The 66059-nt window shown below is 34.6% G+C and overlaps 8 protein-coding genes across 16 annotated transcripts in view; 4 read left to right on the forward strand and 4 right to left on the reverse strand.

Annotated features, from left to right (window-relative positions):
- Positions 1 to 7730: 7730 nt before the first annotated feature.
- LOC140973333 (U1 small nuclear ribonucleoprotein A) lies at positions 7731 to 10163 on the forward strand. Its single transcript, XM_073436035.1, has 5 exons — positions 7731 to 7916; positions 8026 to 8198; positions 8733 to 8826; positions 9590 to 9678; positions 9793 to 10163. The coding sequence occupies exons 1-5, from the start codon at positions 7829 to 7831 to the stop codon at positions 10078 to 10080; spliced, it is 732 nt and encodes a 243-aa protein (XP_073292136.1). The 5' UTR covers positions 7731 to 7828; the 3' UTR covers positions 10081 to 10163.
- A 1302-nt stretch (positions 10164 to 11465) lies between these two features.
- Positions 11466 to 18333, reverse strand: LOC140973340 (magnesium/proton exchanger-like). Of its 3 annotated transcripts, none has more exons than XM_073436052.1 (9): positions 18127 to 18333; positions 17159 to 17602; positions 14625 to 14800; positions 13667 to 13785; positions 13384 to 13532; positions 12991 to 13112; positions 12692 to 12908; positions 12460 to 12589; positions 11466 to 11747 (listed from the first exon to the last, which is right to left on the reverse strand). In XM_073436052.1, exons 2-9 carry the CDS (start codon positions 17547 to 17549, stop codon positions 11702 to 11704), a joined length of 1350 nt encoding a protein of 449 aa, XP_073292153.1. In that variant the 5' UTR covers positions 17550 to 17602; positions 18127 to 18333; the 3' UTR covers positions 11466 to 11701. The 3 variants fall into 3 exon arrangements, with proteins under 3 accessions (XP_073292153.1, XP_073292151.1, XP_073292152.1); XM_073436050.1 differs by having other exon boundaries at positions 11466 to 11893; XM_073436051.1 differs by lacking the exon at positions 18127 to 18333 and having other exon boundaries at positions 11466 to 11893; positions 17159 to 17621.
- A 19237-nt stretch (positions 18334 to 37570) lies between these two features.
- Positions 37571 to 40425, forward strand: LOC140973335 (uncharacterized). Of its 3 annotated transcripts, none has more exons than XM_073436037.1 (7): positions 37571 to 37677; positions 37813 to 37853; positions 38235 to 38259; positions 38932 to 39006; positions 39334 to 39438; positions 39659 to 39778; positions 40006 to 40425. In XM_073436037.1, the coding sequence occupies exons 2-6, from the start codon at positions 37849 to 37851 to the stop codon at positions 39773 to 39775; spliced, it is 327 nt and encodes a 108-aa protein (XP_073292138.1). In that variant the 5' UTR covers positions 37571 to 37677; positions 37813 to 37848; the 3' UTR covers positions 39776 to 39778; positions 40006 to 40425. The 3 variants fall into 3 exon arrangements, with proteins under 3 accessions (XP_073292138.1, XP_073292140.1, XP_073292139.1); XM_073436039.1 differs by having other exon boundaries at positions 37596 to 37671; XM_073436038.1 differs by having other exon boundaries at positions 37607 to 37724.
- Positions 40426 to 40511: 86 nt separating this feature from the next.
- On the reverse strand, positions 40512 to 43859 carry LOC140973334 (UDP-glucuronic acid decarboxylase 2-like). The gene is made up of 7 exons (XM_073436036.1): positions 43029 to 43859; positions 42797 to 42943; positions 42618 to 42697; positions 41696 to 41779; positions 41528 to 41602; positions 40974 to 41066; positions 40512 to 40817 (listed from the first exon to the last, which is right to left on the reverse strand). Exons 1-7 carry the CDS (start codon positions 43609 to 43611, stop codon positions 40599 to 40601), a joined length of 1281 nt encoding a protein of 426 aa, XP_073292137.1. The 5' UTR covers positions 43612 to 43859; the 3' UTR covers positions 40512 to 40598.
- Positions 43860 to 47587: 3728 nt separating this feature from the next.
- LOC140973337 (mitochondrial zinc maintenance protein 1, mitochondrial) lies at positions 47588 to 49175 on the reverse strand. The gene is made up of 2 exons (XM_073436042.1): positions 48797 to 49175; positions 47588 to 47985 (listed from the first exon to the last, which is right to left on the reverse strand). Exons 1-2 carry the CDS (start codon positions 49158 to 49160, stop codon positions 47906 to 47908), a joined length of 444 nt encoding a protein of 147 aa, XP_073292143.1. The 5' UTR covers positions 49161 to 49175; the 3' UTR covers positions 47588 to 47905.
- A 1230-nt stretch (positions 49176 to 50405) lies between these two features.
- Positions 50406 to 51454, reverse strand: LOC140973336 (universal stress protein PHOS34). The gene is made up of 4 exons (XM_073436041.1): positions 51056 to 51454; positions 50894 to 50988; positions 50706 to 50827; positions 50406 to 50623 (listed from the first exon to the last, which is right to left on the reverse strand). The coding sequence occupies exons 1-4, from the start codon at positions 51225 to 51227 to the stop codon at positions 50518 to 50520; spliced, it is 495 nt and encodes a 164-aa protein (XP_073292142.1). The 5' UTR covers positions 51228 to 51454; the 3' UTR covers positions 50406 to 50517.
- Positions 51455 to 57573: 6119 nt separating this feature from the next.
- On the forward strand, positions 57574 to 59803 carry LOC140973338 (E3 ubiquitin-protein ligase NLA). 2 transcript variants are annotated; one of them, XM_073436044.1, is made up of 6 exons: positions 57574 to 58010; positions 58366 to 58610; positions 58711 to 58968; positions 59051 to 59188; positions 59324 to 59390; positions 59468 to 59803. In XM_073436044.1, exons 1-5 carry the CDS (start codon positions 57803 to 57805, stop codon positions 59384 to 59386), a joined length of 912 nt encoding a protein of 303 aa, XP_073292145.1. In that variant the 5' UTR covers positions 57574 to 57802; the 3' UTR covers positions 59387 to 59390; positions 59468 to 59803. The 2 variants fall into 2 exon arrangements, with proteins under 2 accessions (XP_073292145.1, XP_073292144.1); XM_073436043.1 differs by having other exon boundaries at positions 59324 to 59382.
- Positions 59804 to 61484: 1681 nt separating this feature from the next.
- The window catches only part of LOC140973339 (uncharacterized), a 5830-nt gene continuing 1255 nt past the window's right edge, over positions 61485 to 66059 (forward strand). Inside the window, exons 1-7 of one of the 4 annotated variants that reach the window (XM_073436048.1) lie at positions 61485 to 61653; positions 62139 to 62349; positions 62435 to 63245; positions 63882 to 63949; positions 64032 to 64102; positions 65448 to 65551; positions 65613 to 66059. The exon at positions 65613 to 66059 is cut by the window's right edge and continues 417 nt beyond it. In XM_073436048.1, coding sequence (XP_073292149.1) covers positions 62157 to 62349; positions 62435 to 63245; positions 63882 to 63949; positions 64032 to 64102; positions 65448 to 65551; positions 65613 to 65649 — 1284 coding nt within the window. In that variant the 5' untranslated portion in view covers positions 61485 to 61653; positions 62139 to 62156 and the 3' untranslated portion in view covers positions 65650 to 66059. The remainder of the gene's footprint in view (positions 61654 to 62138; positions 62350 to 62434; positions 63246 to 63881; positions 63950 to 64031; positions 64103 to 65447; positions 65552 to 65612) is intronic. The other 3 variants (XM_073436046.1, XM_073436047.1, XM_073436045.1) reach the window with 3 other exon arrangements.

Below are 66059 nucleotides of genomic sequence, written 5' to 3' on the forward strand. Positions count from 1 at the left end.
AAACCGAAGTTTATTTGGTTCGATTTCAGATTATATATGTCAAAATCGAACCGAACCGACCGAAAAAACAGAAATGTAGTATTATAGATGGTAGATGGTAGATGAAAACAACTATATTTCCTCGGTCGAGGGTATATCCCTCGGCGGAGGCCTTCCTCCCGCTTGGCTTGGTTGGATCAGGAACGGATGAGCGGAACGTCCTTGGAAGAGGGGGATGGTAGACCTGCCATATGAGGCTAGTCTTTTTTTGGCTTGGAGGGACTTTCACCTCGCCCACACACGAAGGGTCACTAGGTCGGGAGCGCACCTGGAGGAGGGAATCATCTCCGATGTTCCTACCTCTTCGTCCGAGTAGCCGACTCTTCGACTGCTCTCGACGAAAGCTAGAGGAAGCACTAAGGGGAGGGAAGGAGGCTAACATGTTAAGAATTAAGGGAACGAGTTAAGCAAGTGTAGCTTAACAAACGAGCGGATGGAAAACCGGATCTCCGAGTTGCATGAAAATAAAAAAAATAAAAAATGATATGGGGAGGAAAAATGATGGATTTATATGAGTGGGTGTATGATGTTATGACCATCATTACGAGTTGAAAAAATTCATTACGATAGATTTAGGTTCAATATGACATTATATATGGTAAATGTGGTATAATTCATTTTATCATATGAAATATGATCAAACCGTGTAAATGGATTGATATTACTTCTGGAGCGTTCGAGCTCGGTTTGGACTTGTTCGAGCTCAACGTCCTTTCAAATCGATTCCTCGACAGCCTGGCTTTGATATATTTGAGCTCAATCTCAAAGGCCTCCCGAGCCCCATCAACCATAGTTTTTCTCATAAATACCAAGTTTGATTTTTTGTTTGTGTTAAAAGTATCTTATATTCATTTCATCATATATTTTGTATTTGATTTGAGCATCGGAATGAATACTCCAAACACACATTCGACTCCTTTTTAACACTCACTCTTTGATTTTAGGCAACCAGATCGTCCAAATCTTCAATTTGGGCATTTGGTTCATTAAATCAGCACTCATTTAACTCAGTGAACATTAAAAAAAAAAATCTTCATAATAAAAAAAAATCTTATTGTTGTTGTGAAAAAGTAAAAATCTCAAACTCTTAAAATTATCACACTACACACTTTATAATATTTTTCTCTCAACTGAATTGTGATTTTCTTCACAAATGAGAGATCTATTTATAGAAAATTTTTACAAATAATCCAAAAATAAAATACATCATTACCTACATCATCACACACTAATTTTCAATATTCAACACCTAATTTTACCTAATTTTCAACATTCAACATTCACATTTTCAACACAAATATTTAACACATTTTTAAATAATTTTTCAACACTCCCCCTTGTGATGATGATCATAATGATTGTATACATTACGTGTTTTTATACTGCCTCGTTAAAAACCTTACTAGGAAAAACCCATTGGGATAAAAACCATAGTAAGGGAAAAAGAGTGCAGTCACGTAAACTCCCCCTCATGTTGACACGAACAATTCTTCACAAATTTCGTAGATTGCGCATCCCAATATTATATATGTGCTTTCTGAATATTGTCGTAGGAAGTGCCTTTGTGAAGAGATCTGATGAGTTTTCACTTGATTGAATGTGACGAACATCAATACATTTATTCTTCTCAAGCTCCTTGGTGAATGCGAAGAACTTAGGAGGAATATGTTTAGTTCTGTCGCTTTTTATGTATCCTTCTTTCATTTGAGCAACACATGCAGCATTATCTTCATATAGTATCACAGGCTTCTCGTCGAATGATAATCCGCATGAGATTTGGATATGTTGAGTCATTGATTTTAACCACACACATTCACGGCTTGCTTCATGTAGTGCAATAATCTCGGCATGATTTGATGAAGTTGTTACAAGTGTTTGTTTCTGTGAACGCCAAGAAATTGCAGTGCCTCCACGAGTAAATACATATCCAGTTTGAGAACGTGCTTTGTGTGGATCAGATAAGTATCCAGCATCGGCATAACCAATTATACTTGGATTAGCATCTTTTGAATACAAAAGTCCCAAGTCTGTCGTTCCTCGTAGATAACGGAATATATGTTTAATTCCGTTCCAATGTCTCTTTGTTGGATATGTGCTAAATCTTGCCAATAAATTTACGGCAAAAGATATATCAGGCCTTGTACAATTTGTAAGATACATAAGGGCACCGATAGCACTTAGATATGGTACTTCTGGACCAAGAATATCTTCATCATCTTCACATGGACGGAATGGATCCTTTTCTATGTTTAATGATCTAACAACCATTGGAGTACTTAAAGGATTTGATTTGTCCATATTAAAACGTTTAAGGATCTTTTCTGTATAATTTGTCTGGTGAACAAATATTCCACATTCTTTTTGTTCAATTTGTAAACCCAGACAATACTTGGTTTTTCCAAGATCCTTCATTTCAAATTCTTCTTTCAAGTATGACACAACTTCTTGAATTTCCTTATTTGTTCCAATGATGTTTAAATCATCAACATATACAGCAATAATTACGCATCCGGATGTTGTTTTCTTAATGAAAACACAAGGGCATATTGAATTATTTACATATCCCTTTTTCATCAAGTGATCACTTAGCCTATTATACCACATTCTGCCGGATTGCTTCAACCCATATAATGATCTTAGTAATTTCACAGAATAACATTCTCTGGGTTTTGAACTTTGTGCTTCAGGCATCTTAAATCCTTCAGGGATTTTCATATATATATTACTATCAAGTGATCCATATAAGTAGGCTGTAACAACATCCATAAGACGCATTTCTAAATTTTCAGATACTGCCAAGCTAATCAAATACCGAAACGTAATTGCATCCATCACAGGAGAATACGTTTCTTCATAATCAATTCCAGGCCTTTGAGAAAAACCTTGTGCAACAAGTCGAGCTTTATATCTTACTATTTCATTTTTCTCATTTCGCTTTCGAATAAAAACCCATTTGTATCCAACAGGTTTTACACCTTCAGGTGTAAGGACTATAGGTCCAAAAACATTACGTTTATTTAGCGAATCCAATTCAACCTGGATGGCATCTTTCCATTTTATCCAATCCTGCCGATTTTTACATTCACCAAAAGATTTTGGTTCATGATCTTCATTATCATTTATGATGTCGATTGCCACATTATAAGAAAATATATCATCAATTTCTTCTATATCTTTTCGGTTCCATATTTTTCCAGTATTAATATAATTGATAGAGATTTCATGATTCTCGTCAGTTTGTGGTTCTGACAAAACATTTTCATCATCATGTGTTTCTTCAGGAACATCATTCTCTATTTTGTGATCATTATGTGTTTCTTCAGGAACATCATTCTCTATTTTGTGATCATTGTGTTTCTCTATGAATTTTCTTTTTCGAGGATTTTTATCCTTGGAACCAACTGGCCTTCCACGCTTCAGGCGTTTAATGACATCATGACTATCTTCAATTTGTTTCTTCGGAATTTCAATTCGAGCAGGGGCATTTGCAGCATGTATATATGATTTAGTTACCCCTTTTGTGTCTGCAAATGCATCTGGTATTTGATTTGCTATTCTTTGCAAGTGCACAATTTGCTGTACATCTTTTTCACATTGTTTTGTTCTTGGATCCAGATGTAACAATGATGATACATACCATGTAATTTCTTTTTCGGTATGTTTCTGTTCTCCCCCTAACATTGGGAAGATTTCCTCATTAAAATGACAATCAGCAAAACGTGCTGTGAACACGTCGCCTGTCTGTGGTTCAAGATATCGAATGATCGATGGACTATCATAACCAATATAAATTCCAATCTTTCTTTGAGGTCCCATTTTCTTTCGTTGAGGTGGTGCAATAGGCACATACACCATACATCCAAAAATTCTCAGATGAGAAATGTCTGGTTCTTTACCAAATGCAAGCTGCAATGGGGAGTATTTATGATATGCACTTGGTCTGATGCGAATTAATGAAGCAGCATGTAAAATTGCATGTCCCCATATAGAAATAGGGAGCTTTGTTTTCATAATCATTGGTCTAGCAATCATTTGCAGACGTTTAATCAATGATTCAGCCAATCCATTTTGAGTATGTACATGAGCAACAGGATGCTCAACAATGATTCCCATAGACATACAATAATCATTGAAAGTCTGGGAAGTAAATTCACCAGCATTATCAAGTCTAATTTTCTTGATTGTATAATCGGGAAATTGATTCCTCAATTTTATTATTTGAGCAAGTAATCTTGCAAATGCAACATTTCGAGTTGACAATAAACATACATGTGACCATCTGCTGGAGGCATCAATCAATACCATAAAGTATCTGAATGGTCCACATGGTGGATGGATTGGTCCACAAATATCACCCTGAATACGTTCAAGAAACATTGGTGATTCAGTTTGGATTTTGGCTGGTGATGGTCTTATAATAAGTTTTCCAAGAGAACATGCTTTACATTGAAACTTATTATTCTGAAAGATCTTCTGGTCTTTCAATGGATGACCATGTGTATTTTCTATAATTCTTCGCATCATTGTTGAACCAGGATGTCCTAATCGATCATGCCAATTGGTTAATATTGAAGAATTATCAATTACCATGTTTGATTCAATGGGACGTATATGTGTATAATGCAATCCAGTAGGGAGCATTGGTAGTTTTTCAATCACATATTTCTTTCCTGATTTATATGTGGTAAGACACATATATTTCTCATTCCCTTCATTCATTGTTTGAGTATCATACCCATGGGAATATATATCATTAAAACTCAACAAATTTCTTTTCGATTGTGGTGAATATAAAGCATCATTGATCAAAAATTTTGTACCATTAGGTAACAAAAATTGTGCTTTACCACATCCTTTAATCAAGTCTACAGGACCTGATATTGTATTCACCGTTGTTTTTGTTGGTTTTAGTTCCAAGAAATATCTTTTATCTCGGAGGATAGTGTGCGTTGTACCACTATCGGGTATGCAAACTTCAGCTTTGCTCATAGCATTTTCCATATTTGAACTTCAAAAAATATGCAATGAAAAAAAATTAATGACAATACATATTTAAATATAACACATATCATAATTGTACAATAAAACATTATCATATAAATACATGAAAAATAAATTATTGTACATTTATATTCTACCACTATATTGTTCATTTTCAGAGAAATCATTGAGAAAATCTGCAGCATCAATATTGTTCATTTCTATCCCACCAACATATTGATCATTTCCAGAGAAATCATTCATAAAATCAGCAGCATCAAAATGAGTTGAATCACTCAAACGGTCACTTCGATCAGTGAAGTTGGTCTCTTTTTCTTTCCCCTTTATTGATTCTTTATAAAGTTTGCAAAGATGCTCAGGGGCTCGACAAATACGAGACCAATGTCCTGGAGTTCCGCATCTGAAACAAGAACTTTCAAATCTTTTCGAGTGATTTTCACTAACACTCATGTTTTCTTGATGCCTTTTCTGTGGATGGTTTGGGTCGTTATTTTGAGATGAGTTATAGAAATAACTATCTCGATTATTTTCAAAACCACGGCCGCGTCTACGACCACGACCTGAGTCTCGTCCACGTCCACGTCCACGACCTCGACCTCGACCTCGACCAAAACCTTGTCTTTGAATTTGATTTTGGTTTCCAGGTTTAAATTCATTTTTACTTACAGCATTTACTTCTGGAAATGTTGTTGATCCAGTGGGTCGGGACTGATGATTTCTCATTAATAGCTCGTTGTTCTGTTCCGCCACAAGAAGACAGGCGATGAGTTCAGAATATCTCGCAAATCCACGCACTCTATATTGTTGCTGTAGTGTTATATTTGATGCGTGAAACGTGGAAAATGTTTTTTCAAGCATTTCCGATTCTGTAACCTCATGTCCACAAAATTTTAACTGCGAGATCATTCTATACATCGCTGAATTGTAATCACTGACTTTTTTAAAGTCTTGGAATCTTAACATATTCCATTCATCACGGGCGGTCGGAAGTATAACTTCCCTTATATGTTCAAATCTCTCTTTTAATCCTTTCCACAGAGCCATGGGATCTTTTTCGATGAGATATTCACATTTTAAACCTTCATCAAGGTGTCGTCGTAAAAATATTATAGCTTTTGCTTTTTCTTGTGATGAAGATATACCATTTTCTTTAATGGTCTCGCTTAGACCCAATGACTCAAGATGCATTTCTACATCAAGAGTCCATGGCATATAGTTTTTCCCAGTAATATCAAGAGCGATGAATTCGAGCTTTGCCAAGTTTGCCATGGTGGTACTAAAAATTACGATGCATTTTATTAGTTAATGAATATTGCAATACAAAGTAATGGATAAACAACAAGTACAAGTATTCGTAAAAATAAAGAAAACACACGAGGAGGATATTCTCCGATAAATACAAGACTGGTGAGTATGATAACCAAAATAATTAAAAATAACCTCGTGAAAGCCATCTTCTTTTTTTCTTCGAAAATTTGATGAAGAATAATTTTTAGAGAAGAAGAGAAAGTTGGAGTGATTGAATGTATTTGTGAGATTGTATTTATAGAGCAAAAACTAGCCGTTTTGTTACCGTTTATTACCGTTGGTGTATAAGAAAATAAATGTATGTATTTGTATAATTTTATGGTAATAATATGGTGTATATAATATTAGTCATATTTAAATAATTATGTATATCATATCACATTATTATAATTAGGTGTCATAAGTTATTTTGTTTAAAAAACCTTATAGGCTTTTATACTTGTCGTATCCCTTACCGGGAGTGTGGGATGTCGTCTTAACATCCTCCCAGGATTTATAACAAGTTTTTGAAAAAATTATTTTTATTATTTCTAATAATAACATTATATTATATATTAAATATATAAACAATAAATAAATAACAGTAAAATATATATTATTACTGTTGTTACTTTTTNTGTATGTATTTGTATAATTTTATGGTAATAATATGGTGTATATAATATTAGTCATATTTAAATAATTATGTATATCATATCACATTATTATAATTAGGTGTCATAAGTAATTTTTTTTAAAACTCCTTATAGGCTTTTATACTTGTCGTATCCCTTACCGGGAGTGTGGGATGTCGTCTTAACATCCTCCCAGGATTTATAACAAGTTTTTGAAAAAATTATTTTTATTATTTCTAACAATAACATTATATTATATATTACATATATAAACAATAAATAAATAACAGTAAAATAAATATTATTACTTTTGTTACCTTTTTCTTCTGTTCGGAGCTTGGAAAAATATGGAGGACTTTTAGAGCTTCGTGCTGATAACGTGTTGTGAAAAAGTAAAAATTTACGGTAAAAAAGTAAAAATCTCAAACTCTCAAAATTATCACACTACACACTTTATAATATTTTTCTCTCAACTCAATTGTGATTTTCTTCACAAATGAGAGATCTATTTATAGAAAATTTTTACAAATAATCCAAAAATAAAATACATCATTACCTACATCATCACACACTAATTTTCAATATTCAACACCTAATTTTACCTAATTTTCAACATTCAACATTCACATTTTCAACACAAATATTTAACACATTTTTAAATAATTTTTCAACAATTGTTAATTTGTTATCCCTTGATCTTTGTTTTTTGGGCCCTATTTGGGCTATATGAAAGTGACGAATAGCTAAATCTCAAATGGTATGGCCCAATATAGATAGCCCAAAAACAAATCCACACCCTTCGCAAAGAACGTCATAGCTTTGTTAGAAATTCAATCAGAGCAAGTCACCAGTAGACGGCCGTATCCATGGCGGAGGTTAACCCTACGGCCACTGAAATCCAACCCAACATGACAATATACATTAACAACCTCAACGAGAAAACCAAGCTCGACGGTATGTTCTTTAATTTACGTAATTTTGTAAAAAAAATTGATATTACTTTTGTTTTGTTAGTGATGATGCAGCGGAATGATTTTTTGTTTTTGTTTTTGTTTGTCTGTAGAATTGAAGAAATCTCTGCTCGCTGTGTTTTCACAGTTCGGGAAAATATTGGAGGTTTTAGCGTTCAAAACCCTAAAACACAAGGGCCAAGCATGGGTCGTTTTCGAGGAGGTTTCTTCCGCCGCCAATGCGCATCGTCAGATGCAAGGGTTTCCGTTTTACGACAAGCCCATGGTGTGCTTTTCTGATTTTTAAAATTTCTCTTTTGCAGTATTTGACTTTAATTTCAGTTTCGTTTTTAACGAGATATTATTCACTAATTGCTATCTTACCAGAAAAATAAATCGAGTTAATGCTATTCTTTTGTTCCAGCTGTTTCGGTTCACATCTATCGTTCTACATTCTGATTAGTGAAGCAACTAGGTGCACAGCTGAATCTTGCTTTAATATTAGAAGAAAAACTCCAACTAAAATTCATATAAAAACGAGGAAAATCTAAATCCCCGCGGACAGTTTGTGTCTATAGGCTTTATATTGCGTGTAATGAGCGGATTGGTTAACAGTTAACTCAAGCTCCAGGCAATTGCTCGTCTTTCTTGATATTTTCCCATGGAGCAAGGGTGCATTTGTTTATGCAGTCACCTCGTGATAGCCTCATTGGTTGAGAAATGTGAATATAGCATCGACAATTTGTTATTACTCTGCTAATATGTTGTGAGATTCTCTTTTTCTGTGTTTGAAAGTATTTTAATTGTATACCTATGGCAGAGGATACAATATGCAAAGACAAAATCAGATATCATTGCAAAGGCGGATGGAACTTTTATGCCTCGAGAAAAAAAAAGGAAGCATGACGATAGAGGTAAGTCATCTTTCTAGAGCAATTTAATGTATGAATGTAACTGTATTTGCTTATTTTATGGTCCTTCCAAATCACAAGCTAAATGAGCAATTGTGATACAAAACCATTCATACATTCTTCTGTAATCTGTCTCTATCACTCAGCCTTTCCTTTTATAAGTGCAGTGTTGCAAAAATTAAAACTTATAAGCATTCAAGACAGTGAAATTGTATGGTATTTTACAAGACAAATTTGAAAAGAGAAATGCATGTTAACATATTTTTTGATGTGATCTAGTCGGCTTCATTAGTAACATGTTAAATATGTTTATGAAGATCTGAGGGCCTGCAATTTTATGTAACAGAAGGTGTGGTATCAAAACTTAGCTCAGCTCTGAACTGTGGCTTGTATATTCTTATGAGTATGAATTTGGATTTGTTATACAACATATACGGATGTTAATTTGCCTCTCATTTCATGGGTATCTTTCTATTCCCTAATCGGATCGTCTTTCCCTAGTCGGATTCGGGAATAGTGTTGCTTCTTACGTATATGGCTATTGCATTGTATAGAGCAGAGAATTCAAAAGGTTGACAATGTCTGTTGTTCACAATATACTTGAAACGTGTTTCCTGGAATTTGGATAATGAAATCTGTAGTTTTTAAGATTTGTGGGTTGAGTACAATACTGAGAAAGAGAGTGCATTTTCTTCAGGACTTTCGCATTCCCAAATTTTTCTTCTTGGCCGTTTATATTAGCCGGATGTTTCTGTGTGTGACGCAGGAAGAAAGAAAAAGGATCAAACTGATGCTAATCAAGCATCAATGGGTCTGAATCCTGCATATGCTGGTGCCTATGGCGCTGCCCCTCCTGTAAGGATATTTAGGACTTTGTCCTGATATAGTTCTTTGCATTTTTGTCTCCATTGTCTATTATTTTCTGTTTTTATAGGAATTCTCGACTCATTATCTTTTTGCGTGGTGCAGTTGTCTCAAATACCATTTGCAGGTGCAAGGGCTGTTCCAGAGGCTCCTGCTCCACCAAATAACATCTTATTCATTCAGAATCTTCCTCCTCAGACAACTTCAATGATGTTGCAAATGCTGTTCAGTCAATGTCCTGGATTTAAGGAAGTTAGGATGGTTGAAGCAAAGCCAGGAATTGCTTTTGTTGAGTACGAGAATGAAATGCAGTCGACAGTTGCAATGCAGGGGCTTCAAGGATTCAAGATAACCGAAGACAATCCAATGTTGATCACCTATGCCAAAAAGTAAATCTTTTTCACCGAGTTATTCCATGTTTTTATATTGTATCAACCTTAATTTAGTGGAATTCACAAACTGATGTTTCTTGTACTCATTTATAGTGTAAGGTTAAGGTTATTTTGGGAGTTAAGGGCAACTCCAACGCTGCGGCAAAATGGTGTTTTAACTCCAACGCTGCGCCACAATGCTCCAATGGGGCTGCGTTATTTCACCAAAATAGCGCAGCTCCTCTCCCCCTGCGCCAAGCCAGGGGTCTTTTTTTTTTTAATTTTATTTTTTAATTTTTTTAAATGTGTATTTATTATAAATATTTGTATTAAAAATTGTAAATATTATAAAATAATAGTATAATATTTATTTTAATAATTAGATATTTAATCCTAAAAATTTTAAAAAATATAATTGTTGATTTTAAAATATTTATTTATTTATGTTAATTATTAATATTTAAAAACTAATTTGATTTAATGATTTATAATTAATATAATTTAATACAAATACAAAAGATTACTATAACAATACAATTCATAACTAAAATGAAAAATATAAGTGAAATACAAATGCAATTTGAAAAACATAATTCAAATATAAATACAAATACAATAATCGAAAGAAAAATACATTTAGAAGATAAACTTAAATATTATTATTTAAATTTATTAATAATAAAACATTAGTCATAATTTAAATATATTAAATAAAATATAATAATTAATATATGTAAAGTAAATGGAATATTCCGAGAATATTTTTTTTGGTGTAAGATTTGAAGTAAATGGGTTGGAGATGGATGTTGTATTTGATGCAGAAATCGCACTATTTTAGTGTAAAATTTGCACCAAAATAGATTTTGTGGTTGGAGATGACCTAAATATATTGTTTTTATCTTGTGCAGTTAGAAAAATACATACACGACGCACCAAAAGAGCGAAGATGATAAACGTATTTGATCAATAGGATAATTAAAAAAGATTGATAAGAATTTGAAATGAAGGGATACATAAAATAGGAGGATAAAATTTTTAAAACGATGGATTAATTTTATACATTTTATTTATTCACCAAAATAGCCTACACCGTTCCCTTTTTTTTCCTCCTATTGCACACTCTCCTTCCCTGTGCTCTTTATTTTTTTTTTCTTAGTAACAGGAAAGGGACAGTAGCTTGAGTATAAAAATATACGATAATTTTATCCGATATTAAAATATGTACACCAAGAAATTTAACTTAAAGAAAATAGAAAGAGCATTAATATTTTCAAAAGGATATTACCACGCAAAGCCAATTTTTAAGCACATTTGAACCTTCTAGCGTGCCAATATGTACATAGAAAGGCACTCAGCATGGCATCGAACCTCATTTTTAAACCGTGTATGGTGGATATGATCTCACGATTAACAATGCCTGCGTTGCATCAAAAAAGTTCGCCAAATATCAAAAGAGCCAATAACTATACAGCTATCATATATAATATAATGTTTATCACCTTTTCTCACATATTTAGGCCAGGACATGAAAAATAGTTTAAATAATGCCAGAAACACGTAAAGATGAAAGTACAACAAAAATAAGCCATAGCAGCATGAAATAAACACTAGTGATCCAGGCCCAAAATCTTGGACCTCCAAGCTCAGCACCCAAAGTAATCCGCCGAAATACCAAAACACCAATACATCCTGCAGAAGTAGCAAAGAACACGAGTAAAGAGAAGCTGAGCCCCTCCGCCTTCTCTATCCGCAATGGTTCATTGTATGCAAAGAAATTGTAGGATGTGTTGATGAGCCACGGTACGCCAATGCCAACATATATGTTCACCGAGTTGCTTCATTAGGATAAATGAAACAAACATATTTAATAAGTGAAACTGTGTCAGTTAATACGACTTTTGCTATTAAAATCTCTAGTTTATGCAACTGATTACTTGTATAGAAACACATGAAAATAACAATTGGCACACGATGGATCTCATGTCAATTTGTGGAAGATGTTAAAAATGATTCATAAAATTGTTCAATCAACTTTTATAACAATGATTTTCACATTATAGGCTCGAAGGCAAGCTAACGTAGTCTGTTATCGGAGTGAAGCCTGTTATTTTCGGCAGGATGTATTGTATCACAACAGAGGTGTTGTAAAACAGCTTAAGTTTGATTGTCTGCTCGGTCATATATTAACATATTTGGCATACATGAATCTAAAACGGCTATTACCAATCATAACAAACACAATGTGAGTACTTAATGCAAACGATACAAGAAAATAATTTGAAAAGTTTCCGATGTGTGACAATTGAATAGCTAAATAATTTAAAATGAGAAACAAAAACTGCAGATATATACTTCAAATGTCTCGTGAAACCTCAAAGAATAATGAAGCAACTAAAAGAACCTGCAAGTGATATTAGCTATGGCAGAGTCAGCTGTTATCTGCCTCTCTGCTGCAATCTTGCTTGCTACTAAATCTGGCCATGATGTTCCAGCTGCGAGTGCTGTGAATGCTATGACATAAGGATCAATACCTGCACTTTGAGACCATCACTAATATTGATACCAAAGACGTAGGACAAGGCTTCAGATATTAACACTTGTAACTGTAGACAAATCTTAAATTAACTGTGAACCTGTTACACAGCTTATCATATCTGTAAGCTTAGTTACAATGTAAGCTATCCCGCTGATAAAGGTTAAAGCAAAAATGAAGGCAACCCATCCATGAGCAATTTGATAAGGAGGCACAAAAGCAAATAGGAATCTCCACGGTGCAATGAGAAACTGCAACAATGCCTTTGCTAGCCATAGCCATGTATTGTTCACTTTTCTTGATTCTGAGTTTGAAAACTTGTAAAGGAAGATAAATAATCCATTCAGCAAATAAAATGATCCCAAAAAGATCTTAACGAAAGATGACACAGCATTGTACCATGAGTGCATCAACGAACTGTTGCTTCCAGATGGCTAGAAAATTCTCATTGTATGTAACTATATCTTCACTAGATTGCTCTGAGGATTCGATGGTATCAGGTAACTTTTGATACGCAGCACCTGAGGTTTACATTTCACGTAAAGAATATTAGAATAAATAGGCGGAAATGGTTGTCACTTATAATTGTCGATGACTATTGTATTCTAATGTTTTCAGCAGAGTTTCTCAAGAATCTTTAACAAAACATTAGCAAAAATGTAGAGTCCAGCCTGAGTTTTTAGCTGGATTTAAACAGCTCCATTCTTGGACAGATATCAATACCTCAGTCCATCAAAATACAATCTACAAGAAAAAAGAGGTGCAAACTATTCATTTCAACCAGAATGTTACCACTGCGGATAGATAAAACACCAGCATGATTTCCATCTCTATTTTCATTAACTTCCAGTATTCCTGGGTACTTCTTATTATTCCTGTTGCCATCCCTGTGGGTAGAAGTTTCTGGTGGTACCCATTCTTCCGGCCTCTCAGATCTTGGTCTGATTACAATTAATAGATGCCAGAAAAAAGAAAATAGGCATTGGTTCTCTTGCTTTAACCAAATAACGAATTTCTTGGATGAGTGATTCTGTAAATAGAGAAGAACATAATTTGAGATTGTTAGGTTACCTACAATGGCAAAGACACGTATGGCCAACGCTTGTCTTGAGCATATGCATGTGTAAGCAGTAACCCATATTGCAGCACTGTCAACAAAGCTTCAAGAAGAGTAATGACATCTGGCGTCCACACCTGCGAAAGCAAGTAATTCGTGCTAAAACAGGCAAGATGCAACCAACCCAACAATGGACTTACGGGATAAAATTATATGTTGATCCACGTTCTTTTTAGATTTAAATCAGGTGGTTCAAGTAACAATAAATGTTCACTTCTCTATAAAAAATTCTCTTGCTTTTTTTCTTTTTAATTAATCATCAATGAAAATCATCGTTATTTGTTTATGCTAAAAAAAACTACGAAGTTCGGAAACATGTACAAGGCATTTACAACTACTAAAACACATGAAAAGATGGACTGGTTTTTAGACAAATAGGTCGAGTTCAAGAAACAAGCTTTGAAGCAGTAGCACACATGTTACTCTCTGATGATTAATACGTCCACTCATTATTGTTTCAATGCGTCCATAATTCATCAAAAAAAAAGAGAGAGAATTTTACATGTATTTCACAGCCGAATAAAAAACATGCGAGCTACTCCTTTTTGTTACAAATGGAATTTACAAACTGCTAAAGATGCTATCGTCAAATCTTAACAAAATAATTCTTGCCAAGCCGACCAAAGACCCTTGAGTTTTGGTGGAGAGAATACATTTTAAACAAAACGTTTTATTTTACTCCCATCAGTCCGTAATTGGATTCAAACAACTTCACCTTAATAAAAATAATAAAATAAAAGTTCCTATATATATCTTTGTTCAATAGCTTAGTCTTGTGAAGTATCATAAACATAAAACTGGAAGTAAAACTTCTAGTAAATTGATCTAATAAACAAATTCATAGCCAGAAGTTATATTCCTTCACTACATGCCTGCGCAATAAATTAAGATAAAGACAATAATAAACATGTATCACCTCCAGTATTATGTACAGCCAAATGTAAGCCCAGAAAGACCAAACGAGCTCCACAAGCCACACTCCAATATCTGAAATCTTTTTAAGTTCTCCAGCTTTAGGAACCACAACACAAACCGCATGAATGGGAAATAAATCAAAAGCCGCAGAGCCAACAAGTGTTCCGGGACCTAAACCTGTTAATGGTAGTAATGCAATCAAAATTCAAATAAATATATTTGTTTTACAAGAGAAAGTGAAGGTCAAAAGAGCTGCTTATAAATTACTATACACTTGTAGAAATGAGGAAAACATGAAAAAATATGCAGGAAACAAAAAGGCAGTACGAGAAGCTAAAGATAAAGTATGATAAAAAAAGAACCTAAAGATAAAGCTTTTGAAGACTCTTATAGACAACTTGACATAAGGGGAAAAGCAGGTCTATAAAACAGCTAAAGCGAGAGAGAGGAAAACAAGGGATTTCAATCAAATAAGATGGCATAAAAGATGAGACAAATAGGGTCTTAGTGAATGACGGGGAAATAAAAGTGCGAGGAAAGAAGTATTTTCATCATTTTTATAATGAAGGTTGGGATAACCAAACTAACTTAAGAAATTTAAGCACGTTAGAACAGTATAGAAACATGATTTTTTTTATCGAGGAAGTCAAACTACAGAGGTAGATAATGCTCTGAAGACGATTAAAAAGGAAAGACGGTAGGACCCGATCATATTCCTATCGAGGTATGGAAGTGCCTACGGAATCAAGGCATTGGATGGCTTACGAAGTTGTATAACGAGATATTAAGAACGAAGAAAATGCCCAAACAATGAAGAGAAATTATTGTAGTTTACTTGTTTAAAAACAGGGGAAATATACAAAACTGCGCAAATTATAGGGGCATTAAGCTAATGAGTCATACCATGAAGCTTTGGGAAAGAGTGATTCAAAGAAGATAAGAAAAGAGGGTAAGGTGACTGAAAATCAATTTGGTTTATGCTTGGAATGTCGACGATGGAGGCTACGCATCTCCTTAGACAATTAATTATAAAGTTCGAGAGAAGAAGCGAGACTTACACATGGTGTTTATCGACCTAGAAAAGGCACATGATAGACTGATGAGAGTAGATACGTGGAAGCTTTTAGAAAAGAAAGACATAAGAGTAGCACATATTGAAGTTATCAAGGACATGTATAAGGATGTAGTGACAAGAGTGAGGACCTCAAGAAGATTAACCGAAAAGTTTCCAATATAGATAGGCTACATCGAGGATCGGCTTTAAGCCTTTTTTTTTGCACTTGTCATGAATGAACTCACAGACATATTAAGGACATGGAGTTTTGGTGCTTGTTGTTTGGAAATGACATTGTGTTGGTGGATAAGACTCGTGAAGGTGTAAATGTCAAGCTTGAAACTTGGCTAGAAACGTTGGAAATTGGAAGAGAAGGGTTTTAGACTTAGAGCAAAGACATAATACATGGAATTTAAGTTTAGCAATACTAGGAACTTCGAGGCAATAGTTAAAATATGAGATGTTGAATTACCGACAAATGTGACCTTTTAAGTATTTACAAAATGATGTGGGGATTGATAGAGATTTATCACATAGAATACAAGTAAGATGATCGAAGTGGAGAAGTGCATCTGATATTTTGTGTGAACGTAAGGTACCCCTGAAACTCAAAGGGAAGTTTTACATGATAGTTGCTAGATTATATTGGGTAGTAAAACATGTACACAAACAAAAGATTAGAGTCGCGGAGATGAGGATGCTTAAGTTAGTTAAGTAGATGTGCCGAGATACAATAATGTATATGTTAAGAAACAAATATATTAGAAAAAAAGTTGGGTCGCGCCTATCGAAAATTGAGGGAGACACGCCTAAGATAGTATGGACAGGTACAAAGGCGACCAATGTAGGCACAATTTAGGAGATGCGAGACCATGACTAGTACCTGTATTATTGGACAAAAAAAGATACCAAAAAAGACATAAACGATAACAATTAAGCATGATATGCATTAGATAAATGATAAAATAACAGGACATTGAGCACAATGGCATAAGAGAATCCATATAGCCGGCCTCACTTGATGGAACAAAGACTTGTATGTAGTTGTTGTTCTACAATTTCAGACAACTCTTATTTTGTTTATAAAGTTAGAATTAAAAAAAATGAAAAAAATAGGATGAAAAGCAGAATCGGAAAAACATGTCAAAAGAACCGTGATCCCGACCAAAATTAATTTTAATTTCATCAAAAACGGCTTACATAATCTAGTTGCACACACATCCCAAGAAACAAATATTAGCGGGTAAAATCGGGTATCAAGAATAGCACTGCCATAGCATTTAATTCAAGATGTATATATCTAGAGCTCTAGGAAAGCAAAGAGATTACATATCAATAGCAAATGAGTGAGTGATTCATGGTTGCTAAAAGAGAGAGAAAATATCACTAGAACAACAAAGGGAAAGAGGGAAATGTGCTGTGATTCAGCCCAGATAACAAAAATTCTCCAAACAAGAAAAGCCTTGAAAAATGGTACAAACCTCCAGCATACAAATTTCCAGTATTCCTTATAGCATCAATGGTAGCCAATGAAATTTGGGGAAAGCTAGTTCCGAATGCCAGTAAAGTGATGTCTGCTATGGCATAATTCCAAACCTTTTTGTGTTTGGGAACTTTGGCATTTGTACAAGGATCTATCTCTTCCACTAGTCGTGTATGCTTGACAACATTTTCCATAGACCGGAAAAAGCAACCAGTTATAGCCGATAAGCCAATAAAACAGTAGGCAAGAGCCATGGAATACAAGAAGCCTCTGAAACCATCACCAAGCCCGGTTTCCCACTTGAAAAGCAAATAAAGTCCACATTTCTCATGCCCAATGGTATTGGAACTCCCCAGCACATTCTCAGAAGTGTTATTAAGATGGGGCATCTTAATAACTTAATGAATTAGAATCTATGGCTCGCTCATGAAGCAAGAGGGCACTGCCAAATAAGTAACACACTTATTACATACTCAATGGTCAGAACTCATGATTAAACATGATCAAGAGAAATTGAATTACTAGAAGCAATATTAATCACAAATTTTAACAAGATTCATATACCAAGGGAGCTAAATAAGCAACCAAACTATGTATAGGATGCATAGAAACCGAAACCTTTTCAGGACAGTTACTAGATACAGACAGACAAAACAAAAATTTATGGGGCATGAAAAATAGACAGACTTGAGGAAATGAACTTATCCTCTTACTTTCATAACTTAAACAACCCCAAATATCACTCGCTCTAATTGTCAAAGTACGCAAGCAATTGAATTAACCTAATTAGTACCGACAGTCAGATCATAGAAACGCGGTATGCATTTGGCAAGGTTTCACCTCAACAAGCTAAATTAGCTGAACATTCCGTCGGACTCTTCCCACTCAATCAAAGCACAATCATTAACACGATGACAATAATGGCAATGAAATAAAGCATCGAAAGTGACAAAAGTAGACACTCACCGTCGGGTGTTGATCACCGACGATGCGACGGATTCGAAGATGCGCGTTAACAGCCGTGGAATTGGAGGCAAATGAGATGGAACTTCAGCCTATTTCTTCAAGTTTTTCACGTGATCCTTCAAGGTCGACGTGCTACACTCGGGTCCGGTATATTATTTAATTTTATTTAATTTACATAATTCCCTTTGAAATTTAATATTTTCCACAATTTTACCGAAATACGAGAGCGTCATATTAGTATATTACTGCCATTTCGACTTGTTTGAATATGAATACCCTTCTTGAAATATAAACCACGTGCAAATTTTGTATAATTTAAATCATTTTATTTAATTATAGTTAGACTTTGGTGTCATATTTATACATGTAATATTGCATAACTGATTGACGTATTATGTTCTTCCTTTTCGGATACAACAGTGATATCATTTTTTAATCTGAATACAGAAAATGACTCATTTATTCAGTGTTATCCGTGAGGTTAATCCTTCAAAAATGTATTGAGCGTTGGAACTACGCGTAGTTCATTGTTATGATCTACCTGCATATGAAAACAATAAGAATTTCAGTTTAGAATGCATATTTGATGATCGAGATGTGAATATATTTTTTAATATTAATCTTCTATAAATATGAGAAAATAAGATTTACATTTTTTTTCTATTTTATAGGTTTCACGCATACATGAGACAATAAACATCTCGTCCATGATAATTTGAAATCGATCCTCAAAGAAGATCATTTTTTTGCTATTAAAAACATCATTTTTACATAAAATCAAATTAAATACGAGGCAGCAACAAACAAATACAAATCAATTTGATCATTAAAACTCGTGTCTTCAAGATTTTATATGATACTTTTCCATCAATGATGTATGAATTCACGTTCTTTAGATATATATCATCGATAAGACGGAACTTTTTGGTAAGTTATTTATTTTTTTCATGTTTTATTGATCTATCATATTTAATATCATTTTTTGTTTAATTATGTGATGTAATAACAAATTGTAATTGCTCGGATTACGTAGATTAAGTAGAAATATCTTATTGGCTCGTAAACGTTCTTATGAAAAGTATCGTAAACGGGTCACTGTAGTCGTAGACCGGTAAACAACAAATTTCGTGGATTGTCAGCTACGTCACAAGCAAACATCAAAGGTGTCGAGGGTTGTCCGACATAGACAGTCTGACGATCAAGTCAGTAAATAGTTAACAGATATTCTCTGAAGTTGGAGAGCTCAAACGAAAAAAAAAATTAGATAATGTACCTTGGATCTGAAAGATGTTTCTCTATATATAGATTTAGGAATGCTTAGCGGCTTGGGCCCTTGTATTTTGGAACGGAATGATATTAATATAATAATGGATAAAATTGGGATTAACTTAATGATTAATAAAATTGAGCTTTCAAATCATCACATACCCTTTACTCTCGAGCGACTCCAGTGAATTTACGATGATGGGGAGTACATGTATTGGTTTGTGATGAGGGTTAATTGTATATCAGTACATTTTGAAAAAGAAGTTTGGTTTTAGTACCTGGATAGAGAAATTTTCTTTAAAAAATACCAAAAATGCATTTATTCCTTATTTTCTTTTAATTGATCCTCGCGCTTTCAAAATGGTATCAGAGCTGTAGGTTAATTTATTTCAAACACATTATTTATTATTATAAAGAAACGAAATGTTTGAGAATTTCAAAAATTATGAATCCGAACTTAGGTTCGAGAAAAATAATTTACAAGGATTATTCCAATATTTTGGAATATACACAAGAACATCTAACTATTGTTAGATATCTAGAGCAGAAAGGGAAACCTCAGCACCCTCAGGTAAACTTATGATTCAATATAATAAGTTTATGAAAATTGTACCAGATTCTTCTAAGCTCTCTTTAGATCTTAGAGAAATTCATAAAACAGTACAAAACTATGGCAATATGCTATACTTTGTACCGCAACGAGTTGAAAAAATCCTTGAAAACCAGGAAGAAATTCTTGGAGTATTAAAGGATATTCAAACAAGAATTCAAAAACTAGAACAACAACCTAGTTGTAGTAAAAAGAACTTCAGAAGGTTGGTTACCACCATCATTTGGTACTGAACTTTTGTTACATCAACAGCCAGAGTGGTGTCAAAACTTTTGACTGAAGAAGAAAAGATGATCAATCTAACAAAGTCTGTCTCAGAAAAGAAATTAATCTGATGACAAGGATTGGTCTAGAGGATCTACAAGAGCTTGCAGAATCTTTCGCAAATCTCAAAGTTGTAGATCTAAAGATGAACACAGCAGGAGGTGAAACACCTGCTATAACTTGGTCATCTTCACAAGAACCACCAAGGGAAAGTGTGGGATCTCAAAATATACATATGAGAAAAGATAAAACTGATTTACATACTGGTGGAGGTTCAGACCCTGCGGGAACAAGGACAAGGAGAAATCAAATTCCCTTGCACCAAACACCCTATGTGAAAACTGTTTTAGATCCTATACATCTTTACGGGGTTATGCTTAACCTTGATGTATTAGATTTCAAAAACAGAGAAGAACTCATAGACGATTGGACATCTGCTATGAGAATTGCAGCAGAAACACCTGATCTCAATAGAGAAGGATTCATTAAACTCTTAGAAATGAGTCTTATGGGATCAGTAAAAATTGCTTGGGACATGACTTCGGTAGAAACTAAAGAGTCAGTCCTAGCCGGAGAATCTCTAAGCGAGATAGCCGGAAGAATGGCTACCCTATTTAAACCACAATTTATAGGGGTAGACTATTTTAATAGTCAAGACACAGAGAAGAGGAAGAAATATACTCAAGCTCTGTATAGTCTTGAATTACATGACATCTGTTTAGTAGATGAATACATTATGTTATTCACTAAATATAGATGGAATTCAGGAGTCGAAGAAGACATAGCTATGCAGCTTTTCTTCGCAAAATTGCCAAGTTCCTGGAGAGAAATGCTCATAAGGGAATATGTACCTGGAAATCCAGATACATTGGCACGAAGAGCTTCTTTCCTTAAAGGAAAATTGTCGGAATGGTGCCATTTGGCAGCATTACAAAAGAATTACAAACGATTAAGGGGTATTAACAAACGTACTCCTTTGTGTTGTAAGGAAAATGATCTTCCAACAATTATTGGAAGTAAACCACAAAAGCATAAAAGGAAAAGTTTTAGGACTCATCCTTATGCTAGAAGTGGAAGAAGTTCTTGGAAACCAAGGACAGTATGGTCTAGACAGAAAGCCAGATCTTACAAATCTAGACAAAGAAATGGACCATCGAGAAGTAGGATATCTTCTCAGGCATCGAGTACATCTCGAAGCACAGGAAGAACACCTACAAAGAAAACTTTCCGAAGAGCTCATACACGAGCTAATGAAAGTTTTAAGGATTGTAATTGCTGGACATGCGGAGCAAAAGGTCATATCTCGACTAACTGTCCAGAAAATGAAAAAAGAGGTATCAAACGCTTCGATCCAACTCCGGATATTGAAGAAGCAGTTTATTACCAAGATCTTATTCAGGTATACCGATTTGAGGATATTGACTCAGATGAAAGTATATATGAAGAAGAAGAAGTTTTAAGTCAGGGAGAATCCGATGGAACTGAATCAGAATATGACTAAAAACGAGGTGTTTCGACACGAAACACATGAGGATTTGTCTGGGTTCTTTAGCCAGACAACAATATCCCATAACATGGTCCAAAGGATCATGAAAGAAAATCCTAGTCTACAGAGATATCAAGGATTCTCTGCAGGACAGATAGAAAAGTTCTTAGGAAATCTTGGCCTAAGAAATAGAAAGCATCATCTGATCTATAAAGTTTCCAGAAGGGAAATGACAATCCCAATGGAACTTACTGGAAATAGAATGGAGATGCAATTAATTCCTTATGATGAAATAAAGGAGGAATTACAAAAACTCAAGATCGAAGTAGCAAGGACTATGTCCTGGATTCATATTGGAGCAATCCAAATTATGATAAAAGCTACTTTCAAAGAAGGTATAGATTCACCCATTGATATTGCTATATGTGATAAAAGAATGGGGAACCTTCAAGATTTAGTGCTGAGAACTATCTCGGGAAATCTCTGTGCAGGCAAGATTGTAGGAGTAATCTATCCAAGGATAGCATACAACCTAGCAGATCGAGATTTTAGTCGAACCTTGACATTGCATCAAAATTTCAAGGAAAAAAGACTGATGAAGGAAGGTAATAGACCATATTCTATTACCTATCAAATCTCATATGCTTTATCTAATACACATCATTCAGAGTTGTTTATTAGAAATGAGTTTATTGAGATACCAGAAATATTCGGAAAAGTTGCTCAGGCAATTTATCCAAAACGAATTGAATTTCCTGTAATACAGGAAACAGATATCCAAATACAAGACAAACCGATTCTACAAAAGAATCAGAGCCTTAGATTGGAATCAAGAAGACTATCTTTTCAAGGAGATAGAATTACAAGCTACAGATGGGGAAAAACCCCTGTCCAAGAAACCCAACATGAGCTAAATTTTTTTTCAACAATAGGAAAGCTTAGATGCCCAGAAGGGTGGAAGGAAGTCAAAATAGTATTTGATATAAAGAAACAAAGGAATCAATTTCCTTGTAATGCCATCTACTATTTAGAACAACCTATGATAGGAACTTACCAAGGAATGATCCAAGTAGGAGAATTGGAAGTTAATATCACAGGGATTCCAGGAAAAGAACCAGATCTATTGGTTCTTGGACTAGAGTTTCTTGAGGAACATAAACCTTGAAAACGTCTAGAGTATGAAATGGAGTTTATGGCAGAAGAAAAGATGTGGAAAATCCAATGACCACAAGTCCATTCTCCATATACATTCCAGTCGGAATGTTATATGAACAATATAAGGTAGAATATTTTGCTGCTTATATTGATTCAGGTGCTGGCATTTGTACAGCAAAACGAGTAGTTTTTCCAAATAATTTGGAAGAAGAATTACCCAAGATTGCTGGAAGATATTTTTCCAGAAGAATCTTAATCTTATGTAAAGGGATTAAGGTGACTGAAATAATGATTGGCGGTGCTGGGCAAACACCTTGGTACAAGGTGAAGACACCACCAATTTATTTTCATGATACAGGAGCTGACATTCTACTAGGAAACAATTTCCTACAAATGTTCAAATCCTATACTCAAGAAAATGAGACTAGAAGATTAGTGTTTACAACTCCTTGTAACCACAAAATTATAGTCCAGAGGCTAGGAGAGGCATTTTACAGAAAATTGCTGATCCAGTTTCGCAGCAAGCGTGGTGATTCAGGACAACTTCTGAACCCAAAAATGAAAGATTCTAGAAGGTTTGGAAAAACAATGCTCCAGTTGAGAGCAGATAAAACGCTCCAACCAGAAGATATGGAATACCTGAAGATAACTCTAAATCAGAATGAAGTAGAGTTTGAATCTAAGGTATCCTTAGAAGATGTCAAGAAAAGGATCAAAGAAAATTACAATGAAGATCCTTTGGCATGGTGGGACAGAAATCAACTCAAAGCTTGCCTTAAAATTAAGGAAGGCAAAGAGTATGAATTTGTCCGTTGCAAGCCTATCCCAATGAATATTATTGATCAAAGGGATATGCAGATTATAATCAAGGAACATTTGGACATTGGTTTAATCAAAGCAGGAATGTCACCATATAGTAGTCCAGGTTTTCTGGTAAGAAATCATGGTGAGATAAAACGAGGAAAACCCAGATTAGTTATTAATTATCAAGAAATTAATAAGATTCTAGAGTTTGATGGGTATTTTATACCTAGTAAAGAACATCTAATAAGTTGCATACGCAATGCCAAGATATTCTCTAAATTCGATTGTAAGTCCGGATTTTATCAGATTCGGATGCAAGAAGAAAGCTAGAAATTTACAGCTTTCTCTACACCTCAGGGACATTATATTTGGGAAGTATTACCAATGAGATTGGCTAATTCACCCCAGATATTTCAAAGAAAGATGGATAATCTTTTTAAAGATTATTTTAAATTTATGTTTGTTTATATTGACGATGTTTTAATAGCGTCTAAAAATATAAATGAACATGTTAAGCATTTAGAGATTTTCTCTAATGTTTGTAAAAAAGAAGGATTGGTTTTATGCGAAAAGAAAGCAGTCATTGCTACAAGAAAGATTGAATTCCTCGGAATTGAAATCGATGAGTCAGGGATTATTCTGCAAGAACACATAGTGAAAAAAGTGCAGATTTTTCCAGAAAGTCTCAAAGACAAGAAGCAACTCCAAAGTTTCTTAGGAGTTGTTAATTTTGCTGGGATGTTTATCAAAAACCTAGCAAAACATAGGAAAGTGTTTAGTCCATTATTGAAAAAAGATGCTAGATTTATATGGACGGATGAACACACAAAAGGATTATGCCAATTAAAGGAGATTTGCAAGAATCTTCCAAAAATGGCTATTCCTCAAGATGAGGATAATCTGGTATTGTATACTGATGCCAGTGATCATTGGTGGGCAGCAGTTCTTACTAAGCTCACACCAGATGGAGAACAACCATGCAGGTATTGTAGCGGTTTATTCTCAGATGCAGAAGCCATAAGATGGCATATCAACGAGAAAGAATTTTATGCAGTAAAAAGGACTTTTGAAAATGGCCATTATTTTTACTTGCAAAGAAATTCACTTTGAAAGTTGATAACACACAGGTGAAAGCTTTCTTAAAGAATAGAATTGAATCTAAACCTGAGAAGGCCAGATTATTAAGATGGCAGGCATTATGTCAAAATTATATTTTTGATATTATGATAATTAAATCTCATGAAAACATTCTTGCAGATTTTTTAACAAGAGATGAACAGCATTGACATTGATGCTATTATCAAGATGCAGAGGCATTTGAGGGAACACCTTGAAATGCTTCAAACCGAGTTTAACAAGTTAGCACTAAACGCAGAAGTTGCTGGAAGGCTTCAATAAGCTGATAAGAGAATTGTCTCTGATCGAATTACATGATGTTTATAGGCATATACTCAGTTATGGTCTGTAATGCAAAGGCCTATCCTCCAAGGCATTGAGAAACCACTGGTTTCCCAAATGGAGAGTTTTCGAGTACAGTACTCTATACCTGGAGTAGGGGATTCAAATACCCCTAGCACAAGTGTTAAGTCGGGATCATCTCCTGATGAGTCGGCTGGAATAAAAATTGAGACTCCAGATCCTTATCTCGAGTCCTCAAGTCAATCCTTCACCTCGGGGATTGAAGAGGGAGAGATCAACCTTAGGCCTCGTACTGACAAAGGCAAAACTAAGGTCGGTACTAATGAAAATGCAATTTCTCCATTTCAGGTTTACCAACAGAATTGGGAAAAATTAAACACAAGAATTGGCATCAACCCAGCCATGGTTCAAGTTGATGTTGCAGGAAAATATCCTAGGGTATGGATGAAACAAAATTCTTATCCAAAGGAGGTCAAAGCCTGGTATGAATTTGGGGCTCTTGCCTCAGTTTATACTACTTCGCCCAGCTTCCCGGAGATATCAGCATTACCAAAATGGATTCAGAAAGCTGTTCATGAGACTTGGGCAAATAATGATCATTTGTCCAGAGGAGATGTTTTGGAGCTATACTTTTTCAGTGCAGCACCAGAACCGGCAGGAAAAAGCTCACACGAAGCCTTTCATTTCATCAAGCTAAGGAGGCCAGACATGAATTCTCAAAAATTTATAAAGGATCCTCCTACAAATGAAAACCCCTTAGTCTCTTCAGTCAATGAAGATGACATATCTACCATGAGAGCATGGGGTATCTGGGTCTGTCTTACAGAGATGGACAAAGTCAAGTTTCCATTTAAGTTTTACCAAAATTTTTTAAATGGATCATTCCTGTTAAACACTATGACAGGAAAAACTACAAGCTTTGCAGAAGACCTATTCGAAAAGAAAAGAAATCTTCTGTGGAACAGCAAGCTGCCGGCCAGTAAAGAGACTCGCCAAAAATTCTGCAATATGGCATATATAGGAAGATGGTCAGAAAACATCTGTCCTGAATGCCAGAATCAGAAAGAACCGGAGTTCGGTAAAGGTTTCAAACCAAGATCTGATTGGAAACATTCTACCGAAGCAAGGATAAGTGGGGAATGACCACATTCACATTTTCCTCGAGGATACAAAAAGCCTAAGATTCCTCGACAAAATTAAAAGGGACGTGTGACCAAGCCCACTCACCGAAAGAAAATCCACCATGTGAGTGGAAGGACAGGACCACCAATAATCGGTGGAAAAATGACAAAGAACATTGGATATCTTATTTTTAAAGATAAAGGAAATCCAATCAAAACAAGAAACTGGACCCAAAAATTCACAATATAAATACGGGTAATTTGGAACCATTAAAACACACCAGAAAATCAAAACTCAAAGATGTATCGAGTATATCTTAAAGTTTTGAAAAGAAGGATAAATTACAAGAGAAGTGAAGCTGCTGCTCTTAGATCAATAATTAAGATGTACAAAGAAAAGGGTAATGAGATAACAGCAGATCTATTCCAGACTCATCTCTATTGGTATCTCGGAGAGCTAAGAGCAGATGAGAAGTTGATTTCTAGATTGATAATCTAGAAAAAGACGTTTTTCAAGAAAAGTGGAGGGACCATTTTAAAAGACCACTCAACCACTACATGGTCCCAAGGCAAGCTGTAAAGGCTTATCAAGATTTGAAGTCCGAGTTTCAAATCCGAAGAAGCCTTCTATAAATAAAGTAGGAAGAAGGAAGTGAAGATCATAGAACATTTTCCTCATTTCTTTCAATCATAAGTTGTAATATTTTCTCTTTCAAGTTTATGTGTTGTTCAAGTTCGGCTACTATAAGTAGCTAAGCAAGTTCCTTCTCCTCTACAGGAGGTTTCAATGTAATAATAAATGTTTGTGTTTGAATAAAGAGATCTTTGCTCTCAGCCCCTCTCATGTATTATTTTCAAAATTTTATCTTTTATTGTACACCCTAAGGTAGGAAACGAATTAGGGTTGTGCTAAGTGTTGCTGAAGGAATCTGCGTCTGTAACCATCGGTTGCGATCGTGTGGTTGGATTGTGAGGAGCAATTCGTAAAATACGGTGGATATAACCCGGTGGCATTCTGGTCAAAGAGATAAAAGATTTAATTTATCTTACGGAAGCATGATGTGCCTTTAATTTAAAAAGAAAAAATCAATGTAATTAAAATTAAGGTTGAGGGGTATTTTGGGAAAAATTTGAAAACAAGGTGTTAAATCCAAAGTTAAAAAACTTTGGGTACTGATACACAAGTTGCCCTTGTGATGAAGGCTGGCTTGGACGCTGAGAAATAATTATGATGGTTGAGTATGGTGTTCTAGACCTAGTAGATGGTGTTGACTGAGTAGCATTACAAATTAACAGTTTGGAAATCGTTAGCATTTGTCATAGGTCAGTCAATTATTTCATTGAATAAATAATATTCTTTTATCAGTTTATTTGTTGTTTGTAGTCTCTATGACTTATGTATCGATTTCTTGTATTTCTTATAGTCGACATGACTTTTGCTACAAATTACTGTATTTTTTTATCGGTGCTCTGACTTCTTGATGCGATTGTTGTATATCATTAGTTCATGAGCAATAAAGTGATGCTTTAATACACAATACTTGAGATTGAATCAGGATTACAAGATTTATTTTATAAGGGAAGTCATAAACCTACCTCTTGGATGGTGAGTTATCACGGGACTTAGTTTTATTGTCGTGACATCTTACAGAGTCGGCGGTTTTACTTTTCCTACAGTGTTGTTTTTGGCCTCTTATGGATGGATAACATTTACCAACTTCACAGGTCTATGATGTTGGATCAATTTTAATTTATATGGGTTTATATGTGAATAATTATGTGTGTGGGTTGTCTGTTAAGTTAAGCCCAAAATAAAGTGATCAAATAAGGTTTCGGGTTATTGGGCTTTAATGTATCTGATAGGTTGTTGGGCCTTTAATGTGTAGAGACATAAGTGTAATTTCTGTTTTTACGATGGTCTAAAACAGAAATATCATAAGATAATGATAATATTATCTATATATATGGGTTATGGTCCTCAGATCTCGCGTTATCACTTTCATTATTCTCTCTCACATTAAGAAAATAGTTCTGAAGAGAAAATTAAAGGATTCTCTCAAAGAAAGAGCGCGTAGATCTGGAAGATCAAGGCACGTTCTAAAGAATTCAGGATTATGACATCAGGTACGCTTCCGCTTAAGTTTTCAGTCAAATTCTTAATGATTTATCATGATGGATTCTGCGATTTATGGGCTTTCCCAACAAGTGGTATCAGAGCCATTCATGCTTTAATCATTAAGATTTGTTTAAAGTTTTTGGATATTATTTGGATCCAGATCTCGAAAAAAAATTTTGTTTAATTTTTTGATATGAATTCAGATCTGAAAAAAATTTTTGATATGGCATCAGATCTGAAATTTTTTTTTGATATGGTTTCAGATCTGGAAAAATATTTTAGATGAAAATCAAATCTTTTAAAGTTTCAGTTTTGGTAAAAAGATTTGGTTGTAAATTTTAAAGATTTCGATTTTTCTTCCAGTTTTGTTAAAAAAAAAATATTTTAGAGGAAAATCGAAAATTTTGATAAAATTTTTTTTTTAAAAAAAAAAAACTGTTTCGGGCCCGGCCTGACGGAACCGGGTCGGCCCGTACGGGTTCGGGTCGGGTCGTACAGACCCGGGTCGACCCGACCCGTGGTTCATGTTTATTCGTTTAAGGTTAAATATTCATTAATTCAAATAATGATAAGGTTATATGTATTTTTAAAATTGATTAATTGAAATAAAATGTCGCCAAAGTGACCTCTTTTATGGAAATTAATTTTATTTTGAAATACAAAATGATTTTGGGTATATGTGATTTATATGAATATTGATCGGCCCAAAAGAAGGTTAATATTTAATATAATTACATATGCATTTGTGGTGGTAAACATGTGATAGTTATTCGGTTTTTCATGTGAATAATAAATCGGCCCAAAGGAAGATTGTTATTTGACATGATAGTTACTATCAGTGTTTGACTGCTGCGCCAGGATATCATTTACAAGTTAATCTTTTGTCCAAAGATGAAACAGTAATGGAGTGTTCGATATTCTGTTTATGGGGTTTACATTATTTGAATTCATTGATTATTTTATTTGGATATTTGGTTGAGCATGTATATTTGGTTTTTTTGTTCTCTGTTCAGATTTGACTCCTGCAAATATTCATTCCAACATAAATTCTATTCCTATGTTAAATGGCTCTAATTTTAAATCATGGCAAGAGAATTTATTGATAGTTCTCGGAGTCATGGATTTGGACCTTGCGATAAGGGTTGACTCTCCTCCCGCCATTACGGATAAGAGTACCTCTGAAGAAAAGAGGGAGTTTGAAAGGTGGGAGAGATCGAATCGCATGTGTATGATGATCATGAAGAGGGCCATTCCAGAAACATTCAGGGGCACAATGTCTAGCGGCATTGCTACGGCTAAGGCTTTCCTTCAAGACCTTGGAAAGAGGTTTGCTAAAAGTGAAAAGTCTGAAATTGGTACACTTTTGGAAAGCCTAGTTTCAATGAGGTACATGGGTAAGGGCAACATCAGGGAGTACATTATGGAAATGTCTCATCTTGCTTCAAGGTTGAAAGCACTGAAGCTTGATCTCTCTGAGGACTTGTTAGTGCATCTGGTTTTGATATCTCTTCCTCCTCAGTTTAACCAGTTCAAGGTGAGCTATAACTGTCAGAAAGAAACTTGGTCTCTGAATGAGCTCATCTCGCACTGTGTCCAGGAAGAGGAAAGGTTGAAGTAAGATAAGACAGAAAGTGCTCATTATGCCTCTACTTCGAAGGTTAAAGGAAAGAAAATGAAGGATAAAGAAGCTGCGGATACACAGCCTCCGAAGAAACAACAGAAGAATCCTAGTGATTCTCAATGTTCTGGTTGTTTTTTCTGTGGCAGTGATGGGCATATGAAGAAGCAGTGCAGTAATTATCATGCTTGGCGTGCTAAGAAAGGTATGCTTCTGAATATGATTTGTTCTGAGGTCAATTTAACTTCAGTGCCTAGACACACGTGGTGGATAGATTCTGGTGCAACAACTCACATCAGTGTGTCTATGCAGGGTTGCCTGGATTGCCGAAAACCAAGTGATGCTGAAAGATTCATCTATGTTGGTGAGGGCAACAAAGTTGAAGTTGAGGCAATAGGGAAATTTAGATTATTGTTAAAGACTGAAATATATTTGGATCTTATGAAACATTTGTCGTACCGTCTTTTAGACGGAATTTGATTTCCATTTCTGCATTGGACAAATTTGGTTATTCTTGTTCTTTTGGAAATGGAATATTCAGTTTGTTTCTCGATTCAATATTGGTTGGTTCTGGTTCTTTATCAGGATACGATAATCTTTTTTCTTTAGATGTTATTGCTTCATTTAATGAATCCCTGCAAACAAGTAGAGGCACTAAAAGAAAATTAACCAGTGAGAATTCAGCTGCGTTATGGCACAAAAGACTGAGTCATATATCTGAAAAGAGAATAAGGAGATTTGTGTCAGACGAAATTCTCAAACCTTTAGATTACACAGATTTTAATAATTTTGTTAATTGTATAAAGGGAAAACAAACCAACAAAAGGAGATTTGAAGCCAACAGGTGTTCAGGCGTCTTAGAAATTATACATACTGATATTTGTAGACCATTCCCTTCGGCTGCTTGGAATGGTCAACAGTATTTTATAACGTTCACAGACGATGTTTCAAGATATGGCTTCATTTATCTCATTCATGAAAAGGCACAGTGATTGGATGTGTTCAAAAACTATAAAGCTGAAGTTGAAAATCAACTTGGCTTAAAGATTAAAAGCGTTAGATCTGATCGTGGTGGTGAATACTATGGTAGATATGACGGTTCAGGTGAACAACGTCCAAGATCTTTTGCAAGATTCCTAGAAGAATGCGGTATCGTCCCACAGTACACTATGCCGGGTTCGCCCACTATGAATGGTGTTGCTGAACGACGAAACAGAACGCTTAAAGATATGGTGAGGAGTATGATCAGTCATTCTACCTTACCAGAATCACTCTGGGGAGAAGCACTAAAGACCGCAGCATATATCCTTAACAGGGTTCCAACTAAAGCATCGACCAAAACCCCTTATGAACTTTGGACGGGTAAAAAGCCTAGTCTTAAGCAGCTGCACGGTTGGGGATGTCCAGCTGAGGCAAGGCCTTACAAGCCTAATGAAAAGAAACTGGACTCAATGACGGTTAGTTGTTATTTTATTGGATACTCTGAAAGATCCAGGGGGTACAAGTTTTATGATCCCACAAGTAAGTTGATTTTTGAGTCAGGAAATGCCCGGTTCTTTGAGGATGTTGAGTTTGCGGGGGGAGATAAAGTAAGAGATATTGTCTTTGAAGAGGAATATGTAAATATTCCCACAGGTGTCTTGGAAATTGATAAGGATTACATTTCTCACTTTGACCAAGACACAATACAGGAAGATAATATTAGAGATCCTCTCATTCCAGATGAACAAACTCAAGCACCTCCAGAACCTATGCCATTAAGGAGATCCACTAGAGAGCGGAGAAATGCAGTGCCAGATGATTACATTGTATTTCTTCAAGAACATGAGGCAGACATTGGATCGATGGAGGATGATTCTATTAACTTCCGTCAAGCCATGGAAAGTTCTAACTCCCAAAAATGGAATGATGCCATGAATGAGGAGATAAAGTCCATGAAGGACAATTACGTATGGGATCTTGTCCCATTGCCTAAAGGTACGAAGCCCATTGGTTGTAAATGGATATTTAAAACTAAGAGGGATTCGAAAGGCAATGTGGAAAGATATAAGGCTCGTCTTGTCGCTAAAGGCTTTACACAGAAAGAAGGCATTGATTATAAAGCGACTTTCTCTCTGGTTTCTTCGAAAGACTCTTTAAGGATTATAATGGCTTTGGTGGCGCATTTCGATCTTGAGCTTCATCAGATGGATAAAGACAGCGTTTCTAAATGGTGACATTGATGAAACGATTTATATGGTGCAACCAAAAAATTTTGTGTCCAAAGACACAGATAATATGGTTTGCAAATTAAAGAAATCCATCTATGGGCTCAAGCAGGCATCTCGACAATGGTATTTCAAATTCCATCAAGTGATCATCTCGTTTGGTTTTGAGATGAATTTGGTCGATGATTGTGTATACCATAAGTTCAGTGGGAGTAAGTATATTTTTCTGGTTTTATATGTTGATGACATCCTGCTCGCTAGCAACGATATAGAGTTGTTGCATGACACCAAGAGATTTCTAGCTAAGAATTTTGAGATGAAAGATCTTGGTGATGCATCTTTTGTACTGGGTATTCAGATACATCGGGATCGCTCTCGAGGTATTCTTGGATTATCTCAGAAAAGCTATATCGAGAAAGTTCTCAAGCGATATGGGATGCAAGATTGCAAACCAACGGATACCCCTGTGGCTAAGGGAGACAAATTTAGTCTCAAACAATGCCCAAAGAATGATTTTGAGGAAAAGGAAATGCAGAAGATTCCCTATGCATCTGCAGTGGGGAGTCTGATGTATGCTCAGGTTTGTACACGTCCAGATATTGCGTACGTGACAGGAATGTTGGGACGATATTTAAGTAATCCAGGAGTGGAACATTGGAAAGCAGTCAAAAGGGTCTTACGGTACCTACAGAGAACAAAAGATTACATGCTCATATATCGGAAGTTGGATCAGCTTGAGATCATTGAGTATACTGACTCCGATTTTGCTGGATGCCAAGATAGTATGAAATCTACGTCGGGCTACATCTATCTCCTTGCTGGAGGTGCCATTTCCTAGAAGAGTGCTAAACAGTCACTTATAGCCTCTTCCACCATGGCAGCTGAGTTTGTAGCGTGTTATGAGGCATCCAATCATGGCATATGGCTGCAAAATTTTGTCACGGGACTGCGCATTGTTGATGGCATTGAAAGGCCACTAAGGTTACATTGTGACAATAAATCAGCAGTTATGTATTCCAATAACAACAGGAGCTCAACGAAGTCAAAACATATTGACATCAAGTTTCTGGTTGTTAAAGAAAGAATTCAGAGTAGAAAGTTGTCAATTGAGCATATCGGTACAAACTCCATGGTTGCGGATCCGCTTACTAAGGGATTACCACCCAAACAGTTTCATGAGCACACTTCTAGTATGGGTGTTATGTCAATTGAGGAAATTCAGTTTTAGTTGGAGTTTGTTATTTTAAATGCTTTTCAGTTGTAGACATTTTCAGTTACAGTTATGTAAATTTATTTTCTGCAGAAATAAATTTCAAGTTAAGTTACACTCTGATTATGGTTTAAAGTTTGATCTCAATAAAGTTAAGGGAGGACCAGTTGGAAATAGGCATGTTACGGTCACATTACATGAAATTTCCATACTACACATCCACTTCATGATCCATGTCATTCAGTTGTGTTGGCATATGTGACCATTGATGGGTCTAGCTACCTTGAGTGTAGCGAAGACTGCTTTGATCCTATGTTGATGTGATTGATGGACCGGATTGGTTATAGATACATTTCATAATGACAACAATTTTGAGCTCATGAGGTTATTTCACAAACATAATTATAAGGTTGCACATATAGCCCAAGTGGGAGATTGTTGGATCAATTTTAATTTATATGGGCTTATATGTGAATAATTATGTGTGTGGGTTTTCTGTTAAGTTAAGCCCAAAATAAAGTGATCAAATAAGGTTTCGGGTTATTGGGCTTTAATGTATCTGATAGGTTGTGTGGCCTTTAATGTATAGAGACATAAGTGTAATTTCTGTTTTTATGATGGGCTAAAACAGAAATATCATAAGATAATGATAATATTATCTATATATATGGGTCATGGTCCCCAAATCTCGCGTTATCACTTTCACTATTCTCTCTCCCATTAAGAAAATAGTTCTGAAGAGAAAATTAAAGGATTCTCTCAAAGAAAGAGCGTGTAGATCTGGAAGATCAAGGCACATTCTAAAGAATTCAGGATTATGGCATCAGGTACGCTTTCGCTTAAGTTTTCAGTCAAATTCTTAATTATTTATCATGATGGATTCTGCGGTTTATGGGTTTTCCCCAACATATGATATTTTAGTTAGCATCGTAGAGTGGAGTTCGCAAAGTTAAATAAGGCGACTATTCGAAGAACACAAATTTTTTGTTGAATGTTGGTGATTACATATAAAAATGTTGATAGAAACACAAACAACCAAAATAAAACTTGATAATCTGCTTATCCAACTTGCATCCTAAGTGTAGAACTTTTTCTGTTTGACTTTTCTCATCCTTGGTTTTATGCTGATGATGTGAAGCGTATATTTATGTGATATCACTAGTGGTGTGTCTTCGTGTCTTGTATCGTGGGAAGTTTATCAAAGTCCTTTCCAATTCAAGGTTCTTCATCTTACTTTCAACCTCACATCTAGTAATTCTGCTTCGGTGAGCCTGTTGTTTTCCTTATTATTCTCTTCCTACGAAATGCATCATGTTTTCACCAGTCATGTACAAGCTTCTGATTCCTCCATGTCACGGAATTTTAAGATGCACCTTTTCTATTACGGTTCTTACCATCTCTTTGCAAAATGATTGTGTCGCGTCATCTGGCCAAACCACTGTAAGGTCTAGAAATTCGAACGACGTAACCTGACTGCATGTAAATCTAGTATTTTGTTAAAATGAGTGTTTAATTATTTTTAATGCATTAAATACATGATTGTGACATGAATATGTGCTTTATTTCATGGTTTCGTTAAGATTTTATTTATTAGGGCTTTTAGCAGTATTTCAGGCTCGAACGAGGAACAGAGACCGGGGACAGTTAAGAAAAAATATTTTTATTAAATAATTATTTTTAATTATTTAATATACGGTGTAAATATGTGTAATTTTTAAAATGAGCATTTGTAAGATATTTTTACTCATCTAGTCATATTTTAAATCAGTATGCAATTTTTAACAAAACGAAGGGCTTTTTGAGGGTTCAGGCAATATTTTCAAAAACATACCTAAGAGAAATATTTTACGAGAGTGTTTTGGGCTTAATGGGTCTAATTTAATATATAATGGGCCTAAAATACTACACAACATCATTATTTTTAATTAAGAGCCCATTATATACTTAATATTATATCTAACACTACCTCCCGAAACCCTAATCACCTTACCTCACTTTCGCCCGTCCCTCTCAAAAATCTCATAAGAACTATTCCTCGTCCCTCCAGTGTCCGTTTTACTCGATTGCATCAAGGTTTTCGAGCGTTAATATGCAAAAGCACACCCTATACCTCGTTTTTCTCATCATTCACATCATTATATGTTTATTTGTGTGTTTATGCGTGAATAATATCAGAGCTAACATTTTATGTGCATAGGGACCGAAATTTCATGAAAAATACTCCAACTTTCTTCATGTAATCTCACGATTTTGATATGGTTGGAGGGCTGTCAGATCTTTGACGTTTAAGGATAATTTTACAGCAATTTTCGAGGCACTCTAGAGGTTATATCAGGTCTAGATCGAGGAAGGTAGGGCCAAAAGTGTATGCTTGGTTCTAGGGTTCGAATGCTTGGATCAGGTGAAAGGGAGAGGGCAGCCGTGCATGGCTCATTCCAGGCACTGGTTCAGGCCGTGTGGGGTCTGTGTCAGGTTCGGGAATGGTCCATGGTCAGCTGGTAGAAAGGCTAGGCTTGGATCGAAACTTGAGGACAAGCTAAGTCGAGTTTTAGGGGAGTTCGAGTGATTCTGAACGCAAAGGCTGTGGACATGGGTTAGGTTGGTTCAGTAAGGTGCACGTGGGTCTGGTCATGGTCCTAGAGGGGTTATCCAAGGTCTGGAAGCGTCGGTTTCGGGCCTAGGGTCGAAAGTCGAAGGCTAGGTGCACTAGAGTTTGAATCTCATACGTGCAGAAAATTCCAGCAGTTGGTCGAGGACTTTCGAGGGTCTTAGGTGGTATGAAATAAATGGTTCAAGGGCTGGTCAGGTAAGTTCAGGTCATGGTTTAAGTTTAGAAAAGTTTGATTGAGTTTCGGGTTAATTTGGATTAAAACCGAGACCCCGATCTAAGTTTTAAAACAAATTATAGAAATTAATGCATTAGCTCGAGTTTACGTCTAAGAATTGGTTATAAATATGTTTTGAGATATTTTAATAAGTTTGGTTGACTTCAGGTCGAAATTTTGAAGTCAAGGGATAAAACAATCAATTAGGGTTTCCAGGGACAAAAATAGTCATTTTACACCCGGATCAAGTTAGCAATACTGACAGCACCCTAATAACCAAAATTGCATGTTTAAAAATGTATATGTTTAATATGAATATGAATTTTTATGAAAATACGAAAAATACATTGCATGCTTGGTTTTAAAAAAATGTACGTATATGCATGAACTTTATAAGTGATAAATACGATGATATGTTTTTTAAGGAGCTGAGTTGGTTGTAACTAATAAGAACACGAACACGTAAAACCGAGGCTCAGTGGCTCGTTACTTGAATGTTGTTACATAGATAGATCCATCGACTTAGAACTGATACGAAAGTCAAAACTATAATCTGAATTCAATAAAAGAATTTAACATGACTGTTCTTCTGCTAACAACATTCAAGTAATGAGAAGCACAGACGTTCTGTGTGCACAAGGAATTTAATTTAAGGACAAGCCAATGGTAAACAACAATATAATTGCGTAGATTTTAACAAGTGCAAACTTGCCACAAGTAAAAATAAGTATTGGCACATAGGTAGGAAGAAACACTATTTTATGACAGTGAGATTCAAAACCCTGGTGTCAAAAACATGCAATTAAAAAAAAAGAAACAGAATTAAATCAGTAAACAAATGACCTCCTAGCCATATACCTAACCGTTTGTAACATCTAAATCTAAAATGTAAAAAGACAGGGAATGTATGCAAACTTGCCACAAGTAAAAATAAGTATTGGCACATAGGTAGGAAGAAACACTATTTTATGACAGTGAGATTCAAAACCCTGGTGTCAAAAACATGCAATTAAAAAAAAAGAAACAGAATTAAATCAGTAAACAAATGACCTCCTAGCCAATCGTAAGCCCTTCCTCATGCATAAGAATCACGAAGTCATCCATAGCTTCGCACTGAATCAAAGAGTTTGGATAATCCTGACACAAAGGAAGAAAAAAGGAAAAGGAAGAGGCAAAGAAGGAAGCCAAACCCTCGTGCGACACGTATTCAGACTTAACCTGCTACCGGGCCTAAACTGGTCATTTAGCCCAAGTTCGTGCTTTTATTAAATAGATATATGTAATAGGCCCAATTAAAAATTTAATTTCTATTTGGGCTTGAATAGCTCAAATCAAAGCCCATTTAAACAAAGATGAGAATTTAAACCGCCGAGGAGGCTCCATCTCGGTCGCCTAACCTAACAGGTAGCTGGTAGCGGGCAAGGCGAAGTGCGGCGTTTTCTCGGTATATGTATTTAACGAGCTCACTTTAGCTTAGTTTCCCCATACACCTTTCAAGTACGCCCCCATTTCCCATTCTTGCTTCATTTCTTAAACCCTAACGTTTTTTTCAGTGATTTTAACCACAAATTCGTACTTCTTGCAGTTGTTTTTTGAATTTTGAAGCTTTTGTCTCCTGAAGATGAGGTGCGCTAACTCGGATCGTTTCTATTTGGTTCATATGTGGTTCTTGTTTGTTTTACTCTAAAACCCTAGACGTTTTTTTTAGCTGTGGTTTGACAAATTACACTTGAACCCGATAATTTTGATACTTGGTCAAAAATTTAGTACAGATGGGCTATAATCGGCCTAGGACGCGAGACTCAAATTGGCATGAATATGTATTGAGAAGACATGTTCCTTGTATGCTTAATTTTGTTGTACTTATACTCAGTACTAGATTGTTCGTCACGTTAACATTCGAGGATTTCTGGTATTGATTGCCTACATTTATCAGTTTTTAGTTGTCTGCTTATGCTGTACAGTTATTTTTGTGCGAGTTTATTAATTTAGTTTGTGTTTCTGCAGTCGACCGATGGAAGAAGATGCCCCTGTAAGTTACCTCGCTAATTTATTTTTTACTTACACTATGTTATCCTTCTGATTTGAGCTTGGAAGTTCATCAATGTTTTGGAGTTTAACATTTAATAACACAGAACATGCACTGAGTATATAGCAAAGAATGGAATTCACGATATTCCGTGTAGTGCTTGTGAGGACACTTGTTATACAATAGACATCCTCGCCCTCACACCCCACATTACCCCAGCATTCATTTTCACCATAGCAATCGTGCTAGCACTGTAATGAAGTGTTGCAGCAGAGGCATAAGATGGAATACATGATGCAGATGCATTCATATACAGTATCTTTTGTCAGCCTGAATGTGCATGATATTATTTTCCTCACATTATAGCAAAGAAGTCAGTCACCTTTATGGTGCTTTCAACTTTTTCTTGTGTGTAAATATTCTGTCAGCCCTCATCTTGATAGTGATGGCTATAAACATCTAACACCTGTGATACCACTTGTCTAATTTGGCTGCTCTCATGTTCTTGTTTTCTGTTTGAAGTGTATTTAAATTCCTTCATAGTATTTTTTTTAAGTGCATTTAAATTCCTTCATAGTTCATACTTTCTCTTCTAAGCATTATCTTATAATTATAATCTGGTTTATTGGAGTTTAGAAACATAATGTTACTTACACGAGCTTTTTCTTTTAACAGGTTAAGAACGAGGACGAGGAGTTCAATACAGGTCCACTTTCTGTTCTGATGATGAGTGTTAAAAATAACACACAGGTATTAATTAATGTCACCAGGATAAGATTCTGTCTTGACAAATTGTGCGCACACATGTAAATGTCTTGATTTTGATAGATGTTTCTAAACAAGACTCTTTACCTGTTTTACCATCACTCATCTCTTCTTGTTTTGAAACTTCATTCCGTCCTTGAGTATACATGTATATTTTTTGACCCAGTGTATAGAATTATTCTCTAATATTTTCATTCCTTGGGGTCTGGAGGGCTGATATGGATCACATATGGGATTTTATAAGGTTTTTTGTGCTATTTTATTTGAATATGTTTATTGCAGTAATTTGACTTGTCCTTTATTGGCTGCAAGGTGTTGATCAATTGCCGGAATAACAAAAAACTCCTTGGCCATGTGAGGGCTTTTGACCGCCACTGCAACATGGTTCTGGAAAATGTGCGGGAGATGTGGACTGAGGTTGGTTCCTTTCTTGAAGAGCTACGCTTTGTTTCAGATGTTTGCTGTTATTTTGTCACAGAGATTTGACTTCTGGTTTAGAATTCGCGAGGCTGATTTTGATGTGTTTGATATCAATTTGGGAAAAAATATATTATTGCTAAAATTTTCCAGTGAATCTATTGATGAATTTGTTCCTTATACGGCAGTAGCTTTATCTAATTGCTATTTCGCTGTACAGGTGCCCAAGACCGGGAAAGGCAAGAAGAAAGCTCTCCCAGTTAACAAAGATCGTTTTATTAGTAAGATGTTTCTCCGTGGAGATTCAGTGATCATTGTCCTCAGAAATCCCAAGTGATAGGTATTAATTGCCATAACCACAAATTTATTTCTGAGCCATCAATCTGTTGACCCTGTTTTGTTTGTTGTTTATATTTGTATGAATCCTAGTAAAAATAAGGTATAACGTCGGACAAAAAACATCTTAAAGTACCTTTAATTTTATGGTTCACTTTCCAAACTGTATATTTGTCAAAACTATCCATCATTTCAGCTGTTGCTGTGTTCTCATTTGTTTCATTTATACAGGTGTATAACTACCAGAGTGCATCGGGAATTTCAATAGAGCCTTCAATTAGTAGCCGAATGTGACTGCTTCATGATTTTCTTTACCAATTTGCCAAGCTTGTGGCATAGCCTGTTTCACTTTGTTTTAATGCACTTTGCGAAGTTTTAGTAACCCAACTAAGAACTATCAACCAGTGTTGTGTGTACTTTCACTTCAACCAAGTTTCAGATGTAATTAGTGACTAGCTTATTCTGGTGAGTGTTGCCTGATACTGCAGGACTTGGTAACTTTTTGTTGTCTGCTCTTAGTACGTTTTGAGTTGAAATATTTGCACAACTTGGGGTTGAACTTGCCTTTCGTCATACCATAGTAGCTTTGCTTTGTTGAGTTTGATTATATGATTTCTTGTTTTTATAGAAGGATTCTGTACTTAGTGACACACACCTTTTTAACCCACCAAATTTTGTGCGGGTATTCAATGCCTCGTCGATAAAGGTAGAGCGCAAATATCATTAAAGTTCAATGAAAAAAATCATACAGTGATTTTGAATGATTTAAAAAAGAACCGGGTACAAAGACGGATAGAAATAAGAAATTTGTAAAGTTTCAGAACTTAATGGGAAGAAGAAACACTGTTGTCTTCGTGGCCGCCGAAGATCCGTTGCCTGAAGTCTGAGACCATCATAGGGAGGCCTTGTCTCAGTGACACTTTGGGCTCCCAACCCAGCTGCTGCTTTGCCTTGGTGATGTCAGGCTTCCTCTTGTGAGGGTCATCTTCTGTGTTAGGCTTGAAAGCTATCTTTGCATTTGGATCAATGGTTTCTCGAACCACCTGCATCCCCAATTAAACAATACTTCATAACACACTGTTTTAGCTTGTCAGTACGTACCCAACGCCTTGCAACAGATTTCGTACATTTTTGTAACAGATTAGACGAAGACTTGATGATCAAAAAGAGTAAGATGGATGTTAGGGAGATCGAGATACCTGAGCAAGTTCAAGCATAGTGAACTCTCCTGGGTTACCAAGATTGAAAGGCCCGACATGCTCTCCTTCCATTAATCGTATTAGACCCTCCACCTAACAATTTAAACACGTATAAAGACATGATGTATTCTATATTATATGAGCATGGCATATCTTGAAAATATATCTTGAAAAAGCTTTATGGGATGCGACACCAATCAACAAGTTCTAGGTTGTGCTCGATCCAAGACATTCAAGTTAAGTAAGAAAAGCAAATAAATGAGTTACCAGAGTAAATAAGATCCCTTAATAATCAAAATTAAAGAGAAGGGCGGTGGCCATACCAATCCACAACAATAGAAAACAAGTATGATTCTCACTTGGCAATAACAAGACACCATAAAAGACAGCCAAGTCACGGCTAATTTGAAAACAAAGCACGATGCTTTCTATTATTTTACAATACATTCAAATTCAAACAGTAGTCGGTTGGTGTAAGAGTGTTCAATAACACGTCGGATAAAGGCACAACTAATCTGAAAAACCCGCAGAAGTCATTCAAGAAACATGCTTACCAAATCAGAAACAAACTGAAAACTTCTTGTTTGCTTCCCATCACCATAAACAGTGAGTGGCTCTTTCCTCAAAGCCTGTCACGGGACAGGAGATGGAGTCATTTGTGCTTTTAAAGTTGGCTCGTTTCGACCAAAAAATGACATGAAAGATAACTGAGTATTATTTACCTGGGCAACAAAGTTGCTTACAACGCGACCATCATCAATGCACATGCGAGGTCCGTAAGTATTAAAGATTCTAGCAATCCTCACCTGTTACAATTTTTCTCATTTCATTACCATCTATGATTAACAAATATTATTATTATTACTACTTTTATACATCAAATTTAAATATACTACCATCACTAAAGTAGGCGTTTTTAAAAATTAAAACACATCAATATGTTAAGATACCAATACAGTATGAATAGATCTCTTGTGATTCGGTCTCACGGATCTTTTCGTGAGACGTGTCTACCTTGCTCATATTTACAATAAAAAATAATATTTTTTTTCATGAGTGATCAAATAGAATATTTGTTTCACAAAAATTGACATGTGAGAGATTCTCACATAAGTTTTTGTGATTCAATATATGTTTAATGGTTGACAATATTATCCAGTCAAAAAATAATTGACAATGTTATTTTACAAAATATGTATTATATAAATATAAGTAAAAAGACCCACTTGGACTTGTTAAATTATTAGTACATCAATGATAATGTTAGGAATTAAAAAAGCCAAAAAAATGTCAGTGATATTTAATGATGAGAAATACATTAACATCTTATGCACATATTTGAATCTTAATAAATAAATTGTCCCACACTAATTTTAGGCGTTGCAATTAATTCAACAAACAAAAATAACAGAAAATATAAATTATTTTCGTCTCAAATATAAATACTACATTTATATTGTATCAAAATATTAATTCAACAAGGGTAAAATAAAAAGTATGATTTATATTTTTTATTAAATTTGTTTTTAATAATTTTCTTAATTTATAAGATAGAGAACATGTGTACATATAATGTGAGGACTGAGGAGAGTAATTAATAATAAAAGAGAGTGGAATTTTTTTTTTTAGAAAAAAAAAGGGTACCTCAACGTCAGCACCCCTGTGATAATCCATGGTCAACGTTTCAGCTGTTCGTTTTCCTTCATCGTAACAGCTTCTGACACCTGTGTTATTTGCATTGTCAGAATCAAAGTACCAATAAATGTCTCAGATTAATTTCACGTTAAAAATTAAAATCAATTATTGTTCGAAATGGTACCCACCGATCGGATTGACGTTGCCCCAGTATGTTTCGACTTGTGGGTGTTGCAATGGGTCTCCGTAAACCTCACTGGTGCTCGTCAGCAAGAACCGCGCGCCCACACGCTTAGCCAGCCCCAGCATGTTCAATGTCCCGACCACGTTGGTCTTGTGCAAACATCCGAGATTAAGGAGCCCACATTATGTGCATGTGATACGAAATTTAATTCATTAAAATAAAATCAGACAAGGATATGATTGTTTTCACGGGGTTGTGCTTGTAATGAACGGGCGACGCGGGGCAAGCGAGATGATAGATCTGATCCACTTCTAACAGCAGTGGCTCGACCACGTCGTGTCGGATTAGCTCGAACCTCGGATTCCCGAAATGGTGCATGACGTTCTCCTTTCTCCCGGTGAAGAAATTGTCCACCACGATCACACTGTCGCCTCTGCTGATGAGCCGGTCGACCAAATGACTCCCGACGAAACCGGCGCCGCCTGTGACCACAATCCGCAAGCTCTTACGTTTCAATCCGAGTGGGATTTTCCCGACGAATCCGGAGGCGATGTGCCTGTTCTGGTACATGACTCGGTGTGGCTGCGGATGAATCAAGGAGGAGGAAATGTGAGCGTTATGGATCGGCGAGAGAGGTTTGGAGGAAGGGGAGAAGGTGAAGATCAGAGCGGCAATAGCAATGCCGACCAACATGAAAACCAATCGTTGTTCGCGTAGCATGTAGCGAACCGGGCGAGCCACGGCGGGCAAAGGCTTCGGCGAGTAGACATCACTCACGGGCTGCGACTCGTGACCTCGGAATATTAACTCTGAAGCCATGAGTAATGTAATGAGAACAATCTCAGTCAATAGGTGACAGATTCTGAATCCGAGAAAAGTTTGGCTTATAATCTATCAGTGGGTTCTATGTGTGTTGGTGGAGAAGAAGAAGAAGAATGCCCACCGGATACTCTCAATCGGCGGCGCGTGGGTGTGACTGACGTCTGATCGATTGTAAGTCTGAGAAGCAGCACTTTAATAGGAAGCTTAGGTCTGGTCGCTATTACGTAATTACCCTCAGATTGCTGAAAAATTAGAACGCAGTTTTTTACATAATCTGCTTTCTGTTATGTGCCCCCATTTATTTACCTTTATTGACACTGTGCCAATGAAAATTAAAATGGTGAGATTTATCAATATTTGTTCAATAAAAAATAATAAATATCCATTCATAAATGAATAACTCTCTTGTGAAACGGTCTCACAAATTTTTATCTATGAGACATGTCAACCCTATCGATATTCACAATAAAAAGTAATACTTTTAGCATAAAAAGTAATATTTTTTCATGGATGACCCAAATAAGATATCAGTCTCACAAAATACGACTCATGACATCGTCTTACACAAGTTTTTGCTTTCATAAACATACCTTAAGATATTCTCTCTATAGATTGCATCTCATTTGCACGATTTTACTTTGGAAAAACCTACCAATCGTTATGCAATTATTATCGACCAGAAAATAATGAATACGCCTAGGTATGTTTAAAATTTTGACTTTCTATACATAAAAAAAATTTGAATTCCGTCACTAAATTGACATAAGCCTCTCCGTTTTGGAAAAAAAAAAAAGATGAGTTCGATTTCACGAAAAAACACAAACAAAAAAAACCAGCATTATTTAAAAAAAAAATCTCAAATTTACCCGGGACCGGAGGAATAGCAAATAATCTGTTACAGTCTGAGGGGCATAATCGTCCAATCACTAGTGTCACCAGCAAAAGCTGGTCAATTCGGTGAGATCTTTGAGTAATTTGAACGCTCCAAAATAAAATAATAAAAAGTCTACTTTCTCCAACATTTATTATTATTATTATTTAATTGCAGCAGCCATATTTAAAATATTAATAATATGTTTTCTTATAGCTACCTAATTAAGAACAAATTTTGGAAGTGACTTTATATTTGGATGATATATATTTTTTTTAATCATGATTTCGAACTCCGACGTCTGCTCTGTCGATAGAAGTTCATGTGATTGCGTACAAATAGGGTGGATTGCTTAGACGTCTAAGCAATTTGGACGTAGTTCAGTCGAGTCGAATTCTTGAATATGACTAGTTTATAATCGAATTGAGTTTGAACTTCATTGAACGGATATATTCAAGACTCACGAGCTTATTTGAATTTTTATCAAACGTAAACGAGTTTAATAAATATAAATTTAAATATTCATTAAATTCATTAGAAATTAAATTATATATTTAGAGATTAAAATTAATAATTTTGTTTTAATATATAAATTTAATATATTTTTCTATATTTGTCATAAGTAAATGTGAAAATCTATAAATCAAATATCAAAATTGTTATTTTTATAATCTCAGAACTGACTCATGAGCCTATTAAAGAACTTGTTCACGAGCTGAATGTTATAAAAATTTGATCTTAACTTGTTTATCTTAACAAAATTCATTAAACGAACTTTTATCTAATCGAACTTCAAATAGTTCACGATTAGTTTAATTCATTTACATCCCTAATTCGATGTGTCAAAAAAGTGGTTTACAACTTGAAAATAGAGGCAGACTAATATTGTGTGACCATTCTAATTTTATTGCATTTCCCCCCGTAATTTACTGTTTTTTTTATTTCATATAATAAATAGGTCATGACTAAAATATATTTTATTTCCTCTTCCATGTGATGGAAATAGATAAGCTAAAATAAATTTAATACAGATAGAGAAAATCTAAATAAATACAAAACAAAAATTATAGTATTTGCTCCGCAGCAACCCAAGAAAATCACAAAACACAGTATAATATTTCTAAATTTTATAATAATTATGACGTGCAAATTCTATTGATTGAAAAATTATACTGATACATATAATAATATATTTAAGTTTAACTAATGTATTTATTATTTAACAGATAAAACATTGTTATATTGATAATTCATCCTATTTTCATAATCAGTGGAGTTTCAATTATTCAATTAATGCAACAGAATATCATTATAAATAAATTCGAGATAATTAATAATTGGACCTGAAATGAAGAAAAATAATTTTTTTTTCTAAAATAAAAAATTAATTAACATGTTAAATTATATATAATTAGACAAGGTATATCGATATTATTATTTTATTCTTTCAATTTAAGTTGGGATGTATAAACTATTGATTTTTTCACATTTTAAACTATGGATTTTATATTATTTTTCAACAATTTAAAATTTTAATTAAAGCCACGAGCCTAGGAGGAACGTCGTTCGCACGTCGCTGTGGCTTCAAACTCAAGCCAAAAAATATATTACATAAATCAATTAAAAAAAACATTTTTTTAAAAAAATTATTAGGCCAACAACTCTCCAGTTGTCACACATACACTCGTAACAAAGGAAATTGAAATTTGAATATAAAACTACTCAATTATTTCCCATTTATTGATAAAAATTACATGAATCAACCAAACATTTGTTACAAATGCTAATGCCTAGCTATCTTTTCATTGAAGTTACATTAGATATTCTATTTAACGTGGCTTTCAATTGTGTTTTTATCATTGAAGCTGTTTTCAAAAAAAAATAAAAAATCTTAATATGGTCATATTAATGATTTAGGACAGAATGTTTATTGCTTTAACCAAAATTATAGTTGGTGGTGATAATTATGCAATTCAAATATTTAAAGGCAAAAACTTGTGTGAGACCGTCTCACGGGTCGTATTTGTGAGACAGATCCCTTATTTGGGTCATCTATGAAAAGGTATTACTTTTTATGTTAAAAGTATTACTTTTTATTGTGAATATGGGTAGGGTTGACCCGTCTCACAGATTAAGATCCGTGAGACGGTCTCACATGAGACTCACTCATATTTAAAACCGTACAACAGCTCAAACGACGCGTTCTTATTGATCTAACAAGCAGTGACAATTATTGCACCCAACAATCTCACTCACAATAATTGCACTCAAAGAGAATTGAACTCATGACATTAGGATTGATACCAATTGTATGACATGAGTGCTTGACACTTTACGAAAAGTTATAGTTGATGATAATAATACAACTCAAATCTTTTAAATCGTACAGCAGTCCGAACGTCACCACGTTTTGATTGAAAGCAAGGATAATTATTTTACCGAACACATAATGTATCTTCTAGATGATTATTTCCCTTTTTTCACTTGATAATGCAACTTTAACAGAATCAATCTACAACATCAATAATGAGATCCAAAACTAAATGAGTTGCGCATGGATATATTTGATTCCAATGATTTGGCTAATTATTTCAAATGACACACTTCTTAAGTTTATCAAGATTATACCATTATTACTCTTGAAAGCGAATTTGAAATTTAATTAAATGAAGATTTGAAATTTACTATTAAAAAAAAATAGTTGGAGATTCATTATTCATTGTCAGGTGGATTTGCCCAAACAACCAAAATATTAGTTTAACTTCAAATCAATCAATCCAAATGCAACAATTAAAGTCGTTCGTTCAAACAAGTAAAAAGATGTGAAACCATGAAATTAAACCTTAGTATAAAATTAATTTTTATGGTTTTTGTATGATCATGCACACCCTACGTGAAGTGTTGGTGAATTGTATTTTCTCAAGATTTGGAAAAGAATAGCTTCACAACTCAACTGTTTTAAGACATAATTTCTATTGAATGAACTGTGAAAAAATCGAATCTGTTGGTGAAGCTAGAGAGTGACAAACGGCGCGATAAAAGAAGTAGATTTTGGATAGTACTAATGTATTTAGCAATTAAAATTTCCAATACAAAACATCAGGCTGTTGGCTTAATCGCATTTTCTGTTTGAATCATCTTTTATTTTCCAAATCATAGTCCTCAATAGTGACACTACTAGCACAGGCTGAAGCTGTTTCTAGCCAAGACTCGAGGTCTAATTTACAGTGCAATCTAGAGACTTCCAACATGAAACAATAACAAGTATGATAGAGGGGGGGGGGGGTGGGGGGGTGCAGAACACTCGGAAAACAGCATTAAGGAGCAAGGGCCTGGTGAAACTTTCCTGCTTCAGACTGCTAATGATCCATGATAGTCTAGAGTACAAGCGTCCACCTTGTTCAATCACTGATGCACATTTTATACAGATTTCTTCTTAAGAATCTCTTCAGAAGGAATCTCCAGGGTAGCTCCAGCGTGATCTTTTTCAGGCTTCACTTCTACAGCAGCAACAGGTTGAGTCAAAATTATTAAGGGTAAACATTATTGCAACTTGGAAAGCTCGATAAAATTTCAACATACCAAGAATGTACATCAAGAAACATGATTCACTTAGATAAGCAAGGTAGTGCCGAAAGCGTCAACCTATCCTATAAAAGGTATTAAACAAGCATCTAAATTCATGTAATAGTCTTCCGAGTTGGTTTGAGTCGACTACTAAGCAATATCCATATTTAGACCTTGCCATAAAAAAATAAATGAATCCATGAATATTGGTTAACAAAACCACACAGCATATCCGATACTACATGTCTACATTTATATGTAACAGACAATCACCAATTGCTAAGAGAATACAGTGAATTTACCCTCAAAAGTTGTAAAAACACAAAATACCTAAAGTTGAATACTGTGCTAAACTGAAAGTGTCCGAGTTAATTCAATATTGCACAACATATTGGGAGTTTAGTCGCTCAAATGATTCATCATATGTTAGACGCGCTCACGTTCACTGCACAATTTGCCCATCAAAGTCATAGACAAAGTAAAATTCTTTGATCAAGAATAACAATGAATAAAAAGACTGTGGCAATATGGTTGGAGCAATCTTAGGTTTTCCCAAGCTGTTTCCTTTTTTATCTTCTGAGCTCAGATTCGCCGCATTTGTCGATCAAATTCACGGGGGATGCAACAAACACATGGAGTGCACATCACACATTCGGAATTACAGATGGTAACACAGAAAGAAGAACAGGATGAACAACAAGAACGTCATAATCTAATCCGAAAAAATATTTATTCTTTTCATACCGTAGCCGCCGCGATCATTGAGCTTGGCCTGGACTATCATGTTGGAAATGAAATGTGAGGCCTCACGAGCCTCCTCGAGGAGGCGTTGGAGGTCTGCGGCGGAGGTAACGTGACGGTTCTCCTCGAATTTCTTCCGAACCTCAGCGGCGGATTCTCGCAGCATAAGCGTATCTCCGGCAAACGTCCGACGGGTGGCTCTCAGCACCACCCTGTAGGCGCTCAGTGCTTGGCTCCCCATTACTCCCTGGACCGTGAAGGAAGACAAAGAATAAGAAAGACGACGTCGTTTGATTCCTGTGGGGGAACCAGGGCCTAATTTGCCATTGTATTGGGCTTTGACTAGCCCAAAGACTTGATTGGTCATATCATCATATTATAATTTGTCAGGCTAATCTCGTCTAGTACAGCTGAAAACAAATGGCTTCTGGGGTGATTTTATGTAACTTTGGGAGTTCTACGATAGTTGGTTTTTTTATTCATGCAAACATCTGAATAAAAAACAAATTACCTTGAGTCCATCAGCATAGAATCATCGACTTCTGGTTGGGGAAGAAGGTAAGGTGCAACGATTTCTGGATGGATTTTAGCGAATGCATGTCCCGAGGATTGTGCCCTCCTGCGTGAAGACTATTTCGAGTGAGGTATATAAGTCCCTTTCGCTTACTTCTCTTTTGTTGAGTTTGTGAATTGCTAGACCTGTATTTAACATGTGACTTATGGCAACTAGTAGCAGGGTGCTTTTTATGTCAAAGAAACGAAGCTTTGAGAATCGGTATTAGAATTCAGAACGACTTCGACTCAAATCTGAACACGTCTCTTTTCCATTCTTTATTTGTCGTGGTGGTGGTGGTGGTGGTGGGGGTGGGTGCGAATTGTTTTCGTGTTCCTGTATTCCTAGGCTTTTATGAATAAGCCAAAATTCCACTCGAACAAAATCACGGAAACTAGATTATTAAACTTTTTTTTGCATTTCCTTTTCTAGAATGGTATTTTGGTAAACTTTTGGTTCAACCCTTAACAAGCGGCAAAACAGAGCATTGCTTTTTCAACCTTTCAATCAGTTCCAACTAAGAAAAGGAACACAATTCATTCATATCATATATGATGCTTGTGAATTGAACTATAATGGCTGATAGAAATGGCTAATTCCGGTGAAATGCAGGTATTGGTCCCCTACACCTCTCATTTTCTTACAGATTGTTACTGCAAATTTATTGCAGTTCCAACGTAGAAACCGAATATATAAGGAGGAGCAACGTCGACTCAGAGCAGCCTTGGAGAAGGAGATGGTGATCATCACTGAGGATCAATTGAAAAGGTGAATTAAACATTCTTCTTGAGAAGTGTTTTTATTAATAATGATGTAAGCACTGCGTTCATGTGTTGTGAAATTCTAAATCTCCAAAATGCGGTCGTCCGTGCAAAACAAGTTGCATTGTTTTCCTTGCATAATGCATCGTTTTTTAGAAAGCTTTCTCTTGTATTGAAGCTTACTTTGTTTCTCCTTCTCCATCTAGCTGGATAGTTGGATGCACATTTATGTTATTAACAAGTGAAATGTACCAGATCTAAATGAGTCCATTATGGCCAAAACTTTGCTTATTGCTACTGGAATGCAAAGAACTATATAAACAAAAGATAAAAGATGGAGTTAATTACATAAATGAGCATAAGAATAAACACACTCTCAAAGCTACGCATAGTTTGGGTGAAGCAACATATCACTTGGTGGCTGCGAATTCGTTCTTAGCCTTCGGCTTCTTCACAATCATTACAGAGCATTGAGCATGATGAGCACAATAATCACTCACACTTCCAAGAACAGCCCTGCAAGAAGATCCGATCGCATCAGCTGAAAGACGAAAAAAAACTTCTTGTTTCGACAATTCTTCAGAGCCCGTTTCATTACCTCTTTATGGCTCCATAACCATGACTGCCGACGACCAACATTGATGCGTGGTGCTTATCCACAGTCTCGCACAGAACGTTCCTGGGATCGCCTTCCACGACCTCCAATATCACATCTTTGACCTGCCAGAACTGCCAGATTCTTAGAATCGATAAGTTTGTGAAACAGTTAGCGAAATTGATACGCACCAGTTGAGCGCTACATATTTCCTTGGCTTTCTCCAGAACCCTGCCTGCGATTTTCTTCAAATCCGCTTCCACATAAGGTACAACATCAGCAGTACCTAAAAAATACAATGATTAAAGCAAAATCTCCGAGTTCTTGTCAATATTCAGGCGAAATCAGTTTACCTGGCCCGATGATTCCGACGGCCATGGCGGCGGAAGGCTTCGCGTGCACAATGACGAGATTGAAAGGGGAGTTATCCTGCCAAGGAGAAAAGAAGTGCTGCAAAGTCCAGTCCAAGGCGTAGAAGCTATGCTCACTGTCATCAATTCCCACCACCATTACCGATTTCTCCATGGCTTGAATTCTGACTAAAGCGAAGTAGTATTTGGATTTCAAAATTTGTTTCCTAAACGCTACTTTATACGCGAGAAGAACAGTTGAAAATGGGAAACTCCTGCGGACGGTTCTTTAAAATGGAGAAACCGTCTGCGGAACGTGGTGTTGATGTTAGCTCCTTGTTTTTCTCCTGAATAATTGAATTGATGCACAGTATTCCGGAATATCTGGAAAAATCGTGAAGTAATTTTACCTACCGCCCCTTGCAAAATTCCAACCCTTTTTGTTACTATTATTATCACTAGAATTTCAGTTAAATTTTTTTTCATTATTTAATTTTTCATTAAAAAAATAGAGAAACTGAAAAAATGAGTTTTTTTTTTTGTTATGAGAACCTGCGGTCACTACTCGTAGGTGTTCACTAGATAAAACTTCAAGCTGAATGCAATGACTGCAAACCACGTCAATGAGGTAATCCACACTACACAAGCATTGTATGTCAAACTCGTCCAAAAAAACATTGAAAAGGAATAAAATATATGACCACCAATTGGTCACAAGTATAGTTACTACATCAACTTAGATACCATAAGCCTAAAAAAATGTGTTATTTCACTTATTGAATCATGCTAAAATAAATCAAAAAAAGTTGAAGAAGCTAAAAAGATGAGAAATAGAAGTCACTTGATCATTAGATGTATAGATTTATACTAAGAGCAAAACAGTGTGCCCCCATTCAAATACTTTAACATGATCCAACAAAACAACTTATTCTTGAGATATTGGATAATGAAAAGGGAATTTAATTGTTCTAACCCATCTTAAACTCCTATTTTTGTGCAGGTTTCAGTGTTCCAAGTTTTGTTTCAGGCAGCTGTGTGGAAGCGATGAATGTAGACTTGAGTCCCCAATTTAAGTCTCTTTGGCGGGCAGCTTTTCTGAACACTAGTTGATTGATTTGGAACTCGCGGAATTCTCTCATCTTTGACAATAAAAATCCATCCGTTAGTCACATAACTGTATGGGCAACACTGAAAGAAACTAACTCCCTCTCTATTGGCACAATGCACAACAATCAGGACGACTTACTTCGTCTTCATGCATTGCAGATTACCGGTCATCCACGAAAGGCTCCCAAGATTATCGAAGTTAGATGGCACCCCCGCCTCCTGGTTGGCTCAAATGTAACACGAATAGCAGTTCCCTTGGTGCCCCTGGTGAATCTGGTTGTGGTGGTGTCTTTAGAAATCCTAGAGGGTTCGTTCAAAGATGTTATTCGGCGTCCATTTGGGAAAGCATTTGCTTTTGAAGCTAAGCTAGTCGTTGTCATGATTGTCATTGGGTTTGCTGTTAAGAGGAAATGGAATAGGCTTCGGGTAGAATGTGACTCCACCTATGTTGTTGCGTTACATAGAAAAAGATCAACCAAAGTTCTTTGGACTCACAGAAATGGTTGGATCAACATTCTTAACCTCTCCAAGAACAATGATTTAGTGATCTCTCACGTATTTCGAGAAGGCGATTCTGTAACATACTCCCTTTTCAAATCGCAAATAAGCAACACTTGGTGGACTTGTGCTCCGAATTTTATTAACAGATATGTTGGGTAAGATCTCTTCATTTCCTCATATGACTGATTTATTAATTAACTGTGGGGTGCTCTTTTTACTATTCGTAAGTTTTTCCCTTTGTGTTTTTCTACGAAGATGTTTCCTTCGCAGGAAACTCATGACATTCTGGATTGTGGGCTGCACGAATTATTTACCTTGTTGTTGACTTTTGTATAATTTTTTTCTCAATTTTTATTACATCTATTATTCATTAAATTTTTCAATAGACTCGTATGATTTAAAAATCCAAAAATACCCTCCTTTTCTTTTATTCTTCTCAATTTAACTACAACTTAGTGAATTTCAAATTTATTTTGCACATTGTCCTTAAAAATATGGTGTTCCTCCCCAAAACCAATTCTTTTCATGAAAAAGGAATTCACTTTGCAGATGTTACATTTCTCTGTCAAACGCAATAATGGTGCAAATATTTCTTTATTTTTTTTCAATTAGTTAAGCAAAAGTTATAATTAATTCCAAAAAAAGAATGATTAAATCAAAATATTTCAATAAAATTACAGTGTCATTTGGAATCAACCGGTATATATATTAATCTCGAATTCCAGAAAACTGTACATCCGAATTACAATAACTTAATATATACTTCATTCGAGAAGGCATTCGTATGTTAAAAAATATGTTTTGTACATAAATAAATGTGGGTGTTTGAAGTTTTCTTTTTCCTTCCTTATTCGGTAGAAATAAAAATGGACTGGTTCCTCCCTTTCTTATGCATGAATAAAGGCAGTAAGGAATTTTGCTTTTATTGACGTAAGCAAATTCATGGTCCGCCAATATATAGGATTTTGAGATTTTTTAATTAAATGTACATCAAAATCTTTATGTTGAATCAAAGATATTTTTTGACATTTTATTGTGTTATATTATGCTTTAATTCTTGTACTCAATAGAATTTAATGAAGTCATTAAACGTCTATTGACATTTTGAATACTATAGACTTTTGTAGAGTTTTTAAAAGTTAAGTTTGAATATCACATGACTTTTTAAAATTTTACAAAAATTTACATTGAATACCACTAAATTTTTACAGAGTATATAAAAGTCTAGATTGAATATCTCTAAACTTTTAAACCCGTCATTAAAATTCTTGAACCAAGACACTCCTTATTGTAAAAGAAAGGGAAAAAGTTTAAAATGTTATATTTGGAATTTAAGCTAATTTGATAAAGTTAATTTAAGGCTTTGCGGGAGGCCATTTAAGAAATTCTGTAATTTACGCGTTTCTAGCCCAAACTGGGTGAATCTATGAGACGAATAGTATGATACTCGAGTTCGACTTGAGTCAATTGCCCTCTCGATCATACCAAGAAATAAATATCCAAAATTAAACTTTTGTCGAGGGTTAGCAGAAGTCAAGACAAACCAAAAACCAAACAAAACTGCAGGTTTGGATTAATTTTTAATCGACCATGGTTCAAATCGAATTTTAAATTAATCAAGTTCTATTAAATATATCAAATCTCGGTTTTATAATTATATACTATTTTAATATATAAATTATTTAATTTTCAGTTTTTTCATATCAATAGTATTACGAAAATTTGATACTAGATGTTACTTATATGAATTTAAAGTTTTAAAATTATTTAAATTGCAGTTAAATGAACATAAAAGATAAATGTCACTTTTTTTTAAAGTGTAATATTTTATAATAGTGAAGTTTTTTTATAATTATAACTACTTCATTTTGAGAATTTATATTTTTTAAGAAGAAATTCGTTATGTCATGTCATACATTATAATGTTAAATTGTTTAATATATATGTACGCATATTGATATTTATCCATTTATATTTGCAAGTTAATAAATTTAAATTATGTTTAAAAATATTTAAAAATTTAGATTGACCATTTTTAATTATTAATGGTTTAGTTTGATTTGGTTTTGTTTGCAATTTTTCAAAATTGATAGTATTGGCTGGTTCGAGTTTTTGTCATAAATCAAACTAGTTTGAGTTTTTTCATCACAATATTTTATTTACGGATATAATCAAGTCGAGACGAACTCTTGAATTAATTAGTTTGACTTGTTTATAATCGAACCGAACTGAATTATTGAATGTTTGAGTTTAACTAATTTATAATCGAGCTGAACTCAAACTTTATTTAAAAAATTTATTCATAGCTTACGAGCTTATTCAAATTTTTATCGGAGCTAAATGAGTTTAAGAAATAAAAATTATAAATTTAAATATTCATTTAAATTTATAATTTTTTAAATCTAAAAGCTAACTCATGAGCCTACTAACAAACATATTTACATGCTAACAAGCTGAATATTGTAAAGTTTGAATTTGATTCATTTATCTTAACGAACCTCATCAAACGAGCTCAAATAATCTTTTATGAAATCGAGCTCTGAATAGCTCAAAAACGACTTAATTTATTTACATCCTCACTCCTATTACCATTAAGGTTGAGGGCAGAGTGGATGATTTTTTTTTTTTTTAACATTTTATTTATATTTCTTACCCTTCCTTTTTTTTTCTCCCAAATTTCAGTGTTTTACTATGTTGTCCCAATCATTTTACCTTATTTGACAATTTTAATTGAAAGATAAATTTTATTTAAGAAAAACAGACTGTACTTGTACGCAACATATGCGTCAGGATACTTGGTATAATATATTAAAGAATAAAAAAATGAGAAAGATTTAATTAAATTATGTGCCACTATCAAAAACATTATTACACCAACAAATATATGTGAAAAGTCAGCTAATTATTAAAACAAATAATCGAATATCAAATACAATCATGAATAAATCTGATTCCACGAGACAATTTGTAGTGGTTCCTTCCACTAATCCACTGCTACCAAGTCTTTTTTTCATTCTTTTTAGTATTCCTACTTTTTGATCACTTTTTAATGATGTTATATTGATAAATCATATATCGGTGCGGTACATTAATCGATTATAAGACAAAGACTAATTTAACAATAACCGATCACATAAACAATCTTGTGTGACATAAATAAGTTTTGAGACATACGTTTTTTCATGTTTTATCAGTTTAACCAAAATATTATTTGCATTAGTTCAGATTGTTTTCGTATTATCATATAAAGTTACTCGACTGATTAACTTAGACTAAAAAAATAGTTTGATTTTTTTAACTCAACCATGACACAAATTTTAAATAATCTCAAGCCGATTAGTAACATTTATATTTAAAATTACTTACTGTATTTTCTAAACCATCCAATTTTTTTAAAAGATCAAATCATATTAGATGAATAAAACTCTTTAGATCGAATCAACGTGTGATTAATCCCGTGAAGCAAAAGCTTAATTTCGGCACGAATTATGATTTGAAAGACGTGAAGGTATAATATATCAATTCATTTATTTCCCGCCGATGTATTAAAGAGAATTAGCCAAAAAGGGCATGGATATTCACGATTTCATTATACTTTTGTTGACTTCTCACGCATTCCTTCCCAAAAAAACACCACCTTTTTGTCTGATTTCTTTATATGACAGCAGCGTAATAATACGTAAATATGCCAACTCCTAAGTTTTAGCGTTGAAAATTATAGTTTCAAAATTCACGAGATTACTGCTACATGCCAGTTTCACACAAAGGAAAATTTTATCGAATAACTAACATGTTTTCTATTTTTAATCATTTTAATATAATATATATGTTCACTTTATTTTTCACTTTTAGTTATTTTTTTAGCGTTATCGTGACATAAAAAATGTCAACAATGTCTAATTAGTGTTGATGACATGACCTTACTTCTTAGTTAGATTTTGGTAAAATGTGGTGTTTCTTTGAAGACAAAAGCTTATGTGAGACGGTCTCACGGATCGTATTTTTTGAGACGAGTCTCTTATTTGGGTTTTCCATGAAAAAGTATTACTTTTTATTGTGAATATCGGTAAGGTTAACTCGTCTCACAAATAAAGATTCGTGAGACCCTCTGCTCTTCTTTGAATCGCCTAAGAGTAATGAGGAGCTTCAATTCCCAATACCTTCCTTTCTCGTGACTCTCTCCATTCATTATGGTCTTCTTAAATTTTTATTTTAGCCAACAAATGTAAATCATTAAAATAGAAATAAACACTCCTAATTTGATTTATGTTAATTTATTTTAAAATTTGATTTCGTGGTCATTAAAACAGATTCAGTTCTTTATCTTATTTTTCATTTCAGTCAACAATGCTTTTCCAAAATAGAAAGACACGTATACTATTCTTTCATATCTGCCCGTCATAATCTTGAATAATCATTGATTATGACAGATTATAATTAAATTCAAAAATGAATTAAAATAAATACGTAAATATTTATAATTTATTTAACACCAACATCCAAATTTGAACAATTACGGATTATTTGATTCAATATTCAATGGTAACCGAGCGAATTTGAAGGGAAACTATACTTATTCTCCTTTAATCAACAGAATTTGCTATAATTTTGCAAGAGTTTGTTATTTGTTGTTTATATTTATATATATTGAAATACATTTTGATATGTTATGCATCAATCGTGTCTATTTTTGTGCTCATCACTAATGCAACACTCTTATAGTAGATAAACAGTTTTAATATGTTTCATCACATTCAATATGTGAGTGTCGACTCATCGTTGTACATAAACTGAACACAACTGATAAAAAAATATATATCAAAACTTGATTCAAATATAATTTTAGTATAATATCCACCAATCGTGTCTGTCTATGTAGCCAAAGGAAAATGATAATCATCAGGTTAACGTACAAAGTCGTCCGCTTTTGTTGATCTAATAGATGTATATATCAAAACCACGTAACCGCGTACACAGTACACACAAGAATCCACTTTACAGGCTTGGTACATTTTGAGAAGGATTTCAGCTGCATTTTCATTCATTTTCTTTTGGTTTCCTTTTAATCAAAGAAGATTTACAGAAACTGCGCAAAACGTCTCTAAGAAATCAGACAAAGGGTTGACGTTTTAAATCAAGGAGATGAAGTTCTGCAAGAAATACGAGGAGTACATGCTGGGACAGAAGCAGAAGAAATTTCCCCGGGTGGGTTTAAAGAAACTCAAGAAAATCTTGAAGAGATGCAGGAAACAGATTGATTATCGTAAGGATACAGTTGTTCTTGATCAAGATCATCAAAATGGTGATGGGATCCCTCTTAACTCGTCAACCTGCCCACAACACTGCCCAGGTATGTTATATTCTTGATCAATTGTGTGATTATTCAAACCACGAATTCTTGTATCTTCTGCTTTGGGTTTTGGGCGGTGATTCAAAATCCTGCTGGGGAAATGGGGGTTTGGTAAGATTTGTCAGTTTCGACGACTAAATCTTTGATATAGAATGATAATAATGATTCATTATTATTGCATAGATATATGCTTGGTAAAATGCCGGCAGATTTTCTTGGACGATATCTGTCATTATTTAATTCCTTTCCGTTAGCCAAAAATTTGATTATGAGCCAAAAAGTTAACCAATCAAAATCGACTGACTTTTAATATGTTTTATTTATGAATGTTAAATCTGATATGCTTTGCATGTAGTCTGCGATGGAACATTTTTTCCATCCCTTCTTCAGGAAATGTCTGCAGTAGTTGGTTTCTTCAATGAAAAAGCCCAGAAATTGCTTGAGCTACACTTAGCTTCGGGATTCAGCAAGTGCTTTATCTGGTTCAAAGACAAACTGCAAGGAAATCACGTCACATTGATTCAAGAAGGCAGGGAACTTGTTACATATGCGATAATTAACGCAATTGCTATGCGTAAAATACTCAAGAAATATGATAAGGTATACTTTTTTATTATATAAAAATCAAGTGCAAAAGTATATATTCGAAGAGATCAATCTAATCTATTCCATCCATTTGTTTTGGTCTCGATCATGGCAGATTCACTATTCTAAACAAGGCCTAGCTTTCAAGTCTCAAGCACAAAGTATGCACGTTGAGATCCTTCAATCTCCGTGGCTTTGTGAACTTATGGCCTTTCATATAAACCTTAGGGAGTCTAAAGCGCTTAATCCCAGCCCGGCTCCCTCTCTTTTCGAGGGGTGTTCTCTGGCTTTTAGTGATGGAAAACCGTCTCTTTCTTGTGAGCTATTAGATTCAGTCAAGCTTGACATAGACTTGACCTGTTCTATATGCTTGGTTGGTGCCTTAATCTTTGCTCAACATGTCGAAAATAAATTTACTGAAACCTGTATAAACTATGTATATTTCTTTGTCGCAGGAGACATTCTTTGAACCGGTATCTCTTACGTGTGGCCATATCTTATGCTACCTGTGTGCTTGCAAAGCTGCCTCAGTGACCGTTGTAGATGGGCTTCCTACAGCAAATCACAGCAAAAAGTGCCCTATATGCCGGGAGGTATCATCATATTCGTTCTTCTTCTTGTATATTTTAAATTGCTTCATGTTGCTAGATAATATCAACTATAGATTTAATATACATTAAGTTTAGATGATCATAATATAACACTCTGTGATTTTGATTTTATACCAGTCCGGAGTATATGAAGCTGCTGTACATTTAGAAGAGCTGCATATTCTATTGCGGAGAAGGTAATGCGGTAATTATTCGATGCAAAAGACAATCTGGTGTACCATTATGGTTTTCAATTGGTAACATATATCTTGATTCAAGCAGGTGTCCTCACGAGTACTGGGAAGAACGCCGAAAAGCCGAAAAAATGGAGAGACTTCAGCAGGTTAAGGAGCACTGGGAGCTGCAGTGCCGCCTCTTCACCGGCATCTAAGCAGAAAATCTCATGTTGCTGTGTTGCTCTACCTTTGTTTTATTATTGTTATTGCTTGTCATTTTGTTGGTTGCTTATGAAATTTCTTCGCACTGTTGTAAATATTACCTTGTAATGATCATAGCATATTCTCTCCTCGAAGGAATTGTGAATTGGGGATTCTTTAGGTAACCCTTTCATCCATTCACTTTGCTGCTGTTTGAGGAAAATTGTTCTAATAAGTTGGAGCTACACTTTCTTTAAATTTGTGTGGTTTGATAATCATATATATTATTGGTCATTAATAGTTATTAAATCATATAATTTAAAAATGTGGTTGATTACTTTGATAACCCTCTTAGCTTTATGACAAATTTTTTTTTATTAAAAAACTCAAATGAATTTAAAAATAACAGCCATCTGCTTTTAATATTTTTACTTATAAGACTTATTACTCTTTTATTAAATACAAATATTTTGTGATATGGTCTCATGATTCAATTTTATGATGCATGTTTTCTATTCGAATCACTCATAAAAAAATATTATTTTTTATGTGAAAATTATTATTTATAATTATAAATATGGACATGTCTGACACATCTCACTGTTAAATATTCATGAAACCATCTCATAAGAGACTTATTATTTATTAAATGAATCAATAAAAAAATATTTTAATACTTAAAATTTCTACAACATTCCAAATGTATTCTTTTATTAACATAACTTACTACAACATGACCAAATGGCTGTAATTTTTAATGTTTTTTGTAATTATTTTTTAGTAATAATTATTCATATAAAATATAAAATTCTAATATTTAAAAATTTTGATTTAAAATTACTATCAAATTTGAATGCGTTTTAATTAATTTTGTTCTTGTGATAACTATCATTAAATTAGGCATGCTTACCCGGCAACCGGTTCCGATTTCTATGCATGGAACCGATCATGTCCGAGTCATAAACCCACTGGTTCCGGACCGGTTCCAACTGTTGCCACTCCTATCTTTGCTTAATATATACTAGTTACACGCGATACGTGTGTGTACAATCTTTTTTATTATTATCGATGGACTAAAGTGAAATTTGACAAATTATGGAGGGACTAAATTGATATTTGAATTGTTGAAATAAAAATAAATAAAAATAAAAGTGTATGTTGAAATTAAAAAAAAAAAACAAAAAACAAAAGTGTAATATTAATATCATATAAAGGTAAAATTGGAAAAAAAATTGGTGTCCTCTCTAGGTAGTTATTATCATGTCCTCACACTTAATATAATAGTATAGAAGTATAGATATAACCGATCTTGTTCGGGTCATAAACCCACTGGTCCCGGACCGTTCCAACTGTTGCCACTCCTATATTAATATGATCAACTTAAAATAATAAACAAACCATTACAATTTTATATATTTAAATTAAAGATATTACATGTAGACAAATCAATTTTTTTCATTATTTTTTATGAAATGTTTCTGAAGATATTATATACATTTATCCTTTTTGTTATTTTATACATTCTTACAAAGGTGAAGAGAAGTAGACGTAATTTTTAAAATTAATCGGTTTTTATTTTTCCTAATATTACAAAACTTCAATTAAGGTAAAAAAAACTTTAACAATACATTTTTTAGGAATAATTTTAAATTATGATATCGTATTAAATTATATTATTATTTAAAAAATTTGTATTCGACGACACAAGTGCTATTGCCTAATTAATTTGATATTTTGATATAAGAAAAACTTCGTTTTATTTAATTTTATCAAATTTTAGTCATAAAATAGACTAATTAAAAATAAAAATGATTTTTTTTTTGTTATTTAGATCTGATCNTTTTTTTTTTTTTTTTTTGGTTTTTTGTTCTTTAAATATCGATAAACTGTAGAAGATATTTGAAAAATGGAAAAATCAGATAACAAAAAACGAATCCAGTTTTTTTTTTTTTGTTAAAACCGAATTCAGGCATACGAGCTTTGCGTGGTTTGAGATGCTCACGGGACAGGCGGACAGCTATGATGCTCTAAAATTTTCTTCTAGGGTTTTGTGTTACCTGCCTGCTCTGCTAGAAGCCAATTTCAATTCAGGTATTTGTAATTCTTAAATTCAATCTGTATTGCTTCTCAAAGAAAATTTAAAAACCAATTTGTTTTTTCTCAGTCAATTAGTGATCTTTTATTTTATTTTTTTTGCCGAAACTCGATGGATTTTTCATTGCCTTCCACTCCCAAGGTGTTTACTTCAGTATTAATTGCCCTGAATTTTGTTATACCTTATCTGCCTTGTTTAAAAGCCACATATAAGAACTGGTTGTTCTGTTATGTTATGTTATGCAAGATCTCTGTAGTTTTTTTTGTTTGTTTGTTTCTGGAGCTGAAAGTAAAGTAGCTTAATTTAATTCTGTTTGGAGTGTATTAGTGTCATTGTATCGTGTGACTATATTTGTTTGTTAAATGAGAGAAATTGAGTTCATGTTGATTCATTTGCTTGTTGGGTTTAGCGTTTAATTTTCTTATTGAAGATTTGAAGTCCACACCCCTGAATCATAATACTTTACTTTTTCTTGATAAAGCTGAAACTTCTTGTGAATATGGTTGATATGTCTTCAAAGTCGACGTCACTTAAAGACTACCTTAAGAAATACACAAGTAACGATGATGCAGAAAAGAAAAAGAAGAAGAAGATAAAAAAAGGTAAACCTGTTTCTGAAGGTGTTCTTATTGTGGATGAAGATCCCACCTGGCAAAGGCCGGTGAAACTCAATGAAGAAGAAGATTCAGCAGGTAACTACAAATAGACATTTTTTTCAGCCTATGATCACAATTTTTGGCTCAATTATGTCAATTACCATAATCAAACCTGTTATAGATGAAGATAAGCCTCAGGTTGATGAAGATATTGAAGTTAAGCATATGAAACGACTGGAGCAACTCAGATCCAGTCGTCCTTTTGGGGCCATTTCTGAGGATGGAAGTGGTTGGGTTTCTGTATCGCAGAATTCTAAAAATTTGGAGATAGAAAACCAGAATTCTGATGTTTATCATCCTCCCAAAAGACGGCCTCGAAATGACACTCCATCACCTAAACCTAATCAAGAGCCTGTCAGTGTGTCAGATGTCGATTTATCTCCACCTCGGCATCCCCGCAAGCATTTCCATAGTGCTTCTCCAGAAGCCAAAAAAACGCATGTCTCAAGGGGCCAGAGAGCCCGTTATGATTCACCTTCACATGATCCCTATAATGAAGCTTCAGATCCCAATAAAGTAGTTTCAGACCTGTCCCCACCTCGTAGGCAAAGGGATAAGTTTAAGTCATCTCCTGAGCCTAGAAGAAAGTCTTCACATACTGGGGACATGGATTCAGATGTTTCTCCTCCTCGTCGTGCTCCTCGTGGCTCTGGATATCGAGATGACTCCCATGCTTCTTCAGCGACAGATCTTTCGCTTCCAAGAAAGGTCAAGAATGGTAAAACAGATTTCATGCATATCTCTACTAGTAAGTCAATATTCAAAACGGGTGATGACACTGTAAATTTAGCTTCTTCAGTTTCTGATCTTTCTCCCCCAAGAAAGAGACGTAAAGAATCGCCTCTTTTGATTGATCGTGCAAAGACTGGTTTAGTGTCTGGTGTGGATATTAAAGAAGAAATTGATAGAAAGAAAAAGGAAGATTTGCTAAGGTAACTATTATGTTTTCATTAATATTTGTCCGCGATTCTCTCTCGACTGCTCAAACATCTGTCTTTTCCCCATGGAATATTTGTTTGGTCTGATTTTGACCCCCCTGAAGTATGATACTGAACTTTCTTGAACTTCAACTACATTCAAATATTTTTCTGAGTTAGTAGAGTTAGTAGAGCTTCAAGCATATATTCATATTTAAGTCTCAGGACTTGGTTTAAGAAATGATGTTATGTTGGAATAGAATATGGGGATAGCATGTTATAAATGGGTTTTGTCTTGTTTAGATGATGGCTATTTGCTGCATTTTATGATATAGCTAAGTTTATGGATAGATGGAGGACATAGAGAAAGCACTCTGCAGGAGTTTTAACCAAAAAAATTACTTGTATGAGTTGTATCACATAGAGAGATAACTTCAGGTTTCCGTATTAATCCACCCCTATGGTGCTTTATTTACTTTGTTATATGTGTTAGTTGGTGAGTTTCCTTTGGGCATCATATGAGGTTGTAATGCGTGGATTAACGTTAATCTATGAATAACTACATCACACTTTACAAAGACATATTTATTTAGCTTATTTCCTTTTCTTCCTCAGATTCTCAACCTAAGTTCAAAACTCATGTTTCTGTAGATTCAAAGAAATGGATCCTTCTGTAAGTGGCCGAAATGCTGAAGCTGTATACCGAAACAAATCTACAGGTGAGAAAATGTATCTTCTTTGGTCATATGCCATTTTTTCAGCAGGAAAAAAACATGATATGCTATATCCTTTCTGTTGCAGGCGAACGCATGTCAAAGGAGGAGTTTTTAAAATCTCAGAACGATAAGAAGAAGAAAGAAGAGAAGCCTAAGGTGCTACTTCTGTTTATCTTTTTTGAACTCGAAGATATTGGAAATTTTTTCATTAACATGGCTTACTTTTTCATTTAGTATCTTCCTTCCCACCCCTTTGTTTTCTTTTATTGTTTTGTATCTCAGCATTACTAAGAGGATTGTACCGGAAATTATCTAAATGTTAAATGAACATTCAGTGGTCGGTCTGCTAAAATATCATTTTGATAAGAATTCACCAGTTTTGCCATACTTGGCATACTTGACTGTCATTTACTGTCTTTGGCCAGCCTACATTTAATTCTTCAGGATATTAGGTACATCCAGGCTTAATGGACCGTGAGTTAAATGTGTTTCTGTCTGCATTTCCTTTTCTGTTCTGGGGCATTAGTTACTAATGGATAATCAAGAATTCTGCACCAGTGCTGTTACTTAATTCATTTCTACTTAATTCATTTCATTCCCCTTCCTGTTTTCTGATTTCCTAATTCATCCTGAACGTGCATCTGAAGCTGGCAGTTGCTAGATTTCCCTGCCCAGAAGTCCCACATGCGAGTTGATTTGAATTTTTCCTAGTAGCAGTGAATATGAGCTTGTGTAAGGTCATTTGAACTCTAAATGTGTCAGTATGTGTTTCTGAACGACTCACAGGCATCATGTATGTTTATGTATATGCTATTGTCATATCGAGCATGCGATTCAACATCATGACATGGGTAGCTGCTTGAATAGTGGGGACTGTAGTGAGCTCTTTTTCGCTCACCCTATATGAACACTTTTTAGACAATGGACAAGGATATGAGTATATGGAATGCTGGGCATGTTTAGTTTATGACTGTACATATGGTTAGGGGCCTTGGTGAGATTTATAGAGTTTATGGGATTTGGGGTTTAGTTTAGTCATCACGCAATGTCGAAGCGTTTATCTCTGCACCTTATCTTATTATGCTTTATCTTTTCATTGCTTAACTCGGCTGATTAATATAATTTTGTTTATTGAAGTTATCACAGTGATAATAATAGTTATAATATCGTATGTGAAAAAAAATTGGGATATGCACTTCGCTTCGAAACAAATGAATTTTTTATGTCACAACTTGGCTAAACAATTGCTTCTGCATGTTTGTTCGTTAGTTTGAGACCAAAGGCCTTGTAGTACTTAATCGCGTATTTCTTTCATCATGTTTTTCTTTATCATAATTATTATTTTCTGATAATATGTAGTTAGTCTCTATAATACCCATATCATGGCTTGAATGAACTCCGCAGATATATATGTATCTTATGCCTGTCGTTATACCTTGGATGCCTCGCATTTAATGATACATGTTTTTTTTTTCAAGTGATGACCATGATTTACCTTCAGGAAATAAAGCTGGAATGGGGTAAAGGATTGGCTCAAAAGCGGGAAGCTGAAGCTAAACTTGAGGAATTCAAATCAGAGAAGGATAAACCATTTGCACGGAGCAGGTAATAGAAAGGATCAAGAGGAATCCGTTCAAATATAATTTTTTAGAAGTAAATATGCAAGTCATGTTCAAATGAGATGTGGAAACATGAAGAGCTAATATTCTCGCATTATTGGAATGTCTTGATCGTCAATAATGTGGTTGAAGCTGGTTTCTCATAGAATACATTCTTAAGCGAGTTACTTATCCTTAGCAACATCGACAAGTATTCCACCCTTGTCTTGAATGTCCAACAACTAATTCGGTAGGTCTCGCTGGCACCTCACTTTCTTCCTGTAAAATTTGAAAAATACATTAGGTCATTATAATTTGTTTTGTCCTTAGATGTGGTTAAGTTTATTTTCAGTGCATGGATGCTCGAAGCACCCACACATAATGTGAATTTACTTCTGTGTTAAAATTGGAAATGCTATGATTGTTTGATTATGATTTGGTTGGTTTACTTGATCAAGTAACTCTATGAATTTTTATCAGTTCTTGAAAATATCACAGTTCAGTCCTTATTAGAA

This window comes from Primulina huaijiensis, chromosome 3 (assembly GCF_012295235.1).
Source record: "Primulina huaijiensis isolate GDHJ02 chromosome 3, ASM1229523v2, whole genome shotgun sequence".
NCBI classification, from domain to species: Eukaryota; Viridiplantae; Streptophyta; class Magnoliopsida; order Lamiales; family Gesneriaceae; genus Primulina; species Primulina huaijiensis.

Excerpts from the sequence above, each read along its gene's own strand:
- LOC140973333 (XM_073436035.1), top strand. The coding sequence starts at position 7,829 with ATGGCGGAGGTTAACCCTACGGCCACTGAAATCCAACCCAACATGACA. Across the intron at positions 7,917-8,025 it reads CGAGAAAACCAAGCTCGACG|AATTGAAGAAATCTCTGCTC; the intron begins GTATGTTCTTTA and ends GTTTGTCTGTAG. Across the intron at positions 9,679-9,792 it reads CCTATGGCGCTGCCCCTCCT|TTGTCTCAAATACCATTTGC; the intron begins GTAAGGATATTT and ends TGCGTGGTGCAG.
- LOC140973340 (XM_073436050.1), bottom strand. The coding sequence starts at position 17,549 with ATGCCCCATCTTAATAACACTTCTGAGAATGTGCTGGGGAGTTCCAAT. Across the intron at positions 14,801-17,158 it reads TGGAAATTTGTATGCTGGAG|GTTTAGGTCCCGGAACACTT; the intron begins GTTTGTACCATT and ends TACCATTAACAG. Across the intron at positions 13,533-13,666 it reads CCATACGTGTCTTTGCCATT|ACCAAGATCTGAGAGGCCGG; the intron begins GTAGGTAACCTA and ends AATTGTAATCAG.
- LOC140973335 (XM_073436037.1), top strand. Across the intron at positions 38,260-38,931 it reads CGATGGAAGAAGATGCCCCT|GTTAAGAACGAGGACGAGGA; the intron begins GTAAGTTACCTC and ends TTCTTTTAACAG. Across the intron at positions 39,439-39,658 it reads TGCGGGAGATGTGGACTGAG|GTGCCCAAGACCGGGAAAGG; the intron begins GTTGGTTCCTTT and ends TTCGCTGTACAG.
- LOC140973334 (XM_073436036.1), bottom strand. The coding sequence starts at position 43,611 with ATGGCTTCAGAGTTAATATTCCGAGGTCACGAGTCGCAGCCCGTGAGT. Across the intron at positions 41,780-42,617 it reads ACAGGGGTGCTGACGTTGAG|GTGAGGATTGCTAGAATCTT; the intron begins GTACCCTTTTTT and ends AAATTGTAACAG. Across the intron at positions 41,067-41,527 it reads TTCAGTTTGTTTCTGATTTG|GTGGAGGGTCTAATACGATT; the intron begins GTAAGCATGTTT and ends TTAAATTGTTAG.
- LOC140973337 (XM_073436042.1), bottom strand. The coding sequence starts at position 49,160 with ATGACCAATCAAGTCTTTGGGCTAGTCAAAGCCCAATACAATGGCAAA. Across the intron at positions 47,986-48,796 it reads CAATGATCGCGGCGGCTACG|AAGTGAAGCCTGAAAAAGAT; the intron begins GTATGAAAAGAA and ends TTGCTGCTGTAG.
- LOC140973336 (XM_073436041.1), bottom strand. The coding sequence starts at position 51,227 with ATGGAGAAATCGGTAATGGTGGTGGGAATTGATGACAGTGAGCATAGC. Across the intron at positions 50,989-51,055 it reads CGTCGGAATCATCGGGCCAG|GTACTGCTGATGTTGTACCT; the intron begins GTAAACTGATTT and ends TGTATTTTTTAG. Across the intron at positions 50,624-50,705 it reads GGTTATGGAGCCATAAAGAG|GGCTGTTCTTGGAAGTGTGA; the intron begins GTAATGAAACGG and ends ATCTTCTTGCAG.
- LOC140973338 (XM_073436043.1), top strand. The coding sequence starts at position 57,803 with ATGAAGTTCTGCAAGAAATACGAGGAGTACATGCTGGGACAGAAGCAG. Across the intron at positions 58,969-59,050 it reads TGACCTGTTCTATATGCTTG|GAGACATTCTTTGAACCGGT; the intron begins GTTGGTGCCTTA and ends TCTTTGTCGCAG. Across the intron at positions 59,189-59,323 it reads AGTGCCCTATATGCCGGGAG|TCCGGAGTATATGAAGCTGC; the intron begins GTATCATCATAT and ends ATTTTATACCAG.